The 69,530-nt window shown below is 53.9% G+C and overlaps 2 protein-coding genes and 1 long non-coding RNA gene across 6 annotated transcripts in view; 1 reads left to right on the top strand and 2 right to left on the bottom strand.

The window, feature by feature from the left end:
* MAP1LC3B (microtubule associated protein 1 light chain 3 beta) overlaps positions 1-1,122 on the bottom strand; it is a 13,528-nt gene extending 12,406 nt beyond the window's left edge. The window contains exon 1 of the mRNA XM_077133245.1: positions 886-1,122. Coding sequence (XP_076989360.1) covers positions 886-925 — 40 coding nt within the window. The 5' untranslated portion in view covers positions 926-1,122. The remainder of the gene's footprint in view (positions 1-885) is intronic.
* Positions 1,123-10,412: 9,290 nt separating this feature from the next.
* Positions 10,413-11,497, bottom strand: LOC143660408 (uncharacterized). Its single transcript, XR_013164020.1, has 2 exons — positions 10,726-11,497; positions 10,413-10,625 (listed from the first exon to the last, which is right to left on the bottom strand). It is a non-coding gene; the product is annotated as an uncharacterized LOC143660408 (long non-coding RNA).
* Positions 11,498-11,662: 165 nt separating this feature from the next.
* FBXO31 (F-box protein 31) lies at positions 11,663-67,994 on the top strand. 4 transcript variants are annotated; one of them, XM_077133242.1, is made up of 10 exons: positions 11,663-12,014; positions 32,169-32,240; positions 33,768-33,854; positions 44,215-44,291; positions 49,081-49,248; positions 49,711-49,785; positions 58,917-59,026; positions 59,867-60,020; positions 61,270-61,631; positions 64,205-67,994. In XM_077133242.1, exons 1-10 carry the CDS (start codon positions 11,663-11,665, stop codon positions 64,425-64,427), a joined length of 1,680 nt encoding a protein of 559 aa, XP_076989357.1. In that variant the 3' UTR covers positions 64,428-67,994. The 4 variants fall into 4 exon arrangements, with proteins under 4 accessions (XP_076989357.1, XP_076989354.1, XP_076989355.1 ...); XM_077133239.1 differs by lacking the exon at positions 33,768-33,854; XM_077133240.1 differs by lacking the exons at positions 11,663-12,014; positions 33,768-33,854 and having other exon boundaries at positions 32,223-32,240; positions 48,488-49,248.
* Positions 67,995-69,530: the final 1,536 nt, after the last annotated feature.

The raw sequence follows: 69,530 nt of genomic DNA, 5'->3' as shown, positions 1-69,530 counted from the left end.
CGAGAGGCTCCCTCGGGAGAGACAAACTCGGGAGGCGCTGGGCTTCCCCCGGGGCAACCCACCCGACTCGGAGCAGTTCGGGGGGCCTCGACGCGCTGCACGCACAAGCCCTGCCTGGGCACGTGGACTTCCAGGGCCCGGCCCGGGGGAGGCGCTCCAGCTCCTCTGACTCCCCCGGGGAGAGAAAATCCCGGCGGAGAGCACCCCGCACGCCCTCCCGCAAGCCCCTCCACCCCCAGCAGGCTCCCCGGAGCCCCCTTACCCCCCATAAGGCTCCCCGGAGCCCCCGCGCCCTCCCGAAGTTTCCCCTCGCCCCTTTGCCCCCCAGAAGGTTCCCCGGAGCCCCCTCGCCCCCCAGCAGGCTCCCCGGAGCCCCCTCGCCCCCCCAGCAGGCTCCCCGGAGCCCCCTCGCCCCCCAGAAGGTTCCCCGGAGCCCCCTTGCTCCCCATAAGGCTCCCCGCGGCTCCTTCGACCCCCCGCAGGCTCCCCGGAGCCCCCTCGCCCTCCCGAAGTTTCACCCTCGCCCCCTTGCCCCCCAGAAGGTTCCCCGGAGCCCCCTCGCCCCCCCAGCAGGCTCCCCGGAGCCCCCCCAGCAGGCTCCCCCGAGCCCCCGAGCCCCCCAGCAGGCTCCCCGGAGCCCCCTTGCTCCCCATAAGGCTCCCCGCGGCTCCTTCGACCCCCAGCAGGCTCCCCCTCGGTCCCTCGCCCCCCCAGCAGGCTCCCCGGAGCCAGAGAGCGCCCCTCTAGCCCCGTTCGGGTGCCGCCTCCCCTCCGGAGCGGCTGTCCTTCGGGCCGGGCCTCCCCAGCTGGGCCCGGCCGTCGGCGCCCGCGCCCCCCAGCCCGCAGCCACCTGCAGGCCTCCCTCGGGGCCGACCCGACACCCACCGAAAGTGCGGCGCTGCTTGAAGGTCTTCTCGGACGGCATGGCGGGGCTGAGCCGATGCGACGGCGACTCTGAGGGGCCCGGTTGCAGAGGCGGCGGCGACGGAGGTTCTGGCTTTGGCGACAGCCACTTCCCTTGTGTCTTCTCAGCCCCGCAGACGGGTCAGGTGACCAGCGTTGCGTCACAGAGAGGCGGGGCTAGCAGGCGGCCGGGACTGCCGCCATATCCGGCGTGGCGGAACCCGAGCGCCGGGCGCGTGCGCACGGAGGCAGCGTTGCGACTCGCGCATGCGCCCAAAGGCGCCCGAGGCGTTGGAGGGGGGCTGGGGAATGGGCGAGACCGGTGCTTGAGGCAACCGCGGCGGGCGGGGCGGAGCCGCGAGTGTCCCCGCCTCAGGGGTCCGGGCGGGGCCGGGCGAGGTCGGGCGCGGGTGTCGCCTCTCGTGGGGCCTGGCGGGGCCGAGCCGCGGGTGTCGCCCCTCGGGGGGCCTGACGGGGCCGGGCGGGGCCGGGCGCGGGTGTCCCCGCCTCAGGGGGCCGGGCGGGGCCGAGCCGCGGGTGTCGCCCCTCGGGGGGCCTGACGGGGCCGGGCGGGGCCGGGCGCGGGTGTCCCCGCCTCAGGGGGCCGGGCGGGGCCGAGCCGCGGGTGTCGCCCCCTCGGGGTCCAGGCGGGGCCGGGCGGGTGACCCCCTCGGGGGCCGGCCGTCGCTGCTGCCCCGCGTCCCAGCCCCGGGCTCCTCGGCGCTGCCCTGAGGCAGAGGCGCCTGGGCCCGCGGCGGGCGCGCGAGGGCTGGAAGCGGGCGGGTGTCCAGGCCCGCGGCCGGCGCCCCGGGTGAGTGCGTCCCTTGGGCGTCTGTCGGGACTGCTGGACGGTGCCCGGCGGCTTTGTCCTCCCCGAGGCCTGTCCTGGGGCCGAGCGGCCCGCGGGGCGCCCGGTCTGCGGTCCCCAGGTCGCCGGCGGCCAAGCGAGCGGGAAGGGCCGGCGTGGCGGCCAGAACCCGAAGGCCTTGCCGGGCTCACTTCGGAGAACCCTCGTGCGTCTCGGATGGAGCCGTGGGTGGGGCTCGTGAGCCTGGGACCCGCGGGTGTGCGGCGGCCCCGCGGTGGTGCTTCCGCAGTGGGGTCCCGTTTTACTAAGAAGCCGCGCACTCCGCGGAGCCTAGTAGAGTCTTCCCGCTCCACGGGAGACGAGGTCGTTCTCCAGCCTCCCACTATTGCAAGAGCCGGCCGGCCCTGCGCGCCCAGCCCGGCCGGGCCCGGCCCAGTCCCAGCCCAGCCCGGCCCAGCTCGGCCCCGCCCAGTCCAGCCGCAGCCCGGCCCAGTCCCAGCCCAGCCTGGCCCAGCCCGGCCCCAGCCCGGCCCAGCCCCAGCCCGGCCCTGCGCGCCCAGCCCAGCCCCAGCCCGGCGCGCCCAGCCCAGCCCAGCCCCAGCCCGGCGCGCCCAGCCCAGCCCGGCCCTGCGAAGACGGAGGGAGGAGACCGGGAGTGCCCGGGCCGCCGCCAGACGCAGAACCATCGGTTCTGAGGTTGACAGCGAGAGACCGCGGAGGGCCGGGCGTGGCCTTCTTTTCTGGGTTTTTATACGAAGGATCAACTGATAAGTGCTTTCATGGCCTAACTGCTACTTCGTAAGCAATGGACTTGACTGTTCCACATGCAAGAAGAGGGGAGAGATCCGTGTCGGGAGCTTGGAGGCGGGGAAGGGAAGGAGAGGGGCCTCTTCCCGCGCCCTCGGGCAGCCACGGCTTCGCCAAGCCCCGGGACCCCGGCGCGGCTCTGGGCACCGCGGGGTTTAACAGCACCTGGTCCCTCGGGTCCACACTTATGGGTCTGACTTCTGACACACCTGGTCCCTCGGGTCCACACTCATGGGCCTGACTTCTGACACACCTGGTCCCTCGGGTCCACACTCATGGGCCTGACTTCTGACTCCACCTGGTCCGTCGGGTCCACACTCATGGGCCTGACTTCTGACACACCTGGTCCCTCGGGTCCACACTCATGGGCCTGACTTCTGACACACCTGGTCCCTCGGGTCCACACTCATGGGCCTGACTTCTGACACACCTGGTCCCTCGGGTCCACACTCATGGGCCTGACTTCTGACACACCTGGTCCCTCGGGTCCACACTCATGGGCCTGACTTCTGACACACCTGGTCCCTCGGGTCCACACTCATGGGCCTGACTTCTGACTCCACCTGGTCCGTCGGGTCCACACTCATGGGCCTGACTTCTGACACACCTGGTCCCTCGGGTCCACACTCATGGGCCTGACTTCTGACACACCTGGTCCCTCGGGTCCACACTCATGGGCCTGACTTCTGACACACCTGGTCCCTCGGGTCCACACTCATGGGCCTGACTTCTGACACACCTGGTCCCTCGGGTCCACACTCATGAGCCTGACTTCTGACACACCTGGTCCTTCGGGTCCACACTCATGAGCCTGACTTCTGACACACCTGGTTCCTCGGGTCCACACTCATGGGTCTGACTTCTGACACACCTGGTCCCTCGGGTCCACACTCATGGGTCTGACTTCTGACTCCACCTGGTCCCTCGGGTCCACACTCATGGGTCTGACTTCTGACTCCACCTGGTTCCTCGGGTCCACACTCATGGGCCTGACTTCTGACACACCTGGTCCCTCGGGTCCACACTCATGGGTCTGACTTCTGACTCCACCTGGTCCCTCGGGTCCACACTCATGGGTCTGACTTCTGACTCCACCTGGTCCCTCGGGTCCACACTCATGGGCCTGACTTCTGACACACCTGGTCCCTCGGGTCCACACTCATGGGTCTGACTTCTGACACACCTGGTCCCTCGGGTCCACACTCGTGGGTCTGACTTCTGACACACCTGGTCCCTCGGGTCCACACTCGTGGGCCTGACTTCTGACACACCTGGTCCGTCGGGTCCACACTCATGGGCCTGACTTCTGACACACCTGGTCCCTCGGGTCCACACTCATGGGTCTGACTTCTGACTCCACCTGGTCCCTCGGGTCCACACTCATGGGTCTGACTTCTGACTCCACCTGGTTCCTCGGGTCCACACTCATGGGCCTGACTTCTGACACACCTGGTCCCTCGGGTCCACACTCATGGGCCTGACTTCTGACTCCACCTGGTCCCTCGGGTCCACACTCATGGGCCTGACTTCTGACACACCTGGTCCCTCGGGTCCACACTCATGGGTCTGACTTCTGACACACCTGGTCCCTCGGGTCCACACTCGTGGGCCTGACTTCTGACACACCTGGTCCCTCGGGTCCACACTCATGGGCCTGACCTCTGACTCCACCTGGTCCGTCGGGTCCACACTCCCCGTGGGCCTGACTTCTGACACACCTGGTCCGTCGGGTCCACACTCATGGGCCTGACTTCTGACACACCTGGTCCCTCGGGTCCACACTCATGGGTCTGACTTCTGACTCCACCTGGTCCCTCGGGTCCACACTCGTGGGCCTGACTTCTGACACACCTGGTCCCTCAGGTCCACACTCATGGGCCTGACTTCTGACACACCTGGTCCCTCGGGTCCACACTCATGGGCCTGACCTCTGACTCCACCTGGTCCGTCGGGTCCACACTCCCCGTGGGCCTGACTTCTGACACACCTGGTCCTTTGGGTCCACACTCGCGGGTCTGACTTCTGACACACCTGGGTCTAAAACCACACACAGTGCACGTTTCGGGAAATCCTCCACAGCAGTGGAGGTGTGAGGACGGCTGACGAAGCATCATCCTCCTGTAATAACACCTTCATGTGAATTATAAATGATACATGAGTTGCTCTATACTTGAAAAGTAATTATGAACTAAGCTACTCCATGTAACACTTGAAAGCAGAGGGGTGCTTGGGGACATGAGAATTTCAGGTGCCTCCAGATGCAACAATACTCAGAGTGGTGGATTATTATCACTCATCAATTATTTTAACCTAGTTAATATAAGAATAGTATAATTTAAAAAAATGAATATGAATCGCTATTACCGTTTCCTAGAATAATCTATTCTAAAGATAAAGCAGAACGGCAGGGAATGCGTCTTTCATTTAAATTTATCCTGTGCTTTCTCTGGGAATCTCCAGGTGCTTCTAAATTATCAGATAATTATTCATTCTTGAAAGGTTACTAGGGGTCAAACAGTATCAGTCTCAGGTAAGTCCACACTCCTCCTCTCCTCATAACCGGAAAAGGGCCAGAACTGCGGGGGGTAATGTAACCACCAGAGATGCAGCGTGGGGTGCCCGGGAAGGGGCGTGGCCTGTGCAGAAGGCGCTGTGGGGAGGCGCGCCTGCCCGCGGCCCGCTTCTCTGCCACACTCAGCATGGCGGGCGAGCCACGCAAGGAGCGGCGTCAGCCCTTGCGGCTCGATTGGCCTGCCCCACCTTCCCGCTTTCTGATTGGAAGAGGCTGGCCACGCCCTTTGTGGTCTGGACTGCTATTGGTCGGCGGTCCCATCAGGCCTGCTGTCGTCTTGCTCTTTGGAACAAGTAAACAAACAGGTATTGCTCAAGAGGAACGTCCCGAAGCAATTCCCTGAAAGGATTCGGTCGGGAGGATTTTGAAGTTGACACTCGATACACGGCAGTCTTAGGGCTTTACCGGGTTCCCAGAAGTTTTGGTAGTGTCCCAGAGAATGCTTTGTCCTCTGGCTTGCGAAGCTCTGCTTCTGGGGTGCAACTTGGTGAAATCAGCAAACCAGTACATTCAGGAACATGGCAAATCATTCATGTCATCTAAACAGTTTCTTCACTGAGCATTTAGTAACTGGCAGACCTGACCGAGGCTTCACAGCTTTTTGTTGGCTTGTTTGTTTAATTCTAAACAAAACCTGAAGGTTTTGTTGACAGCTTTCGGCCATTTGTGGGACTGGAAGAAGTGTAACTGAGGCTCTTCCATGGCCCTCTTCTTTCAAACCGTGAGCATCTTGTTTAGCCTCTCAACATGTTGCCTTCTTTCCATTTGGTGCCGTTTCCAGGTTATTTCACATCTGACTCTGAAAACAAGCACAGGTAAACTTAACATGTTTTCTTTCTTCTCCTTCTTCACCGTGTTTAGCTTTTATTTATTTTTCAGAGCAATTGTAGGTTTACAGAAAAATCATGCAGAAAGTACAGGGTTCTCATATACCACCTATATTAGTTTGTGAAATGCTGCTGAAATGCAGTATGCCAGAAATGGAATGGTTTTAAAAAGGTAATTTATTATTTTACAAGTCCTTATTCCTGGTTCCATTGCTTCCAGTGCAGATGCCAGTGGTTTCCTCTCTAAGCGTCTGTGGGCCTTCACTTAGCTCCTCTGGGACACAACACTGGGTTCTGGCTTGCTTAGTATCTCATGGGAAGTCACATGGGGACATCTGCTGGGCTCTGTACCACCATGCATCCCTGTCTAGGCATCTGCTCCCGGTCCAAGCATCTCCAAATGTTTGCATCACTGTCAGCTCTGAAGCTTTTTCCAAAATGGTTCCCTCTTAAAGGACTCCAGTAAGTGACCCATTTTGAATGGTGGAGACACATCTCCATGGAAACGACTTAATACAAAAGATCCCACCCAACAATATTGAATCAGGATTCAAGAACATGACTTTTCTGGGGTACACAACAGTTTCAAACCAGCACACAGGCTCCCACAGTTTCCCTCATCATTTGGCGTTAATTTGGTACATTTATTTCAACTGACGAATCAAGATTATTATAATTATATTATTAACTAAGGTCCGTAGTTTATAACAGAGTTCACTCTTTTTTTATATAACCAGTTAATATGATTTTCTTAAGTCCAGGAAATGCTACATTCAGGCTTTTGAGGCAACTAATTGAAAAATGAACTTGAGGCCAACCTGCTCTGTATTCTCCCTTTTTCTTTAAATGTTATCAGTTCTCACTAACAAAGATTTCTTTATTGTAAAGCCTCATCATAGCATTAAATATTAAATTATCTCTTCTACCTAGTTTTTCCTCATTTTGGAATGAATGCACCCCCCCTCCTTTATTTTTTGTGTAAAGGAAACAGTTCTGTACAAGGGACTTCTGTGTTTCAGGGACATATAAACTTCTCAGGGTTCATTATGTAACAGTTCTCTGCTAAGTTAAAAAAAAAAAAAGTTATTTCCTTCAATCCTGCCCTTTCCACTGACATGGATTGCCCAAGACCTCACAGCCATTCTTTCCATTCTGATGACTGGCATTAATTCAATCCTACCGCATCTTCTGGTGGGTTATTGTAAGAGCCTTCTGTTACAACAGCAATGTCTTTTTTTTTTTTCCTTCTAATCCAGTATTTTTCAACCTCAGCTATTCACTTACTCTGTCACCATCAGCTCAGTATTTGCTTTCAAACTCATTTTTTACTTAAATGACTTAAAAATAGCTGCATCATAAGCAGTGATAGCCATGCAATCATAAATGCAATGGGCTAGTTACATTTCTCTTACGTATATATTAAATTCCAAACTCTACGATGAGATGTGTTTTCCTACCACATAAAATCATCTTCATTGTACTGACTTGCTTACCATTCCGGACAGTGAAACCTGAGACGGTGTCCTAAAGCACACTTTTGGGCTGCATCATTCCTAAATCCAGAAAATGTCAGCGGGTGTTCTTGGCCCAGATTCACGAGTCTCGAATCTGGTGTTCCCGGACATCTGGACCCTGGCCCCAGCCTATATTTAAACTTCTCCTCTGACCACTCCACGACCAAACCCTCCCCCCTCTCCTCTCTGGTTTGCTGAGTCCCTGATCTTAGAGCAAATCCTGCTCCTCCGTCCTCCCCCTTCCTGCAAACTCTCCTCCCTGCAGCTGATTACTTCTCTTCCTAGAACATTTGTCCCCCAGGTCTCCTGCAGGGCTAACCCCAACCCATCCTTTACTTTGTCAGTGTCACTTCTTCAAAGAAACTTTCTCTTACTACACAAACTGATCTATTATAAAATCTTGTGACAGCCTTTACTTACTGTTATACCACTTACACAATTTATAATTATGTATTTATCCGTGTGGCCTTATTAGTTTCTGGGGGCTGCCATAAAAAGTAACCACGAAATGGGGTCACTTAAAACAATAGAAAATAACGTCCCACAGTCCTGGAGGCCAGAGGTCTGCAATCGAGGCATCTGCGGCACCCCTCTTCCTTCGAAGGCTCCAGGGACAGTCCATCCTGGCCGCTTCCAGTTTCTGGGGCCCCAGGTGTTCCTTGGCTTGTGGAAGCATCCCTCTAGTCTCTGCCTCTGTCTTCCCATGGCCTTCTTCTTTGTGTGTCCATGTGTCCTCTTGTCTTCTCGTGAGGACACCTGCTATTGGATTTAGCCCCCTCCCCGCCCAGGATGAGTTCATCTCGAAGCCTTCACTGATGACATCTGCAGAGAGTCTGTTTCCAAAAAAGTCCACATTCTGAGGTCCTGGTGGACATAAATTTGGGCGGGGGGGGGCACTTTTAAACCCTCAACAGTGGTTATTTGTTTAATAGCAGTGTCTGTTACATAGCAGGCATCTAATGGAGATTTATTGTTGTTATTACTAGTATTGTGTCATCCCCAGTACACAGCACTGGGACTTGGCAGGAAATAGTTAATAATCATGGCACGATTGAGTGCCACCCATGAGCATGTATCCAGGGCATGTGTCTGGTATATACGTGTGCTGACTGGATTTGTATCATCTTATCGGATGTCCCCACTGCCACTTGGGGTGGACATTAAGTTTTGCTATCAATAAGGAAACCACTGCTTGCCATTGGCATGTTGCCACAGGCCATTAATGTCAGATCTGCTCCCCTGGGTGTCCCCCCCCCACCCCAGGTCTCTGAAGCCAGTTCTCACTGCTGGCTCACAGTGATCTCGGTTCCGCAGGCACCTCCCACGTGCTGCCCGTGGGGCAGGCAATGCTGCTGTTTATGTTTTCATGTGTATGTCTTTCTGCCCTTTTCCTTTAAAAAATGGTTAAAATGGGGGAATTTTACAGTATATACATATGTTATTACAATAAAAATTTTAAAAAGGTATACCTGAAACAATTATTTATTACTAATTGCATAAATACTATATAAATACTACTGTTAAAATACTTGAATAATACAGATAAAACTATGTTTGATTAGTTTTACTCACTACCCAATCACCTCACACTGCCAGAGAAAATCAGTCATTGATTTATGTTTTCTTGCTAATGTTCATGTATAATTATCTGCAGAAATACATATATTTTGAACTTTTGCATGTGTATCTTTTTAACTCTATAGCTGCATATCCAAGTTATAAACACAGAGTTGTTTAACCATTCTTCTGAAGTTGGGAATTTAACCAAATTATTTTGTATATTTAATAACTCTAAGTGCCTCACGAGGAACATTGTGTTTTGTTCGTCTTTTAAAGCCTAGTTTCCACTATAGCTTTGATGCAAAGTTGGAGGTAGATAAAACTGAAAATGTCCCAGTGGCAAGGATGCTACTTTAGACTCTATGGCTTCATGCAGAACATAGCATATACTCCAGTCAAGTATTCTGCTGTAAATACTTGTTAAATTAGTGGGTGCACTTCTGCTTGCTTAGATATGTTCCAGCTTGAATAGCTATGGCTGATCACCCATCAGTCTTCCCTAAATCTGTTTTGCTTGTGCCCCTCACTTTTCACCTTTAGCCAGTTTGCTTGTTTGTTTTTTCATTCGACAGTTAACCATGCATTGATTGCATGATGTATGTCAGCACATCCTGTGATGGCAGTCCATCTAGTGAGGCTTGCACGGACTGAAACAAGTGTTTATCATAAAGCGATATGACCGTGCTGCAACCCAGGGAATGTCCTCCACCGGGGGAAAGCATTGGGGAACTTCCTAGAGGGCTCACTGGGGAAAAGCGGAGGCTGTTAGCGTGTGGTGGCACAGGCTGGGTCTCTCCAGACTGAGCAAAGCCACAGAGCCATGAGAGGGCCAGGGACTTTGGGCAAGGCTGAGGCGTGGGGTGGTCCAGTTTGGGGGTGTGCATCGGGGCTGGACAAGCGGCCTCGCTGGAAAGCTGGAGCAGGCTATGGCCCAGCAAAGAGTCTGGGGGTGGGGGGGCAAGCCATTCTTTTAAACAGGGCAGTAACATGATGAGTTTGGGTTTTGTTTATCATCATTATTGAAAATGGGAGAGCTCTGGCGACAGTGTAGAGTCCCGACGCAGAGAGCTTTTCAGCCGTGTGCAGCTGAGCTGATGGAGCTCTGAACGGAGGCATCTGCTCTCGTCACCAGAAGATTTGATCGCCGTTTACTGAGTCTGTGGGTGGGATGGACAGCCCCCTCTTCTACTTTAGAGCTGCTTAAGTGTGGTGCATGTGGAGCTTTGGCCCAGGGAGCTGACCGGTTCTATGTATTCTTCTGTCTCAGTAGCCAGAGCTGCCAGGGCACCAGAACAGCCCGGGTCCCTCCTTAAGTTTCCATCCCACCCCATGGGTGGGGCCGATTCCTGCCATCCTGGCCTCACCCTGGCCAGCCTCTAATTCTGTATTTTTGATGAAAAAGTCCACACACAGAGCATGCATTTTAAGGGTATACCATTACTCTTTTAAATTTTATTAACTTTGCAAACTTGGCACTATAATCCCATAGGACAAAAAAGTCAGAAGGACATGGAGCGAGAACTCTGCAGGCCACGCAGCTCTCCTCTCGGTAGTTTCCTGTGTAAGCTTCCAGAGGCGTCCTGCACGGAGACCAGCAAATATGCTTTCACTTCGGAATGAGGTGAAGGAATAAACTAAAGAGGATTAAAAAGAGGGTTTAATAGAAAAGATATACTTAAGACAAATGTAAGGATACTAAAAAAAAAAGAGCTCAAATAAAAACAATCGCTCTACCTCTCTTTACAAAAATAGGGAAGAGAGATGCAATCTGTGCTGCTTAAGATGAAGCCACGGTCCAGCTGCGCCTTTCGGAGGGCGCCGGCTTCGGAGTCCGGGAAGCGGGCCATGCAGGGAGGGCGGCGCGCGACCGCGATCGGTGCCCCCCACGCGCGACCGTGACAGTGTCCTCCACGCGCGACCACCCCCACGCACGGGCCGGAAGCCGGCGTGATTGCCCTTTCATTGTGGCCTGCGTGGAAATGATTGAAGGTCAGTTTTCAGCTAGAACAAAGGCCACGGTTTCTGATCCGGGCCCTGCGGTGTGGAACACGGCGTGCGCTCTCCCCGGGAGGTTCCGACCTGCTGCGACCCGCGCGCGCTTTACACGGGAAAGGAGACCGCGTGCTGCGGCCCGACCACGGCCGACGGGTCCTCCGCGGGCCGGGGCCCCTCGTTGGCGCAGTCGGCAGCGCGTCAGTCCCTTCATCTGAAGGTCGTGAGTTCGACCCCGACACGGGGCACCGCGGGCCTCGGCCTTTTCCTTCTCTCCAATACAGCGGCGCGATGAAAGGCGCGCAGCTGAGGTCAGAGGAACGCTGCGGCCCCGCGGCCGCCCTCTCGTCTCGTAAGGGCGCGCTTCTTTTCCTCACTCGTGGGACAGCCGGGTCAGAGACGCCCGAGGACTAGCTCGGAGGCGTGGGAAGCCGATAGCGCGGCCCCGCGGGCCACGGCGGGAGGGCGGGTCTCCAGCCGGGTCCCCCCAGGGGGCGGGGCCACAGTGGGAAGGGGTGGAGACACGGGCGGGGTTTCCGGGGCGGGGCGGGCCCTCCGAGACCTCGTCCTGGTAGGCGGGGCGGGTCTGCAGCCGGGGCCCTCCCGGGGGCGGGGGCGGGGCCGGCGCGGGGCCCGCGGCGCGTGCGCAGAGGCGGCGTGGGCCGTCACTCGGGCCGGCATGGCGGTGTGCGCTCGGCTGTGCGGCGTGGGCCCGTCACGGGGATGCCGGCGCCGCCAGCAGCGCCGAGGCCCGGCCGAGGCGGCGGCGGCAGACAGCGAGCCGGACACCGACCCCGAGGAGGAGCGCATCGAGGCGGGCGCGGCGGCGCTGGCGGGTGCGGGGGTGGGCCCGGGGGTGGGCCCGGGCTCGCCGCCCCCGCGCTGCTCGCTGCTGGAGCTGCCGCCCGAGCTGCTGGTGGAGATCTTCGCCTCGCTGCCCGGCACCGACCTGCCCAGCCTGGCCCAGGTCTGCACCAAGTTCCGGCGCATCCTCCACACCGACACCATCTGGAGGCGGCGCTGCCGCGAGGGTGAGCGCTGCGGGGGCCGGGAGCAGGTCCGGGGGCGCGTGGGGCGCGTGGGGGTGCAGGGAGGGGGAGGCCCGGGGGCTCGGGCCCGGGCAGGGGTCGTGTGGGGCGTGGACGGAAGTGACCTCCGGGGCTCGGGCCCGGGCTGGCCGTCAGCGAGTTGGGGTTGGCGGCTCCCTGTGAATGGGGGTCCCTGGAGGGGGAATATAATGGGGGAATAAGGTGGCGTCTGTGGGCTCCTCCTCGGCCCCGACCCCGGGAAGGGGAGCTGAGCCCCGAAGACAGAGGTGCCGGGGGCGCGTGGGGCGCGTGGGGGTGCAGGGAGGGGGAGGCCCGGGGGCTCGGGCCCGGGCAGGGGTCGTGTGGGGCGTGGACGGAAGTGACCTCCGGGGCTCGGGCCCGGGCTGGCCGTCAGCGAGTTGGGGTTGGCGGCTCCCTGTGAATGGGGGTCCCTGGAGGGGGAATATAATGGGGGAATAAGGTGGCGTCTGTGGGCTCCTCCTCGGCCCCGACCCCGGGAAGGGGAGCTGAGCCCCGAAGACAGAGGTGGGGGCGAGTCTGAATGAAGTCAGGGAGCAGAGGGAGCGCCAGGGTGCGGTGGGGGTGCCCCGGGGGGGGGGCGGGGAGCCGTAGAGAGCGTGAGCAGAGCCGAGCTGGAAGAGGGGTGTGACCCCGCCGTGAGGACGGGCGGTTTATTGTGACACTAGTGGAGGTGGTGAGCACCCTTGTACCAAACCACGGGAAGAAGGGTTACTTCCTCTGGAGTTCAAGGCTCTCCTGTTGAAGTGGGGCAGCTCTCTGATGTTGAATCTGCTATTTTGGCAAAAGAAAAAAAAAAGGTTGAAAAAGTCCGAATAATGCACAGCAGCAAAAGGAAGACAGGAATACCCACTAGATCCCTGCAGTCAAAGATAAACCACTCTTACAGTCCTTTCCCTGTGCAAAGTGGAGACAGGTATACATTTTTACCCAAATATACACACTATATTTTCTTTGAGACAGCTTGGAATAAAGAAGCTTTTTAGTATTCCCTGCACCCATGAACCTCACCTCGGTCCCTTACTGATAGACTTTTGGGTTTTCAATTTCTCCTTCCCACAGACAGCGCTGTGAAGGATGTGTCTGAATTTTCCGGTGTTCTCCCAGACTGGGAGGGGTTTCTTCCTCCGTCAGCAAGCCTGTTTTGGTTGAATTTGGGTTGTGAGTTTTATGAGATTTACATGGGTCTTTTAGAACTTCTGAGATTATCTTCTACGGCCAACTTCCCAAAGTGGGACTGTGGAGTGACAGGGAGCAGACGCAGATGGCATCTCGTCTGACTGTTGGACTTCTCTGGAAGGCCTCTTTCTCCGCGTCCTCCCCAGCGGTGGGGTTGGTGGGTGGTCTTGTCTCCGTGTGCGGTTCGGGGTGAAGGCCGGGATCTGTAGTTGCCCACCTGGGCTCTGCTTCTGTGCTGTGACCCCTGGCGGGGCTGCTTCACCTTCCTGTGCCTTGGGGTTCCCATGCGGTGGGGAGGTCGCTGTGGGGCGGAACCAGGCAGGAGATCCTCACTCCACATGGTAGCTGCTGTGTTTTGATGCTTCTTGGCCATTTTTTAATTTCACCTTTTTGAATTGTCTATTCATGTTTCTTTCTCTTTTTCTTTTGGGGTGTCTGTCTTTGTCTTTTGAATTCTGTTGCAGATTAGAAGGTTAAAATCAAGGCACAGAATTCTGTTTCCTCTTTCTCTGTGAACCCCACCTTTCATTTGCTTTGTTTTGCCTTTTTTGTGCAGCTGTAAGACCCAGACTTGTCACCAATATTCCAGACCTGCTTGGTGATCTCTGGGGGGTGTCTTTGGGGAACTGTGAGGTGTGTGACCCAACTCTGAGAACAGAGGGGAACAGAGATTTTTTTGTACAATGAGAAAACTCAAAGGTGTGCCACAGAGTATATGTAACCAGAATTATGGCTCAGGGTGTATTCTTAGGGTTACTAATGGAAATCTAAAAAGTGCTGACCAGGGTGCAGTAGGAAGTTCGAGGACATACGCAGGCGAATTCTACAGCCCTTCCTGGCTTCCCGGACACGGTGACATGAGATGAAAGACCCTCACCCCTCTAGGGGGCCGGATGACTCAGGGGAAGTTTTATCTGGAGAAATTTAGAAAATGCAAACCAGGAAGGCCATAGCACACATATTCCCAGCCACCCCCTGTAATTTTTATCCCATCTGCTTTTGACCCTCCGCTCACCCGGGGCTCGCGTGCCCCCTGATCACCCCCCACCCAGGCACATCTACTTCAGGGTTCGCAGTGCATCTTCCCGGCCCTGAGACAGACTTGTTTCGGCAGAAATCCCCATATGGGATCCATCCCCATGTGGGAAATGGCTTGGTGGTGTTTAATTTGCAGAATGGCTCATGCCGCATGTCCCGTCTGTGTCTGTTTTATGGTCTTTAGTCACTTTGTGTTTTTAAGCTGTCCAAGCCAGTACATTTCAGCCAGGTTCGTAATTTGAACAGGCCATGCTCTAGGCCTCTGCTTCATTTTTTTCCTTTTTCGTTTTAAGTATTGTCACACTGACATTTCCCTTGGACATGCATGTGTTTGAAGATCTTTGTAAGAAACACATTTAGGGGTGGTGTTCCTGGGTCATGGGGAGTCGGATTTGCAGTTTTACTGGCACTGTCCAGTGACCCCCAGCATGTGTCTACCAATTTACACACCTGTCACTAGGCAACAAATAGGGCGAGCTGCGAAAGGTGAACTAAAACAGCCCATGAGCATCATCATAAAGTGTCTGCATAGTGGTTGGGTGCTTTGTAACACCCTGGTTGCTCCATGCTCCCTTCAGTTCTCTCAAGTTCTTTGTGAGCCATCTTTAAAAATTTGTGCCATTTGGTTTGAAAAGCAGCATCTCATTTTAATTTGCGTTTGCCTGATGACTAGTGAGGGTGCACTGTCTAAGAATATATTTGCTGACTATTTGGATTTCTCCTATTTGTTTATCCTTAATCGTTGCCTATATTGTTATTTTTTCTTACCAAGTTTTGGGCTTTATTTATGTAATCTGGATAGATTTCTGCTTAACAAGTTGCAAAGCATTTTCTCGTAATCTGTGGTTATTTGCTTTCTAACCTCATTTATGATGATGTTTGCCTTCCACAATTTATTCAGTTAGGAATTTTTAACTGGGTGGGTAAGAACTCAGTTGTCCTCCCGAGGTTATGAAGATGCTCACCAGGTAGACTTCAGAGCTTTCAGTGTCGGCAGCTTTGATTTCCAGTTACTCTAGTTGCAAACTAGACAGTCGGCCCTTAGATGTGGCACTTCCAGAGTCTCCGCAGTCAGCCTGGTTGCACTCGGTATTGTGTGTATGTGCAGTCGTGTGGGAGACTGATCTGATTTTTATTTCTCTGAGCCCCGAAGTTCATCTGTGCTGAACGAGGCGCTTGGTTAGGTGGATGCTGATACGGCCAAGGTGTAAGTGGGCCCTACCTCTGCCACACCAGCAGTCAGGTCAGCTGGTAAGAAAGCCCGGTGTGCGTCCCGCCGGTGGAGGCCCTGCGAGCGGGGGCCCTCCCTGCCCTGGGGACGGCTGGAGTGGCCCTCAAGTCCAGGTGCTGGCCAAGGCCCAGCGGGGAGGGGCTGCCTTGGGGCTTGGTGGGCTGGTGACTGACAGCAGGTGTGAAGGCTGACTCCCCAGGGATTGGACATGTTTGCGTTCTGCTTTTCAATAACCAGATTTCCTGGAACAGAAAACAAGCCACAGAAATGGGTATGGGAAAGAGGGTGAGAGGATCTGTGTTTCACTGCTTTAAAGACGTTTGACCGGGATTAACCTTCCCGATGTGGTACAAGGCGTGCATGTGTATGGAGATCTTTCTAGAACGGTTGAATGATTTGGGGGAGAGTACATTCATTACTTAAAACGAAGTGGTTTATTTAATACTTGGTGAGAAGATCAAAATTTCCAGAGTCCTGTATGCAATAAATTGATGATTTCTAAAGGACTTACCCTTCCTAGCCAGCGGCGTGTTGGAATGACTCAGGCTAAAATTGGTGTGGGCCGTCGGGGTCTGCTGGCTTAGATACTCTCTAGTGGCATTTCTCTGGGCAGGTGAAAGGATGACTGCTGGGAAGCTGCATGTGTGCTCCTGGTTTCAGGGCAAGCATATACAGACAGGTACTCTTTACCCCTCCCCAGCATTGACCCTCCTGCCGACAGGACAGCTGGGGACAAAGGACTGATGTGTCACTGCCTTGGCAGGAGGCCTCTGGCAGGGCTGCAGACAGTCTCGAGAGAAGAAGCCAGCTCTGGGCAGGACTGGACTTTTCTTGGGCACTACATCACCATTTAGTTGACAGTTTTGCAACGCTAGCCAGTTTTATCTCTGTTCATGTTTGGAATACTTCGTGAAGTCTACCTAAGGCTCATGAGTTTTGGACATTCAGAGCATAGTTCTAGATCGAATTTTTCAAGTAATAATAAAAGTCAAATAAAAAAACCCCATAGGAAGTGTTCGTGCATAATCCCCCTCCCCACTGAACGCCAGCTGCTGAGACTTAGGGATTTTGTATAATTCACCTCGGTGTCTTTCAGTGTTAAATTTGAATTTCTAATGTATCACTTGCCCATTTCTTCCTTTGAGGTAAATGTTTTAATGACCCATGGAATAAGATTTGTGAAGTATTTTGATCAGATATAAGTGTAAAGTGGGTTTAAAGTCCACTCTATTATAAATAGAAATATCCTTTTTCCATAATGTCTGACCTTTATTTATGACAGAAACAGGATATTACAGACCAGTATTTTGTTTTCTTTTTGCACCAAGAAAATACTGTATCTTCTCTTTGATGTGCGGAGCTGAAGTAAGGAGAAGGGGCTTTTGTTAAATACGGTGAAAATCCGGGGAGGCCGTCTGGTGAAAAGAGGTGGAGTGGGCAAGTTGTCAGTTTGAAGATTGACTTCAGTTGTGGTTTGTGTTTCCTGGTTTTAGGTGGAGGGGTGGGCGGGATGGGTAGGCTGTCCAGGTGAGGGGAGCACAGTGGCCGAGCCCCGAGCCCCGAGGAGGGGGCTGCCCCCGCCCTGCGCAGGACAGTCGCTGAACGAAAGGGAAGCCATCCGGAGAGAGAGCAGCCGGAGCTGCACCTTGGGAAACGCGGAGGCCTGGCTGAGCAGAGAAAAAGGGGGAAGGAAGGCAGTGTCTCCTGGGGGCACTCGAAGGCCTTGTTTTTAACCTTAAAAAGGGAACTAGAATGTGCGCCTGGAGGGCGCTGGCCTCGCACCTCAGTCACAGTTAATTGGACACACGCTGGGGACTTGCCAAGACGTGCTTTGCCGTGGGGCCCGGAGCTGCCAGTTTTTCTGCCTCGCCGGGCCTGGGAAGCGACCATGGGAGGCCCCTGCGCGCCTGGCTTGTGGCTGGAAGGGCGGGCCATGGCGCCCGGGAACTTGGTGGAGGCAGGAGCCTCTCAGAAACGAGGCCTCGCTGCCCTCCGTCGCGGGAGGGGCGTGAGTACACACCCTGGGACAGGACGCCGTGTGGCCCACCCTGCCTGGCGCCTCCTGTGATGCCGCGTGGCACGAAGACCAGCTTTACCGCCTTGGCTCACAAGCAGCCGTGAACGGTTTTGCAGAACCATTCCCACCACTTGGGGAGGAGGCCGGCCTTTGCGGGGTGGTCTCTCCCTGGGCCAGGCGCCTGTGGTGGTCGTGATGAAACCCAGGTGTCCTCTGGCCAGGGGCCTCTGCGGGGATCAGCCCAGCCCTTCAGCTGGCTTAGCATCAGGAACTTCCCAGGTGTCTGGTGGTCGGCGGGGCCGTGCTCAGGTGTGGTGCTGACGGCCCTCCTTCCCTGAGGTGGGCTGGTGGGTGCATTTCCCGTCGGCTGCAGAATGGATCGAACAAGCCCAGTTTGCTGCATTTACAGCTATGGGCCGGTCCAGCAGGGGAGCTGGAAGGTGCTGGGGGGGGGGGGGGGTTGCTGTCAGCCCCTGTTGTCAGAGGGGCCGTGGCTGTGCCTGCAGGAAATGTCAGGAGATGCGGGTCAGTCTTCCTCTGGCCCCAGCCGGGCGGATGCTCCCCTACACAGCCCACCTGCCCCCCCACCGCGGCCCCCCACCCTCAACTCCTCTGTTGCCCTTGAAAATAAAGGCGTTTTAATCACACCTTCTTGAGGGCTATGTAAGTATCTACTAATTTAGTAAAAACAAAAATTCAGTCTTCTACATTTTCTACACCCCTTGATTTTATTTGAAACACTGTGAGCTGAAAGCTGGTGAGAAGGTCCCACAGCCTCTCCACAGTGGGCACACTGCCCATCCCCATGCCTCCCCCTGCTGACAGGTCTCCCCAGCCGCTGCCCCCAGGCACCCTTGCCTGCAGCCCTGCTGTGGTGGGCAGAGGCTCCTGGGTGGACCTCCGCCTGTGTCTGCCATGGGATCCCCGCAGGCCGCCCTGTCACGCTCACTGCTGGGCCTGCCCGCGCGGTGCACAGCCCTGCCGTTGCCGTTTTCCTACTTGAACTGGCCTGGAGTTGCATCTGTGCCACGTCCGGGACATGGGGGTGCTCCCTTGCACCCCCGCCTTGTGCACCCATGGACTTGCTTCAGAAAGGGTCTTAGTGGGTGCCTTTCAAATGAGAGAGTGGAGTAACATAATAGCTGTGGGCCCTAAGGCGGGGGCTCCCCACTGCCCTCTCTCAGGTGCCCTCACCGTGTATGCAGGGCTCATGTGTGGCTGGTCATGTGTGTCTCCCGTGGGCTCTCCTGGAGGGAGAGGAGGCAAGGAGAGGGCAGAAACCGTTCACAACCATTGCCTCCCAGGTGTTGTCTCGATTTCAAAGCTGGGCCTATTCAGAGATGCTGCACGAGGCAGGGATGCTTTTCTCATGGCAGTAGCCGGTCCTGAGCTCTGCTGGACGGGAAGGAAGCGCTGCGAGGTTGGCAGCTACCGACTGAGGTGAGATGAGAACTGCACCTTCAGGGAAGCGTGAGTCAGACCACACCTCTATGCTGTTCTTTCCCTTCTTGGCAAAACATGTTTCAAAGTCCTTTTGGGGAACTTTCTGGTTGTAATATTTGAAAAGACCATTTAATTCTATAAGTCTCCTCAAGTCCAGTGCATCTGGTTTTCTCCCTTTTCAACTTTTCTTTGGTTATTTCCATCTTTGGAGTAGACATTTTTTTTAAAAAAAGGATTACACAGGCCTCTTTTTGTAATAGATTAGCAAGGGAAATATTAAATTGCTCGCTTGCAACACTAAATCCATTATTTAATAAGCAGCTCTGGCCAGTCTGGATTGGTGTGTGGACTTTTAGTCATCTTGGGCGGGGTCAGGGCTGGAGGATGGAATTAACACTTGTCACTTTTTCCAGAGGAAGGGAACTTGGTTGCTGGCACATCCACTTGGCCTTCAAGGCTGTTTTAAGGCTGGTTTCCCTTGACTTAGGGGAAGGCTTCTAGAACAGTACGAGAATGTGGGTGGAATTTTTTAGCCCCTTTTAAAAACTATTTTTCCATCTTTCCAAACTATTGAGCATTTCTTGCAGGAACAGTTGGGTCAGAAAGGCGTGATTCTACTCCTGGGGGCTTATTGTGGCCTGTGGGGAATGTCAGGACGAGCCCGCTAAGGCTCGTGTGCTCCTCAGCACTGCATTACCATTTTGTTTTTCTCCTCTTAACGACAGATTTACTGCTGCTTTCTCTGGCTTTGCGTGTGCCTCTCCTAGTTCATATTAGCAATGCTGTACCAAGATGTGTGGTGACATGGAGCTCTGACAAGTGGACATCCAAGCTAAAAACCTTGGTGTCATTCTTTTTTTTAAAATAAAAAAATCATCAAGCAGTAATTGCTTGATGCAGTCTAAGCAATTAGGAAAAGGTAATTGTTTCTATCATGTTAATATATGCATTGGACTCACACATAAAAATCATAAATTAAGTCCCCAGCTTTGAATTTTCTGAGTCCAGAGAAACGAATTAAGGAATAGCGTAGATGCTTTGCGCGGGTGCTGTAATGGGGCGGCTGTGTCCAGCTATCAGCGCTGGGAATCAGAGCGTCTTGCCTGCAGCATGCGCAGATGCTATAAAAGTACGTACAGTCAAAGGAGAAGGGCCACTGCCGCATTCAGGCAGCTCTGTCAGCCAGGTAGCAAATGACTCGTCCTTGTCTCTTACTGCAGGCACTGATGGCATGCTCCTCGAGGGAGAAGGCCATCCTTTCAAAACCAAATAGAAAACAAACTTAAGCCTCCCTCTTGTTACGTGTAGTTTTGAAGTGCATCATCTGAACAAGAAAAGGACTCAAGGCCGAATGTGGTTATGGAGGTCCTCACAGAGGGGCACTTGACTGCCGCTGGCATCTGACAGAGCGGGTAGGAAAGGGTGACGTGGTCTAACTGGACGGATCCCTGCTTGGTGAGAGAGGGGTAGACCAGTTGCTCCAGTTCCTTAGGATGCCATGGGGGGGGTGTTGGCCCCCCACTCAGCTGGTCCTCGGGCACTCTAGATTGCAGCAGACCATGGCTCTGAGATTGGTGCTAACTCACCTTGCATGCAAGCATTTTATTCCTGCCCCAGCATCACGATCTGGAGTTCGGCAGATATCTTCAATTACTAGAGTTCCTCCTAAGTTCTTTTTTTTTTTTTTTTTTTTTCATTTTATTTTTTTAAATACCAAAAAACACCAAACACACGCAAACATTCCTATTTTGATCATTCCATTCTACATATATAATCAGTAATTCATAATATCATCACATAGTTGCATATTCATCATCATGAACATTTTTTGGAACATTTGCATGTATTCAGAAAAAGAAATAAAAAGACAACAGAAAAAAATTTATACATAACATACCCCTTACCCCTCCCTTTCATTGATCACTAGCATTTCAAACTAAATTTATTTTAACATTTTTCCCCCTGTTATTTATTTTTATTCCATATGTTCTACTCGTCTGTTGACAAGGTAGATAAAAGGAGCATCAGACACAAGGTTTTCACAATCACACAGTCACATTGTGAATGCTGTATCATTATACAGTCATCATCAGGAAACATGGCTACTGGAACACAGCTCTACATTTTCAGGCAGTTCCCTCCAGCCTCTCCATTACATCTTTTTTTTTTTTTCAAACTATCTACATGAGTTATATTAGGAAATGCTCTAGTCAAAATACAAATTTTGTAACAGATAAACATTTTTTGCTTTAGTCTCACACATAAGGTGACATTTTAAAGTATTAATTATCATCTATTTTCAGCACCCTGCAATAATGACATTCCTTTGCTCTTCCTCATGCAAAAACATTTTTAAAATTTGGACATTGTACATTTCACTATTATTATACACTCTAGGCATCCCTAGATTATACCATCTCGATCTTTACCATCTATCTTTCTTTCTGATTTCATTTATGTCCCCAGCCCTCCTCCTTCTATCATTCTCACATGCAGCTTCATTCAGTGTTTTAACATAATTACATTACAGTTAGGTATTATTGTGCTGTCCATTTCTGAGTTTTTATATTCAGTCCTGTTGCACAATCTTTATCCCTTCAGCTCCAATTACCCAATATCTCAGCCTATTTCTATCTCCTGATGGTCTCTGCTACCAAGGAAATATTCCAAGTTTATTCACTAATGTCAGTTCATATCAGTGAGACCATACAGTATTTGTCCTTTTGTTTCTGGCTAATCACACTCAGCATAATGTCCTTAAGGTCCATTCATGTTGTTCCATACTTCATAACTTTATTCTGTCTTACAGCTGCATAATATTCCATCTTATATAAATGTCACAGATTGTTTAGTCAACTGTTTGTTGATGGACATTTTGGCTGTTTCCATCACTTGACAATTGTTAATAATGCTGCTATAAACATTGGTGTGTAAATGTCCATTTGTGTCCTTGGCCTCGTGTTCTTTGGGTAGAGGCAGCATATAGATGGGTCCTGTTTTTTAATCCATTCTGCCAGACTATGTCTTTTGATTGGAGAGTTTAATCCATTAACATTCAGTGTTATTACTGCATGGGTAGTACTTTCTACTATTTTTCCTTCTGGATTTTATATGTCATATCTAATTTTCCTTCTTTTTACCTTTACCCATAGTCTTCCTTTCTACACTCTTCTCCACACCTCTCTCTTCTGTCTTCCTATCTAATTAGGTATTATAGACCCCAGCCAGATTTTCCCAGACCAAACTGGCCTCCTATTAGGAGGAAACAGTCATCTGCGTCGGTTTTCCCTGAGGGTGAGACCCAGCAGGTTGAAAGACTTTCCTGTGAAGTCTCTGGACTGTGTTTTTCTTATCCTGCCCTGTGTGTGGCGCTTGTCTGACTGCAGGTCCCACCAGCGTAAGATGATGCCGTACCTTTAACTTTGGCAGACTCTCCCTGCTGGGGCATGGTGGAGACAGAGGAGAGGTTGTAGGCTGGTTTTAATGGGTTCAAATTACCAAGCCCTGGGGTCTGAATTCCTTGATGGAGGGATTCCACCTGGGTGGGGCTTCACCCCTCCCCTGGGGAAGGCACAAGCTCCAGATAAGCCCCCCAAAGAGCTCACTTCTGCCTATGCCTGGGGCAGTTGCAGCCTGAAAAGTCCTGCTGCTGTATCTAGAGGCAGTTAAGCCTTTGTAGATACACAGCCACAAAAACCTCTGTTTCCTTCTTTTTTTTTTTCCACCATTTTCTGTCAGTCCTGCCCCCTTGGTGCCAGGGCAAAAATGAGCAACCTCCGCTTTGATCAGGTGCATCTAAGCTGGGGGCCTATTTTTAGTAGTCAGAATTTGTTAATTAGTTCCACAATTGCCCTTTGATTGTGCCCAGTCCCTGCTGCTGGTAAAGTCCTTTCCTTTCCCCTCTGGGAAGCGGCCTGTGGGGGAGGGGCGCTGGCCGCCACAGCTTTGGGAACTCACAGGTGGGGGTGGGGGGGCTCACAGCCGGTCTAGCTGGTCCAGACTGGGGTACGCTGTGTGTCTGGTCACTGACGTGGCCCCAGGAGCTGTTCTGTACTGTTTCTGGTTATTTAGTAGTTGTTCTGGAGGACGAACTAAAACGTACACGTTGTTAAGCCGCCATCTTGACCCGGAAGCCTCCTCCTAAGTTCTTAAAATGTGCATAGTCACAAACTATGGAGATGATCCCTGAAAGTACTTGTAAGTGTTTTTGTAGACTCAGAGACACTGAGCTGTATGTGCATAAGCTGTTATTTCCCTGAAACTTTGAGTACCTCTGTGACACCTGAGACTCAGAGCTGGAGTTTTATGGCTCTGAAAGTCAGCATTGCTGCATTCAGTAACAGTTAAAGTAACCCAAAAGAGATCAGCCTTCACTTAGAGATAAAAATGAAGCTGGTCTGGTTGGGGCTGAGGTAAATCAGACTATAGAGGAAAAGATATAGTGTATGTACTTAGGACGTCACCTGTTGTATGGGACCAAAGGCAGAGTGGTTTGTTGTGTCAGAAACACCGATCTAATCATCCTTCTGGGTAGCTTCTTTACACAACCCAAACTCCTGGAGTCCAGAATGGCTTTGTAACTCTGTAAAGCTAATGTAATACCAGGATATGTCCCAGACAATGGTGGGCTGATAAATTAGAAAGTATTGGTAGAGTCCCTTGAGGGATTAGAGAAAAAATATGGAAATTAAAAATTTTCCCATTTAAAAACCCTTGGTATTCTCTCAAACATTAGGGACTTACGAGAAAATAGGACAGGCCCTTCATTTTTATTTGCATGGGCAGGCATTGGGAATCAAACCTGGGTCTCCAGCATGGCAGACGAGAACTCTGCCACTGAGCTGCCGTGGCCCCCCCAAGGCCTTGATTTTGAGGCTTGCCCTTACTAACATATCCATAGTGGAGAAGTTAAGACTACGTATAATTATACTGAAGAGTTGTTTCCAGGAACCCTTTTGTTGCTCAGATGTGTCCTCTCTCTCTCTCTCTCTCTCTCTCTCTCTCTCTCTCAGCCCAATTCTGCAAGGAAAATCATTACCCTTTTCACGTGGAACACGATATTCAGGGGTGAAAGTCTCCCTGACAACAGGGGACATGACTCCCAGGGTTGAGCCTGGCCCTGGCTCCTAGGGATCGACAACGCCTTCTGGATTTAAAGGGGGAACAGAAATGTTACAAAATAAAATATCAGTGGCTGAGAGAGAGAGATTACATGGAGTAGAGAAGCTATTCTGGAGGCTACTCTTAGGCAGTCTTCAACTAGATATGACAGAATGCCATGGTTTGCCAGACACTAACATCATTTCCATTAACCCTAAAGTACACCCAGGGCTATAACTGAGACTCTGTAGACATTTCATGCGCTAAGTTTGCTTTCCTGAAACCCAGAGGGGCCAGCCTCTCCAAGAATATCAAGTAATTCCATCCCCCATCCTATATTGTTGACACCCCTTTTCAATATGAAAAAGTTAAAATGGGCATAGCCCAGAGACCCCTCTACATTGGGAGAAGGTTCAAAGGAGGAGGAGGAATTACAGCAGAGAAAATGGCATTTAAGAAGCAAGTGTGACTGCTGAATCACTAGAATGATATTTATTTTAGTTTCCGTTGTTTTAGAGCAGCTAGAAAGAAAAACCTGAAAATGTGGAATGGTAGCCTGTACCAAACTTTGAAATCTGGTCTGTAATTACTTGTTAAAATGTACTTTGAAAATTATTGATTTTTTTGTATGTATATTTCATGATAAAAAACATTTTTTTTTATTTTTATTTTTAATGTTTTATTTTTAAAAAAATTACAGGAAACACAAACATTCTTAATATGTGGTCATTCCATTCTACATATATAATCAGTAATTCACAGTATCATCACATAGTTGCATATTCATCATCATGATCATTTCTTAGAACATTTGCATTAATTCAGAAAAAGAAATAAAAAGACAACAGAAAAATAAAACGAAAACAGAAAAAAAAACTATGCACACCATACCCCTTTACTCCTCCCTTTTTAAAACAAAACAACACACAAAAGATGCGTAGTCCTCTGGGAAGGAGTCCCCATGCTTTCTGGCAGGAGAGTAGTACAGATGTTTCTGTCTGATAATTGGTGAGGTGTGGCTTGAGGGTGTAAGGACCTTCACCTTCCTGTCTGGTCATAGACAGTTCTTCACGTTTGCAGCGGGGGGATGTGCTGGGCATGCTCCATTTGCACCTGCAGACCCCTTCTGCACCCCCCCCGTGTGGGGCCAGGGTGAGAACCCTCGCCCACTAGATTCAGCCAGTGGAGACTGTGGCCAGACTTGGTGGGTGGCAGGGAAAGGCCATGGTCCTTATTTTCCTGGCACCGTGTCCCCTCCATGCTCCAGGTGGGCAGTGGCCATGTCCCTTTCCCCATGGCCACAGCTCATGTTGGGGAGCCTCCGCCATCGTCCAGCTCTCACAGCCTCTTGTCCCTTTGCCCTTCCCGCTGCTGGTAGCCATGGAAATGACTCTCTGCTGTTCTGGGAGCACAGGGCTTTGCTGCTCCTTGGTTGGCACCCCCTCATGGGGGCTGAGGACCATCGCCACCCTGGAGCAGGGTGGCTCGTGTGGGCTGGGCCGGGCACCTGCCTAGGGCCTGGCCTTCCGGCCTCCCTGCCCGCGGCCGCGTGCCCTCTCCCGCGCGCCTCCCCGCTGGGAACTCTCCTCCACGCCTCCCGGGCTCTGCGGGCTGAGATTTGCCAAAATCCCCTGCCTCCTCCAGCCACACTTTACAGAAATCACTTTGTGCCGATCAATTGGGAGAACAGATTGTTTCGTATCAGCATATCTGAAATAAAACTCTAATGGAGCGCAGAGGTCAGGGTGAAGAAGCTGCTGGGAGGGGCCGCTACTCAGCGCGTGGGATCGATGGCGGCGGGGCTGGCCCTGGGCAGGCCCTGGGCAGGGTGTCCTGATGCCACGCCGCCAGCCAGGCTGCCTCTCCCAGCTTCACTGCTCTGCCACAGGCTCTTTCCACTGCCCCTTTCTACTTATAAATATTTGCTGATGAATTTTCTTTTTTCTCCAATTAGAATTGTAGGATATTAGCGCTGGAAGCAGAGTTTAGATAATCTGATCCCTTCAGTTTATAAATGAACAATTTTATTGCTCCAGTTATTTGTCACACAAATTAAATATTTTATTATAAATTGTTTTTTTCTCTTTTTCTAATTCCTGGGTTGGTTTTGTTTAACCTCTCTGTGGACAGAGATCTCGTCGTTCTTTTATTTCCTTGTTCCATTTAACAGATTAACAGACATTTTCTTTAAGAACCTGTGAATTTATTTGTTCCTTTTGTCCCAGGAAGTCACTTTGCACAGCTTGAGAGCTCTCCTCAGCAAAAGCAAAAACAAAAACTGGCCAGAGAGCATGTCCTTCGCTCCCTTCGTTATGATACCAGCGCTGCCAGCTTCTCCCTCGGGGAGCTCCCGTGGTCCTTGGGCCACCTTGAGGTCACTGGCTGGCACCAGGCGTCCGTGAGGGCTGAGGGCCGAGGACAGGCCAGCACCGGGTTTTGTTATTGTTTGTTTGTTTTTTTGAAGTAAGCAGAAATCTCTTCAGAGATTATTGCAAACACAGATAAAGAATACTTTTAAAAAGTGTCCCAAATCAAACTGAAGGTACATCGTCAAAATAAAACACTGTGGCATTAAGAATTCTTTGAAGCTGTACTATTTTCACGTTACTTTGTTTTTAACCATTTGCATATAGGTTACTTTTTTTTTTCCCAAAGCACTCTTCAACATGCAGTAGTTATAGGACAGATCCCAGAGTCTGCCACGGGCTACCATCCTGCTGTTTCAGATTTTTTCTTCTAGCTCCTCCAGCAATCGTACTCATTTGTTAAATCCTATCTTCTCCTTTGATCCTTCTCCCAGTGTATAGGGAACTTTGGACAATGCCCATTCTGACTTTTTCATGTTGAGAAAGGGTGTTGATGGTGTAGGGGAGGGGGATGGAATTATTTGATGTGTTCTTGGAGAGGCTGGTCTCTCTGGGTTTCAGGATTTATCTGGCCCAGCAACCCTCAGGAAGTTATAAGTTCCAAGAAAGTAAACTTAGTGCATAGAACATTTTATAGTGTCTCAGTTAGACCCGAGGTGTTCCTAAGAGTTAACAGGAGTGATGTTGGTTAGGGTTTGACAAACCGTGGCAAATAGCACTGTCTAGCTGAAGCTTGCATAAGAGTAGCTTTCAGAGTAGCCTCCCGACTGTTTGAGCGCTCTCGGCCACTGATGCCTTATTTTGTTGCACTTTCTTCCCCTTGTTAGTCAGGAAGGTGTTGTTGATCCCATGGTGCCAGGGTCAGGCTCATCCCTGGGAATCATGCCCCACGTTGTCAGGGAGACCTTTACCCCAGAATGTCATGTCTCACATAGTGGGGAGGGTAATGATTTTCCTTGCAGAGTTGGGCTTAAAGAGAGAGGGGCCACATGTGAGCAACAAAAGAGGTTTCCTAAAAACAACTCTTAGGCCTCGTTATAGGTAGTTTTAACTTTTCCACTACAGAGATAAGTTTCATAAGGGCAAGCCTCAAAATCAAGGCTTGGCCTATTTTCTTGAGAGTCCCCAATGTTTGAGAGGGTATGTGGGGCTTCCTAGATGGAAAAGTTTAATTTCCATATTTTTTCTCCAGTTCCTCAAGAGACTCTTTCATTACTTTTTTTTTTTAATTTTTAAAATACCAAAAAAGACCAAACAAACGCAAACATTCTTAGCTTTTGATCATTCTGTTCTACATGTTATAATCAGTAATTCACAGTATCATCACATAGTTGCATATTCATCATGATCATTTCTCGAAACATTTGCATCTGTTCAGAAAAAGAAACAAAAAGAAAACAAGAAAATTCATATATACCATACCCCCCACCCCACCCCCCCACCGGTCACCAGCATCTCGATCTAAATTTATTTTAACATTTGTTCCCCCTATTATTCGTCTTTATTCCATACTTCCATTACTTTTTAAATTATCAGCCCACCATCGTCTGAGATGTGTGCTGGTATTACTTTAAGCTGTGTAGAATTACAAGACCTTGTTCCTATTCTGAATTCCGGGAGTTTGGGTTGTTTAAATGAACTACCTAACAGATTGGTGTGGATTATGTGTTACAGAAAACTGAGGTTCCAGACATAATAACCCTCTCTGCCTTTGGTTTCGCGCAGGATGTTCGAGTACACGCGCTATCCTCTTTTATCCTGTATTCTGATTTACCTAGTCTCAGCCAGATGGGGCTCGTTTTTATCTTGCTCGAAGCCTGACGTCTTTTTCGGCCGCCGTAACTGTTGTTGTGTATCTGTGCCAACCCTTGGGCCGCGGAACTTCACTTCTGAGTCTCAGGTGCCACAGAGCTACTCAGAGTCCCAGGGAAATACCAGCTGATAATGTAAGGCTCGGTCCGTGTCTCAGAGTTTAGAAAGACACACACCTTTTATAACAGCTTGCAGTCTAGGCTCCCATTTTCTCATAAGTATTTTCTGAAAGAGACCATAGCGTTATCTGCTCTTTTGTTTGTGGCTTATTTTGTACAACATTATGCCCAGAGTTTGTTTAGTTCATTGTGTGCCTCACACTGTCCTTCCTTTCTGTAGTCCCACCATATTCCGTTGTGCGTGTATATCATAATTTGCCATTCTGCTGCTCAGTCATTGTACCCTTTGGCTCCCTCCATCTATTGGGCACCATGGATAATGTCCGGCATAAACAAACCACGTCTTACAGTGCCCTCAGTTGACTGTACAGTCAGCAGCACTCTCAATTTCAGACAGTTTTCTTTGGTCTGTAGAAACAAAGAACTGATAGACATAGCCTCACCAAACATCAAATCAAAACTTCCCCTTATCTCTTGTCCCTCCTCCCTCCGTTATTTACCCTGGATATTGTTCTGGTGCTGCTGCCTTCCTGGTAACTGTTGGCCATGCTGTGCAATTTTGGTTCCTCCCAAACCTCTTTACTTTTGATTCTTTGTCCAATGTCAGACCTTTGAAATGGTTCATGGAGAACTTATTTACAATCGAGAATTTGATCAGTGGGATACATATTCACCTTCACTGTGGCAGTGTTACTTATAACCCCATGAGTAGTTACCATTGCTTCGCTCTGTTCCCTCGCTGTTAAGGCCAGCCTTGCTGTGTAACCGTCTTCCCTGCCCTGTCTCTAGCTTCTATGCACATAGGTTACATTTGAAGCATTTATTAAAGACATGAAATGATGTGGTATTTGTTAAAGTACAATCATAAAATTGAGAAACTTAAAGAAGATAAAGATCAAATCTGCATCATACATAGGGTGGGGCAGTCTCGTGCGTAATACAACACTAAACTTTCCCTGAAAAAGTTTGCTAGAAACAGTTCCCATGTTTATTGTTTAAACAACAAAACAGTCTTCTCTTCTAGAAAAGCCAAGGCATCATTTGATTAGTAAAGCCTATTCTTCCCCTCAATTTTACAGTTGTTTATCTTCATGTAGAAACTAAATTTATGAGATAAGAACAAATTTGGTTATGGTATAAAAATCTTAGGAACAACAAATGACAAATATTTGATTTTTAAAAGCGAAACTGTTTCTCTTCCTAAAATGTAAACATCCAGTAAATAGAACACACGTGGAATTCCAGGGATAGAAACACTGATAATTCACTTATGAAAAAGATGTATTTTGGTATATTTGGTGATAGACGTTTTAAGTATAAAGCACTTCACAAAAAAACCCAGGTCACTATAATTTAAAAGATCCACTCTTTCACCTAGTTTCCTTATTTGAGCAGAAGTGCATCAGTTTCTGTAGAATTTTGGCTACGGGACCAGGCCATAGGAAAGGTCTCAAATACCTAAAAGTTGTTTGGCTAGAGAAAAGTTGTCTTGAAGCGTGGAGACAGTCGTCATCCCTGTGTGCTGGAAGACCTTCCTCCGGGAACCTGTTCCCCACTGTCTTCAGAGTGGAGCACAGGCCCGGCTCCCGGAAGGGGTGCCCCCAGCCAGCACCCCACCCTGCAGACTGCCCCGCACAGTCCGCACACGGCCCCCAGCCGGGCTGCCACGCCGGCCCTTCTCCCCAGCTCTGGCCATCCTCACTCTTCTGTCACTGGCACAGGGTGGCACAGGGTGACGTCGGCCTTTTCTGCTGGGTTGCATTGCTTCCAGGCTCTCTGAGCTTCTGTCTCTTGGCTTCCCTGGGGCTTCTCTCTCGCCAGCACTGGCTTTACTCTGACAGTGGAGCATGTTAGCTGGCAGCCGCCTGGAGAGGCCCCTGGGCCGCTCAGTGCTGTCCCCGACTGCCACCTGGCCCTGAGTGAGTGACGTGGACGGTGTTGTCCCCTGCAGGCTGGAGGGCATGCACAGGCACGGGAAGGCCTTGGCGAGGTCCTCCTCTCTTGCTTACTCTCTACTCCTGTGTCTTACTTATCTGCTTTTTACTTTCCTCCAGCACCAGCTTGGTGCACATTAGTGATAAATGTTTTGATAAATAAGATTATTCCATTTTCAAATTCGTCCATATAAACTTGTGGTGCACAATTAAATTTTAAAGTATAACCTCATGTATGGTCAGTAGGCTTATCCTACAAAAAGTATTGTTCCTCCCTCCCCGTATTTAATAAAATCAAGATCTGAAAGCGTATTTTTATTTAAAGTTATGATCCTTCCATATTTAAAAATGTTCACATTTGAATCTCATTATTTTACTAATGGTTTGGCAACTGCATCCCTGAATAATTCTGGGCCAAGGTAATATGTTTGTGCCATAGCTGTGGGTCGGTGGAACAGTTATTTCTGTGAAGTGTGAGAGGAGGCAGGGGAGATGTCACAGAACCCCTTCCCCAGCTGCTGGCCCAGGGCGGCCTGACATGGAGGGGACAGCCAGTGTTCACCTGGCACACAGGGGTCAGCCGGTGTCCACCTGACGCAGCGGGGACAGCCGGTGTCCACCTGACGCAGAGGGGTCAGCCGGTGTCCACCTGACGCAGCGGGGTCAGCCGGTGTCCACCTGTTCTTCCCTGAGAGGCTGTCCCCTTTGTGTCAGGTGGACACTGGCTGTCCCCTCTGTGTCAGATGAGGAAAGGACTGAGCCTCTGCTTCAGTTTGCTAAAGCTGCTAGCATGCAATATATCAGAAATGGATTGGTTTTTATAAAAAGGATTCATTAACTTACAAATTTATAGTTCTAAGTAATGAATACATCCAAAATTAAGGCATCAATGAGTGTCCCTTCACTCTAGAATTACCTCTGAGCCTGGGAAGACACATGGCAGCATCTGCTGGCCCTTTGCTCCTGGGTTTCCTTGCTTTTCGCTCCTGGTTCCAGTGGCCTCCTCTCTGAGCTTCTGTGTGTCCTCACTTAACTTCTCCAGGGCAAACTCTGGATTTCATCTCTTAGCTTAGCTTTCTTGGGGCCAGAGATTTCTTCTCTCCTGGCTTCTGGGTTCAGACAGCTTCTCAGCTCTTGCATCTCCAGACGTCTGTTTGTGTGTTCACTCTCCAAGCATCTGAGCTCTCCACTCTCTGTGTTGGCTGTTTTAAGGACTCCAGTGAACTATTCAAGACCCACTTTGAAAGGCAGGGTCACATCCCCGTATAATCAAAAGGTCACAGCCACCACTGGGTGGATCACATCTCCACGGAAACAGTCAGAAGGTCCCACCCTGCGATCGGTTTGCCCTCCCAGGATTGGATTAGGATTAAGAGAGCGTGGCTTTTCTGGGGCACAGAATTTCAAGCCAGCACAGCCTCTAGTCCAGGACCTGGCCTTAGCCCAACAGCGCGGGCAGCCCCCTGAGCCGGGCTGGGGTTAGGTGGGCCTGCGTGGCTGCCCAGAGCCCTCCTAGCAGCTTTGATCTTATTTCCATGAGACGCAGGCTCATGCCCAGACAGCTGAATTTGTGCAGTGCTGTATTACAGACGGGTTGTTGGGTTGTGACGTGCGCAGTTAGGGTTTTAGAGCTTATTTGAAGAATCAGTGCAAAGCAGATCCATCTATTGAGACTGATGGAAACTGAGCCGTGGCTTCGCCAGTGAATATGGTGGGACTGAACGGGGAGAAATTCCATGAAGACTCCCCAGGGACACAGACTTGGAACTTTAGACAGGGCCGAGGCTTACGCGGTTCTTCTCCCTACTGGCTGGTTGTCCCCCTACCCCCGAGGTTCTGTGACTCCTCGATCTGACTCTAGCAAACCTTTTCTTTACAGAATACGGCGTCTGTGAGAACCTGCGGAAGCTGGAAATCGCGGGGCTGTCTTGCCGGGACGTCTATGCGAAGCGTGAGTTCGGGCTTGCTTCCATCCGTCGCCGAGTTTGTTGCAGAAGCGCTGCGTGGAGTGGGCGGTCACGAGGGGTGGCACAGATCATTTGGTCCACAGTTCCATTTCTAAGAGAGCATTTAAAGTCATAATTACTGTTAGTTAGATGGGCTTCTCTTCCCTTCAGGACGTCCCACCAGCATGAGTCTCTGTTAAAGCCGCACTGTTCCACTGTCCACCCATCTCAGTGAAGGACCCAGCAAAGCCCGGGGGTCGGGGGCAGACGGCTGGCTCCTGCACCTGCCCTTACCCACAGTGCCCCCGCGCTGCTCCAGGCTCTCGGGCCTCAGTCCCTCCATGGGGCAGTATCTGGTTGGCTCTTACCGGCAGCATCAGTGTCGGAGTCAGCACCTAGCCCTCCACGGGAGCTCTGTGTGTTCAGGTGAAAAGCTGTCCTGGCTGCTTTTGCATGGCTAGCTGGTGTCTGTGAGCCTGGGGTGCACATTCCTGTCTTGTGCCTTTCGAGTGTGCTCGGCCTTTGGATCCCTGTCGTCTCGAGGCACACCTAAGGCTGGTTTCTCCTGGAGAGTTGTAAACCCCTCACGGAGACAGGTGTGCCTGCGCGTCTGGAGCTCAGGGTGGCCTGTGGCACCCAGAGGCGGGATGTGGGGAAGGGCAGGCTCCCCAGGCAGCATCTCAGCTGGGGGCCGGGGCAGGTCCATGGGCCGGGGCCGTGCGTGTGCAGGCGGCAGTGTGGCCGCGGGTGAGTCTGAGGTCCAGGGGAGGGTGGGGTAAGGCGGGCAGTGGGCACATAACTGTGGAGAGGACGGAGCTCCAAGGCAGCCATGGTCTCTGACTGCTGGTTCTTGATCCCTTTAAGATGTTTGCAAATCCCAGAGAGTAAGTACCATCGTCTGTTATTTGTAACCTCAAATGTTTGCCCCACACCCTCCAAAGCGAGTGTCTGTTTCAAGGACCTCAGGTCTTGATAGGTTTTGTGACTTTGCTTTAAAGCCTTGTCCAGGAGAGAAATACTTAGTTCTTGGAGAAGCAGCTCCTGGAGTAGGGGCAGAATCAGCCAGCCTTGATTTGGGAGTCTGGAAAACACCGAAATAAACAAAATGAACACCTACAGACAGGGAGATGGCAGCTGCCCTGGGCTGCGTGAATGTCTCGGCTGGCACAGGGTCTGTTTGTGTCCCTGCTGTGGGGGACCCATGGGCCTCCCTGATCGTGGCCTGGGACGTGCCAGGCATGCGCTGGTGGAGGCGGGCACCGAGGTGGAGGCCCTCCTTAGCTGTCAGACAGCATGCCCTGTTTACCAGTTTTAGAGGAATCCAGCCATTGAAGGGTACATTTCCCGACATTTTCCTTCCAGAGGGTTTGTAGGCTTTGGCAGGCGCTGGCTCCCGAAGCGCCAGGATGCTGACAGGTGTGTGAAAGGCCCTGGGCTGTGGGAGAGGAGCAGGCGCTGAGTCATGTGCAGATGTGTATGTGGTCAGGGAAAGTGCAGCCTTCTAGCCCTTCCCCTGCTGTGTGTCTGTCTAGGTATAAACCCTCGCGTGAAGTCGGGCCGCTTCGTGAAAATCCTCCCCGACTACGAGCACCTGGAGTACCGTGATGTTTACACCTGCCAGTATGTACCTCCTGCCGGCTCCCGCTTTGCGCCTGCAGCATGGCCAGGGAGCTGCATGGAGCGCGAAGGAGAGGCCAGCCTGGGCGTGGCTCCGGCCCTGAGGGCAGGCTCACCTTTGCTGCGCTCTCACTTGCCTGGAGGGCTGCCCTGTGGCTCTGCGCCGTGGGCCCTGGCCAAGGGTTTGGCTTTTGGCTCTGGCGCTGGAGCCCATCGTTGGGCCCCTGTGCAGTTGCACCTCTGTGGTTTTCACGTGCTTAGAAGCCACTAGGTTCGGGAGGGGCAGAGAGGAGGCCGTTGGAGCCTTGAAACCTTTCCATGCTAAAATGAAATCTCATGGTTTACTTCTAAGCTTTATTACTCATTCACATTTCAATAGTGAATATGAAGTTTCCAGGAATTCCCTCCCTGTAGACCAGTGTAGCTCCTAATTCCCCTGTAGAATACCATTATTTGAGCCCTGGAGAATTCTCTGCCCCGTATTCTGTATGCAGTTCATGCTGTTTTTGCCTTTTGTTAGTGTGGAACTGTTGAACTGGGATGGAGGGAAGGAATTTTGATTATTAAGATAAATAGACATTAAAACTGCCCGCCTGCATTAAGGACCATGTTTCAGTTTCTGGAGGTGTACGTACACCCTCCTGCTCACTCCGCTGTGTCTGAATGTGCCACGGCTCAAGGCTAGCTGCCTCTTGGGTCTACAGATGCCTGATTTCCGACAAAACCTTCGTGGAGCAGAAGGAATAAGAATAGTTTGTGCACTTTCTCCTACTCCCCTGTCAGACTCTGGGTGCCACTGGGGTCTGTTAAATGGGTGTTGCGTGACCCGGATAACCTGGAGTTAGGGAAGGGGCTCGGGGATGCATGAGCATGGACACAGCCACTGACCGAGCGAGCCCCGCGCCCCTGTGACCAGGTCTGGGTGGGCGACAGGAGGGGCTGAGACCGGGAGGGCCTGGCCGGTTGGAGATGCAGACTTGGTAATGATATCCTTGTGAGAGCCTCCTGGGAGTAGCCTCTTGGGGACGGGTTCTGCCCACTCAGCCAGGCCTCAGGGCTCCTCCTCCAGCCCCGTGCAAGAGAACCATGGGCGGGAGCGGCCGAGCGCGCCGTGCTGGGGTAGCCTCATGAGCCCACTTTTGGGTAAAAGTGGCCACATACGGAGGCCTTGGCTACATCACACGGCCATCCCTCTGCGGTAGCAGCAGCCTCTGCAGCACACACTGGGGTGGAGGTCTGAGCAGCTGCAGCCATCCTGGTAGCAGGGACATAAGAAGGGCCCTGGGTTGCATTGGGTGGCTTCTCCTTGTCTCCACGGGTGGCGGAGATGCTTTTTGTGGCCTACTAGTCTCCACGCGATTCCAGGTTTCCCCAACTTCCAGAGCGCCTAGACCCGTGACCATAGTGTGGTGTTCCCCTCGATGAATTGGCTGCAGCTTTACACAGAGTAGATTAGTTTTCACTGGGGCATGATAGTGCCCTGTAGGGTTTTAGGGCAGTTATGAAATGCAATAGGCATTGGAGAAAACCAGGGAAATCCAGAAAATATAACACGAAGAACCAGTTGCTAACATTGGCTGCATTTCTCTGTGAATGTGTTTAAATGGCGGCTGACCTTTCCCTCCATACTCTCCTGGAACATCCAGGTGTACAAAAAGAGAAAACCAAGTCCAGCAGTGCCCGCCTGAGGCCCACTGATTCCGTGTGCTCTTAACACGCCCCTCAGCACGCGTTCTCTCCCCTTAGCACATCTTCCCGGAAAGGCCCGCTGTGCTGAGTGGTTTGGGAATAGTTTGGGAGTGCATCCTGCTTCCATTATCCGCTTAAGCTTCTGCTGGATCCATGTAAACCTCGGTGTTCCCAGACGGCCTCGTAGCCTCGTGTCCTGCAGGTCAGAGAAGATTGGAGCAGGAGATAGCGATCAGCAGCTGGTGGACTCTGGGTACTGTCCTGGATGCAGTCTGTGTGATCCGAGGCTGGAGACTCGTTCTGTGTGCCCTGTTTGGCCTCAGGCCAGCTGCTCTGTGGCATGTCTCCTGTCATCCAGCTTTGCTCCTGGCAGCGGCGTTGCCTGATGTTCTTAGTGATGAGGGTCTGAGGGGCATTGGGGCAGTGGGCGAGGTGAGTTTCCTTCTGAGGCCTTCCTCACGGTAACGAGTGCAGATGGATGAGGAATGTCAGGGACGCTAAAGTAAGCTGAAATGTAAAATTAAATAGAATAAATTCACTCTTGGTGTAATTGTAGAGTCCAAGGCCTGACGTCTGCAGCTGGCATTCTGGCATGCCCCAGGTGACTCTCATTTGCAGGGACCTTGGCTAAACGTCACCTCCCTGCGTGGCTAGCAGGTAGCCAGGCTGAGTTTCACCCTTGGCCCCTGGTGACCCTGGCTCAGATCCAGAGAGGGGGCTGCTGGGAAGGCTCTCCCCAGAGTTTTGGTCTGCCGAGTGGAGTTAGTAACTCACTGCAGGCAGTGGGAAGTAGGTAAGGGCAGAAGGCCCTGTGTCCGGAAGGGCAGCAGGCACAGCTGCAAAGATGGTTCCCAAATGAGGTCGTAGTCACGAGTTCCGGTTAGGACTTCCTTGTGTCTTTCTGGGAAACAGTTTCTCCCACAACAGTTGTAGTTATGATTTTTCCTTTGGTCAAAGGAACCTCAGCTCTGCAGAAACGGACTTTGTGGTTGTAACGCTGCTTGTTTCCTTGCCTGCGTGGAGGGCAGCCTGTCCTGTAGCTGCAGTAGGAAAAGGGGTGAGGCAGCCAGCTCACGGCTCACAGCCCACGCTGTGCCCAGGAGACGCAGAAGCTTTTTTTGGTCAGATGCGCTGGAGTTTTGCACTTGGATTTAACTGACAGTGATTAGAACAGACTGTTTTCCTGTTAGTGCTAGAGTTGCAGGGTCCGTTTGCAATGCCAGATTATCTTTCCCCATTTTTAGGGAAAATCCCTTAGTACAGGGGATGATTTTCTGGCTTTGTACTAGCAGCTTGGAGGTTGGCAGTGGGAGTGCTCCTGGAGGCTGCCTGGGTGTGCTGTCATGCCTCCCAGGTCATCCTCAGCTCACCTTAGCTGCAGTTCTCTGGTGTTGGGAGTGGCTCCTGTCCTAACGGTCAAATGCTCAGGGTTTAACACCTCCCTGCTCTCCAGCCCCAGCCCCAGCCCCATTGCTCCTACCTTGAGCTCATTGCACTCTCCTGCTGGCAACGGGGGTCGGGGCTTCTTTAGCTGGGGCCCTTTCTTTGGGTGGAATTTGGGGTGGGTACCTGGACCCGGAGGCCTGGATTCTGTCCTAGGCCAGCAGGAACCCTTGGGTCCCAACCTCCCAGCCCTCAGGGCCGTCCCCTGCTCCCGAGAGGGCAGATGAACGGTCAGCAGGGGTGTGGGTATGGAAATACTCCGAGAACTGGCCGGTGCACTGTACCTTTCCGTGAGTGATGTGAAGCCTGTCCACACGGGACCTGGGCTTGGGAAGGTGGTGAGCAGTGCCAGCTGGGGCTTCGTGCTTCTTGAGTGGAAGGAAGCTGTGAATCGGAGTGGCCTGGGCTACTCTCTGCTGCTGCCCTGGACATGGCCCTGGGAGGCCCCTGTAGGAGTTCTGCTCGGGATCATCCTTGGGATGCCCTGGCCCTGGGTTTCCTGCTCTAACCCCAGAGTCCTGGTGGGCTCCGGTTTTGCTCCAGGCCAGCCTTTCACATAAAGCAGAGGCAGGAGGTCGCCTTGCCTAGGCCGGCTACCAGACAAGCGCCCTGAAGCCAGCTGCTCCCCTGCGGCGGGCCCCGCATGCTGTGACTCTGCTGGATTTCTCCCGCTGGGAGCTGTGTCATGTGCTGAAGCTCTGTCTCCTGAAACAAAGCCCCCGTACGCTTCGGTCCCGCTTCTTGAGCTTGCCTTGCTGTTTGGACAGCACTTGCGAGCGGGCAGGTGTAGCGCAAGCGTGGACACCGCGCAGCCAGGAGCGAGGGGAGAAGGGGTTCAGGGGGTCCTGAACTGTGACCACGTTGTGCCTGGTATGTAACAGACCCCAGTCCCCAAAGGAAGCACTTTGTAGCCCCCTGATTTCACCCCTGAAATGAGAAAATGATGAAGAGAGGAGCCACCATACGGGCGGTGGAGGGTCCCACGCGCTCCTGCTCCATTCCGTAGACGACACCGGCGCCGGGGGGCAGGTGCAGACCCCATGTGGGCGGGGCGTGGTCTGAGCTGCTCCCTTGGGCATCCACTGAGGATGGGCACAGATGCCCCAATTCAAGGCTCCTGGGCTCTTGGGGAAGGGACAGCAGTGGCACCAGCGTCTTAGAAAAAGCCAGAACATGTTTCCTGTACTTCAAAAAAAAAAATACACAAAACAGTTCTTTTAGCCTTCATTCTCATACTAACATCTTAAATTGAAGTTATCTTTATCAGAGCTGTTGTAGGTTTATAGGACGATCGTGTAAAGGTGGCAGAGTTCATATGTCCTCCCCCCAGTTTTCCCTTATCCTCAGTTTGCTTAGGGTGTTGGCTTTGTTACAGGTGATGAAGCAGTATTATTGTAATTAAACAGTTATAGTCCATAGTTTACATTAGGGGTCACTTTTTGTGAGCAGCATCTTTTTAAAATATTGAATGTGTTTCTTACAGATAGAGTAGAATTCCTTTAGAGATTGCACAGTCCTCTGAAACTATGAACGGAGTGATGTGAAAATGAAGCAGAAATCCTGTTCTGTGCTGTGGCTGGCAGAGCGGTGCTCCCAGAGATGCCCCGTCCACCTCACGCCTCCGAAGGGATTTAGGATCCAAGCTGGGAGTGACCCTGGGATGTCCAGGGACCCCGTAGAGGAGGTGACAGACCGATAGGGAGACAGTTTAAGGCAATGAGACATCACTTCTGGACTGAAGGTGTGTGGCGGAGGTTGGGCCAGGGACACGGGCGGCTCCTGAAGGCCGGACAGGACCAGTAACCCACTCTCCCGGAGCCTCTGAAGCGCCAGCCCTGCCCTTCCTTGATTGTGGGGCTTCTGACCGTCAGACCTGTGTGGTGCTTGGGTGTGTGCCGCTTTAAGCCAGGGGACTGTGCCATCCGCAGCAGCAGCGGTGCAGTCCGGTTGCCTAGATGACAGCTGATAGTGGAGCGCTTGCTCTTGGAGCCACGAAGCCCAGCTGCCCAGCACACTTGCTTTACGTTGGTCCCTTCCCTCCATAGCTTAGTGCCAGGAGCACAGGGCCCCCATGCTGTGAGGCTGAGGGATGTGGACCCTTTTTCCTAATTTGGGGGACACTGAGGTTCCAGGAGCTGGACCAGAGCAGAGACTTGTACCCAGCATTCTGGCATCTTGTCAGTACCGCTGGGAGAAACTAAACTCGGCCCTGTCGTGGCCTGACCTCTGAGAGGCAGACAGAACTTTTCTTAATACCTGCAAACATAGGAGTGTGTTAGCCCCAAAGGATTATTCCAACATGTTCCAGGCTCTACTGTCAGGCCAGGTCAGTGGGTCTCAAAATGGGATCCTGGGACCAGCAACCTCAGCATCTTTTGGGGTGTTGGTACATGCAGGCCTCACCCCAGCCCCAGTGTGTCAGGGTGGGCCCGCAGTCCCTGTCCTGACACACTGTTGCGCGCCTTGAAGCTCGAGAGCCTCTGTCCTGACTTGTTTTCTTTTTAACAAGGGCTTAAAATGTCAGAGGTCCCCTCATCTGGTAATAAACCACCAGGTTTTAGAATAGCATTTAATAAAGGGGCGGCGCTTTTTCTGCCATTCGTGTTCTTGATTTTTTTATCATGCACGTAAGTCTTTCAGCAGCGTCCTGGCCTGGGGTATCTGACCCCAAGGACTGGGCAGTAGGACGGCAGCCGAGCAGGAGCTGGGCTAAGTGGAGAGAAGGGAGCCAGGAGGCAACAGCGCCTCCTTCTCAGGCTTAAAATGAGACTCAGTAAAGCGTCTGAAGCTGTTCACATGCCGCCAGAGCTCAGTGGTCAGTGAATGCAAGCTAAAGCCAAATAAAACCAAGATGAGGTGGTTTTCTTGTTCTACTGTTCTTTACATTCATAGATTGTCTGGGAAGCGTTTGAACAGCGCGTCCTCAGTCCTGGCTGCTGGTTAGAACCGCTAGAGAACTTTAAAAACGAAGCACAGCCTGGGCTGGCATGCCCGTGTCTGTTTAACTGCCCTGCGGGGGGCCCAGGGGTTGACATCTTTCCTCTTAGACCCTAAGGTGCACGCTCAGCCGTGAGGGTCTCTGGGTGGACAAAAGAGTGAACTCAGCTTTCTTCTTTTTTTTTTTTTATATGAATCTTATATTTTTATGACAGTTAGGTGGGTTTTGTGAAACAGGTGTAGCCTGGCTTCTGGAAAAATGCTCAGAGCTATAGAATTTATTTCTTACAAACTTGAGACATGCCTTCCTTTCCCAAGTCCAGGACCCCATTGCTTGCTATGCACGTTAAGGATTGTTGATAATTTAATCAACCACCAGTTGGGGTTAGGGCTCAGCATGGAGGTGTTTCCCGGGCATAGTCTGCAACTGTGTTGACTTGTAATATTTTTCTAAAATGCTGCTGAAATGCACTGTTTCTTTATTTTAACATATATTTCAACCATGAAAAATGAGAACATTCTTTTTATGCTGTTGACCAGTTTTTTTTACTCCCCATCCCACTGACACAGTATTGGATGGAAAAGGCGGGCACCTACTTGGTGGTGAATCCTGGAGTTAGTTGGGGAGGCGCACAGCGGCTGGAAGTCATCTTGCTGTACTTGCGCAGCAGCCGCTGTGAGCCATGGGTGCGTTGAGCTTAGAGATGTGGACAGGACAGCCAGAGTGTGCTTGTGCAAACGGCAGTCATCGGAACTGTAGAGCAAACTCATGCTCATACATCTCCTTTGAATGCATATATTTCCTTTTCGTGAGATCCTTTTTATTGACCCGGTTCTTTTAAAGTGTGTGTTATGAGACACGGGTTTGTCCACTTGCGTTAGGAAATTGTGTGGGTGGCCGTAACCCTTTTGCCCACATGACCCATGGCCTGCCTCTCCAGGGTCATTTTGGTGGTTGTCCCAGGCATATGGAGCCAATGGGAGCTGCCTTCCCAAAGGGCAACCAGGAGGGGTGAACGGATTCTTTTAGCAAACTTGGCAGAACTTAAAATTCCAGACAGACTGCAAAAAAGTAATCTTGGGAGGTTGTATTTTTATTTCAAAGAGAAGCTGATTTTGAGCAAAAAACCCGGCTTGAAATTGTGAAGCATCTGTGACATGTTCTTTTGAACAGTCTTTCTAGAGGCTTTAGAGATCAGATTTGGTGGGTTTTGAAAGAACCGAACATTGCCTGGCGCCAAGTTGAGAGGCTTTGTGGTGATGGGGGGGACCATGCTAGATAGTCCTTTCCTCCCCCAGTATTTATTATGAAAATTTTAAAAGCACAGAGAAAAGCTGAAGTAATCATGCAGTGAATGAATGCCCATTTGTCTATCACCGAGATTCTGCAGCACTTAGCTACACTTGCCTCGTCACCCTCTGTCCTTTGTTCCTCCACTCATCACTGTTCGTCTACTGTCCACCTCATCACCATCTCTCTGTCCACCCCATCACCGTCTGTTCATCTACCTCATCACCATCCGTTGGTCTGTCTACCATCACCATCTATCAGTCCATCCATCTCATCACCATTTGTCCCTCCGTCCACCTCATCATCATCTGTCCATCCATCTACCCCATCACCATCTGTCCATCCATCCACCTCATCACCATCTGTCCATCCATCTACCTCATCACCATCTGTTGGTCCATCTATCTGATCACCAACTGTCTGTCCATTCATCTTATCACCATCCATTCATCCACCTCATCACCATCCGTCCACCTCATTACCATCCATTCATCCATCTGTCCATCCCATCACCATTTGTCTGTCTGTCCACCTCATCACTATGTCAGTCCATCTGTCTTATCACCATCCATCTGTCCATCACCTTATCACTATCCATCTGTCCGTCAACCCCATCACCATTTGTTTGTCCACCTCATCACCATCTGAATGTCTGTCCACCTCATCGCTAGCCATCTGTGGTCCACCTCAACCATCCACCTCTCTAGATGCCTGGCAGAGGGTGGCCAACATGGCTTGCATCCTGTGCCCAAGGCCCAGGGCGTGTTTGTGGTTGTCTGTCCGCTACTTGTGTGTTTAGCAGCCAATCGAGGTGTGGTGCAGACTGGCTTCCCGTGTGTCCTATGTGGGTATTGGGAGCTCTGCAGAAGCTGCGTCCCTACCCAGGCCCTTGGAAACCTTCCCTGAGGGTTATTTTTCCTCAGACCCCTGGCCACTCTGAGATCTGGGGATGGTTCCAGCCTCAAGCTCCTGAGACCTTCACCTCCTGCCTTCCCGGCTCTGGGTCCCTGTGGACCTGTCTCAGCACATCCAGGCTCCCCACCCTAGCAGAGACCCCAAGTCCACCCTGCAGCCAGGGCCCTGTCTGAGCCGGTTCTACTCCTCGGGGAGTTCCTTACTTGCTCACTCATTCATTTATTCAGCACATATATATGTGCAAAGAAAGTGGACACGAGGACACTGGCTGGTGTCACCTGTGCCAAGTCATCTTCGCTTAGTGGGTTGCAGACGGGCTTGGAGTGTCCTTTTTCCCAGGTCATCTCTAGTGAAAATGCAGGCAGCACTTTTGACCTGAGGGGCAGGGTTGGTGCCGGGGAGGGTGGGTGGCCTTGAAAAAAAAGGTGAACCGGCTTGACTTTCATCCACTTCAGCCCTGCAGCTGCTGGCCCTGCCCGTGTGAGCTCCCGAAATACCCCACAGGGTCTGCAGTGGCGAGGTCGTCCTTTCAGTCCTTCCATCGACCTCCTGTTTCTTCTTGTGCAATGATTTTCTTTATAATCGTACATTTTAATAGGGCTTGTCTTTTTAGATTGTGTTATATGCTTGTCACCTGTTTATTCTTACATGTGAACTTCGGAACCATTTTGTCAACTTATTAAAAAAAACTTTGGGTTTTAGTTAGATTTACATTATAGTCATTTGGAAGTTGGGGAATTTATGTCAGCAATATCTTCTTCCCATGTAAGAATTGCCTCTCTTTTCTGTGTAGGTTTATTTAGTCCGTTTATTGCTGATGAGTGATAGGGAGTCAGCAGTGGAGGGGAGGGGTAGCGATGGCAGGGTGGGACCCCTGCATGCCTCCCCAGGGCCTGGAGGTGAGGGCATGCTTCCTGGCAGCTCTGGGTGGCACCTTTACCTTGCCTTCTTCCACTCCTTCACCCCCCCTCCCGGGACCACCCCCCACATTCACTGTGGATCCAGCCCACGGCTCACTCTGCTTTCACAGAGCCCACACCCAGGCCCGGGCGGCATGTCTGCAGCTCCTGTGTTTGGGCTCATCTGTTCTGTCAGGTGGAGGTGGAAGAATCGGGAATGCAGGGGGCAGAGCTGGGTGCCTGGGGCGCGGGGCCTATGGATGCAGTGGTGAGCAGGCGCTGGAGAGAGGCCAGACTGCAGAGGGGATCAGTGTGACCCGAGGGGGTGCTGAGGGCGGGTCCGGGCATGGGGAGGCCTGCCTGAAGAAGCCACTCAGGGATGAGCCTGTGTGGTCACGGCCATCTGGACAGTGAAGAATGGGGTTCTGCTGTTGCCAGCTCCTAGCCCGTTGTCCTGCCAAGCCCTTGCTCCCTGCAGGGTCTCAAGCGTGGCCCCTTCCCCGTCCCCTCTTTGCTTGAGCCGTGCCCTCTGCCTTCCCTCTTCCTTCCTGCGAGGAGCCGACCTTCTTTCCGCACCGAGAGCCCTTGTTGGGGCCACAGCCCTCCCTAGCTCCTGGAAGGGGTGTCACACCTCCACAGGTGCACTTTGCCCACTGTGCGCCCCCGTGGTCTCAGGTCCTGGGGTGGGCTGGGGGATGCTTGCACTCAGCAGCACCTTGTGCAGAGCCGTTCGCCAGGTGGTCAGCTGTGGTCATGACTTTAAAATGTCTGATTGCTTTGTAGCTTTATAAGCTCCCCTCCTGTAAGGGTGTGGCTCATTAGCATTAGAGTCTTGTCCAGCTCTTTGTGTTAACTCCTCCGTCTTATTCCCTAGAAAAGAGGCTTCCCAGGCTTGCCCGAATTCCCCCACTGACAGGAAACTTACTACTTCATGAGCAAATGCTCCACTGTCTTAGGAGGCAGTGAGCAGAGGCAGGGCTTTGGGAACAGCCCCTCGTGAGGTGGAGTAGTTGTTCAAAGACACTCATTCTTGGAATTCTTTTTCAGATCTTGGGTAAGGTTCGCAAATGCACCTGGGCTTCAGAGGGTCTTGATGAGTCATTTCCCCACAGTCATTTCCTGCTCCCTTCCCTGCCCTTGGTTGCTCCGGGTGTTGGGTGCTGGGTCTAATGGCTGCTTCTCCCACAGTGCTGCACCGCTACAGGCACATCCTGGGGCTGTGGCAGCCGGACATCGGGCCGTATGGAGGACTGCTGCACGTGGTGGTGAGTGCCCCCAGCCCCGGCCTGGCGCCGCATCGACTCGCTGGAAGTGCTTTTCCTCTGCTCTCTGTTGACGGCTCAGGCTTTGTTTTCCAAATGGGCAGCGGTCGGTCGTGGGAAGTGATGCTAGCTGTCAGCCCCTCCCCGTGTGTGGGCCTCTCGCCCACCGGCCCCCCCCCCGTCACTGCCACCTGCTCACGCCACAGCTGCTCACTCACACCATGGCTGCTCATGCCACAGCCGCTCACACTTTTTCCACTCACGCCATGGCCACTCATGCCACGGCCGCTTACACCATCCCCACTCACGCCATGGCCGCTCATGCCACGGCCGCTCACACCACACCTGCTCACGCCACGGCCACTCACACCACAGCCGCTCACACCACACCCGCTTATGTCACGGCCGCTCACACCACACCCGCTTATGTCACGGCCGCTCACACCACACCTACCTGCTTGTGCCACAGCCGCTAATGCCACGGCTGCTCATGCCACACCTGCTTATGCCACAGCCACTTAAGCCACACCTACTACTACACCATGGCCGCTCATGCCACGCCTGCTCACGCCATACTTGTTTACGCTACAGCCACTCGCACCATGCCCACTGACACCACACCAGGCCGCTGATGCCATAGCCGCTCTAACCAGCCCTGCTCACACCATGGCAGCTAACGCTGTGCCTGCTGACACCACACCAGCTCATACCACTGCTCCTCACACCACATCTGCTCATGCCATGACCACTCGCACCATGCCCACTGACACCATGCCCTCCCACACCAGCTCACACACGGCCACTCATGTCACACCACATCTGCTCATGCCATGGCCACTCGCACCGTGCCCACTGACACCATGCCCTCCCACACCAGCTCACACACGGCCACTCATATCACACCATAACTGCTCATGCCGCAATTACACCATGCCCACTCATGTGGCCCAGAAAGGATGAGGTCAGGGCTTCTGGCTGACACCCCTGAAGTGCTGGGGTCAGGAAAAGAGCCCAAGATGCAGCTGCACCTGCTCGGTCCCTGGGGGGGATGTGGGACCTTTGAGGGGTCAGCTCCCACGGCCACAGCAGCCCCTGACCCAAGATCACGCGCAACTGGACACACGTGCTCAGGCAGGGGCAGGCTAGGTGACCAGAAAAACGAGAACGCTAGGCCTTGGCTAGTGTATTCAAGGAACTAGATAGGAAGGAGCTGTCTTAATAAACTTAAAAGACTTCACCAGAAAATTGGAGTTAATTAAAAAACATAATACTAAACCCAGAATCACACTGCTGGCTACAACAGAGTAACAGGGACTGGACGTCTCTGTAAGTAACAAAGCATGGATCAAACAGCTGGCTCGAGAGCCTGGCCCACAGGTGGCCATTCCCGTTAGCTTGCCGAGCTCTGGTGGCAAGCGGCAGCTGTGGCCAGAACCTCACCCGGTGCCTTGGCCCTTGGCCCTGCGTCTGCTCGGATTCGTGGTGGCTCGCCTCTGCTGGGTCGGGGCAGAAGCTGTGAGGCTGCGTCTTTGGCTCCACTTTCCTTGGACGAAGGGCCCCGAAAGCCTGGGGCCGTGGTGGCTGTGCTGCCGAGAGCTCTGCCCCTGGTGCCCCGGGGAGGGCGGGGGTCCATCTGCTCCGCCTCTCAGGGTCTCGATGCCTCGGCTCCGATGTCTTCAGACAGCACTCAGGCTTCACTTTGCTCCAGTGTCTGGTTGGTCCCGGCAGGAAGGTCGGTTGGTGCACGCTCTTGGCCACAGCCAGGGGCGCTCCTGCTGCAGTGCTCCCTTTATATGTGTGGGCCTTGGCGTCTCACAGTGCGAGGTAGCTGCTCAGCTTTGCCCCCTCGCGGTGCCTGGGAGTTGTGTGTGTGAGTATGCGGGTCCCCTGCCCGCTGCTTCATTGTGCCAGTTCCTCCTGTGTGGGGCTTGCTTTTTCGCCCTGATGGTAGCACCTCTCACACAGCAGTCCCGGGGCCTGGGGTCATGGGCACTTGGACGCTGTGCTCTGGGCAGGCCTCCGGCCCGTCCTGGGGGCACCATAGCCGACGCTGCAGCGAGCCTGGAGAGGGCCCCTTCAGACAGCCCTGCTCCCGGCCTCCCACTGACCGTGCACCCTCGGGGACAGGCACCTGAGCCCAGGACCAGCTGCATCCAGCATGCTTGTTTTCTTTTAAAAATTGTAGTGTTGTAACACAGTCTATGTACCATAAAGGTTGCCATTTTGAGCACTCTTAAGAGAACATCCGGTGGCATGAATTACGTTTACCATGTTGTGTGCCCGACAGCGCAGCCCTCACCAGGACTTCTCACTGTCCTGGAGCTTTGCCCCTGTAGAGCCTGTCCCCCCGTGCCCACGCCCCCAGCCCCAGTGGCCTCCGATCTCTTTCTCTATGGATTTGCTTATTCTAGACATTTCATGTAAGTGGAATTGTGCGATATGTGACCTCGCTTGTCTGCCGCCTTCCGTGCAGCATTGCGTTTTTCAAGGTTCACCTCGCTGTAGTGTGTCTCAGAGCTTCATTCTTTTTTATGGCCCAATAGTATTCCGCTGTGTGGCTCGACCAGCACCTGTTTTGGATGCATGGGCTCTCTCTGCTTTCGGGCTTCACCGTGAGCTGCTGGGTGCCCCTCTCCTAGTGGCCGGGGCCCTTATCCTGGTGACTTCGGGCAGTGGGCCTCCTGGGTGACTGGGTATTTTGTTTGCCAGGGGGGTTTGAGCAGGATAAACTCTCCTCTTTGTCCTTTGCAGCCTGGTGGGGACAGCCGCTAGGATTCCCACTCCATGGCTACTCTGAGTGCCCCAGGGAAAAGCCTTGCTTTCAGCAGGTTTCTTCCCAGAGCAAGCCAGACAGCTCGCGGGGTGGGCAAGTGGCTTTCCTTTCTTTTAGGCCCTGTGTGTGTGTGTGTGTGTGTGTGTGTGAGAGAGAGAGAGAGAGAGAGAGAGAGAAAGACTCTTACTGGCAATGAGTAATAGACTTAAAAAAAATGCAGTCTTTGAAAGCAGGAGATGATTAGGAGAAAAAGGCACTGGTGGGAGAACAGTGCTGCATGCCCTTGCCTCGGGCTGGCTAGCCACAGGGGCATTTACATTCTCACCTCCTCTGCGGTGGAGCCGGAGACTGGGAGGCCTAGAGTGGGTGCCAGTCACCCCGGGCAGGGAGCTCCAGGGGTACCATGCTCCCCGCGCTTGGACCCCGCGGTGTCTTCGTTGCCGTCTGTCACTGAACATTTCCAGCATGGGCACAGCTGGAGCGGGCAGGGGATGAGTGCCCACAGGCCCAGCGTCAGCAGGGGTGCGCCTGCGCACCTCCGTGGCTCCTCCCTTTGGGCTTCGGTTTAAAGCACTGAATGCAAATCCCAGCCCCCGTCACGCCCTCCGCGTGCTCCCTAAGCAGCGCCGGCGCTTCCTGTGGAGCCACGTGCCATGGCGGCGCCCCTCCACATCGGCGTCTCCCCAGCCACCTCCGCGTGTGCTGGTCACGGGTGGTTTGTTCAGCCCAGCATCTGAACAAGGCCCTCGCTTGGCATCGGTGTCACCTCCGAGTCTCTTTTCTCATGAGAGCAGCGCCTTCTCCCCACACCTTGTTTTTCCCATCACGTCTTGTCCTCGGGGTGTCTCACATCTGGAATATTCTTTTGCTTCCTCGCAGTGTCATTTAGCTTGTTCCATGCCCCTCGTCCCCCTCCCCCATTTTAGAGCTGCAAGTAGCACCAAAAGGTTTGCTCACATTCAAGGCTTTACTTATATACATATATTATATATATGTAAAATACAGTTTTATATACATATATTTATTTTTAATTAAAAACACTTGGCATGAAGAGATATTTCTCCAGAGCAGATATGCAAGTGGCCAGTGAGCACGTGAAGAGATGCTCAGCATCATTAGCCTTCAGGGAAATGCACATCAAAACCCCGAGATCCTGCTTCATGAAACCCAGTAGGTTGGCTGTTATTAAAACAAACAAACAAACAGTGAGTAACAAATGTTGGTGAGAATGTGTAGAAATAGGGACCCTTGTGTGTTGTTGGTGGGAATGTAAAATGGAGCAGCTGCTGAGGAAGACAGTTTGGTGGTTCCTCAAAAGGTTAAGTATGGAATTACTTTACTACCCAGCAGCTTCTCCTGTAAGTATAAACCCCAAAAGAGCTGAAAGCAAGGACTTGAACAGATGCCTGTGTGCTGGTATTCATAGCAGCACTGTTCACGGGAGCCAGGAGATGGGAGCCACCACGTGTCCGCCACGTGTCCACCAGCAGACCGGCAGATACGGTGTGACAGACGTGCAGTGGAATCTCACTCAGCTGTGGAAAGCAGTGAAGTCCTGGTTGTCACAGCGTGGGTGAGCCTTGAAAACATCACGTTGATTGAAGGAAGTCACACGCAAAATGATCTTGCTGATTCAAAGTGATTAGAATGTTAGAGAGACAGAAAGTAAATTGCCCGTTACCAGGGATGATGGGGAGGGGCCATTGCCTACTGGGTGCAGAGTCTCTGGGGGGTGAGAAAGTTTTGCTGAGAAGCAGTGGTGATGGTGGTACAACACCGGGAAGGTAGTTGTACCACTACATTGTGGACTGGAAATTTTGTGTTTTATGTATGTTACCAGAAAATACAAAAAAAAGCCTGAGGCTCCGCAGGTGGCAGCCCCGTCCTACCACAGCCCAGGTGGGGTTCTCAGCAAGTGTGGTGGACGGCACCGCAGATGTCTGCGGAGAGGTACGGTGGGCCAGGGGGCGTGACTTGGCTCGTCTCGGCGCCCTCGGACTTCCCGTCTCCCCCGGGCAGGTGGATGGCTTGTTCATTATTGGCTGGATGTACCTGCCCCCCCACGACCCCCACGTGGGCAACCCCATGAGATTCAAGCCTCTGTTCAGGATCCACCTGATGGAGAGGAACGCAGCCACGGTCGAGTGCATGTATGGCCACAGGGGGCCGCACCACGGCCACGTCCAGGTGAGTGAGGGCCGGCTCCCCGAGGGCAGGGAGGGCACATGCCTGTGATGCCAGCGCCTGGGTTGGGGGCCTGCCCGCCCCACTGGGCCCTCCATGTGCTAGCTCGGTGTGCTGCGCCCCTGGAAGAATCACTCGCTGGAACCTGTAGGTTTTATGGAGCCGCTGGCCTGTCACATCTCTGCTCCTCACTGCTGCCTTTTTCTCTGTTTGCAAGAATGTCAGCGGTGAGGGAGATGTTCCTCCCTGACCTGGGCCTGGCCCACGGCCTTCCCCAGGGAACACAGTGCACAGCTGATGAAGTCAGGCAACGCCTTCCTGCCGCCCTGCAGAGTCCCGTGGGGTGGCTGCGTCGCGCCATCTGCGGGTGGGCTGGCGGGTCGGTGCGGGGTGGGCTGCGTGCCGTGCTCGTGGCCAAGGTGACCGACTTGGTGTCCTTGTCCACCCTCTCTGTGGCTCCTGAAGATCGTGAAGAAAGACGAGTTTTCCACCAAGTGCAACCAGACGGACCACCACAGGATGTCTGGCGGGAGGCAGGAGGTGAGCCGGGGCCCCGGGCAGGGCTCCCTGAGAGGCCCGTGCCAGCGCTGGCTGTGTGAGGGGGCCAGCCTCGCCTCCCCTGGCGCGGCTGCAAAGAGCAGACATGTTAGCGCGGACGTGCAGGGCCACCCATGGGGGCCGATGGCGGTAGCTACCACGTCCTCTGAGTTTCCGGGCAGAGGATGCATCCAGTGCCTTTCCTTGGACACCCCCCACCCTCGTGGGTATGGGTGCAGGAGTTTGGGGTCCTGCTTTTGCTCCCCTCTGCCTCTCAGGAAGCAGGAACCAGTAGAAAGCACTCCTTTACTTGCCCTCCTGTGCTCCTCGGCAGCAGCACCCCTGGACTTCAGGGCTGCTGGGCGCTGTCCTGGGTGTGCCAGGTAGGAGGTCAGTGCCCCCACCCCTACCCCAGGCAGGACCTGTGGCTGAGAGCCCCAGACTGCGGTTGCACTTAGCACCACCGAGATGTCTTCCGGTTTCCTTTTGTTTACACGAGTAGCAACATACCAAAGAGCCCTGTTGACTCTGTTTTTATTAGTCAAGTTGTAGGTTTACAGAAAAAGCTTGCAGGAAATACGTAGTTCCCATTACTACCCTTTTATCACCTTGCGTTGGTGGGGTACGTTGCTGCAGGGGGTGAAAGAGCACACATGAGTAATCTTACATTCCCTGGAGTTTGTTGCTCTGTGATTCCAAGTCACAATGGCATTTCAAAATATTTTTAAGAAATCAGACATTTAAACAGTACAGGATTCTCGTGGCTCATAATTATTTGTGGGGTACGTTTCTTGGATAATTTCTAGGTTTCTAACAGCCAGAGAACTGCAGGTGCAGGGAAGGTGAATGGAAGGCACATCATTTTAGAGTGTTTTGAAGAGAAGTGACTCTCCTGTTTCCCTGAATATGAAGGTGATAGATAATGGAAATGCTTTTTAAAAAATTTACAATGCTCCATTTTTTCCATTTTATCAACTGTCATGTATGGAACAGAGATGCAAATGCTGATGCTGTAGTTAACTTTTAAATGAAAAATATCAGCATGTTTTCCAAGAATAGAACTGTTAGCTTTGAGAACTTAAAAAGTATGTAATATATTTATATTTCTGATAATGGATACTCTGGGATCAGGAAAAGTTCCTGTAAGCCAAGGTCTCTGTGGGGACTCACAGGTTTTAAAATAGAATAGAATATGATTTTCACTGATGATAAAAGTAGTAAAAAAATGTCTGGTAGAAACTAGAAAAACATCTGAAAGTACAGGTGATTCTTTTGGATTTCTTCTGGTGCAAAACAGGAGGTTTAGCCCCAAGTTTTGTCCTGATGCTAAACTCAGCTACCTCAACACCATCTTTTGTGAATAGTTCGTATTTTCTCTATTGGCTCCAAGTGCTGCCTTTGTCTGAGATCGCCATATGTATTTGGTGAGGTTTTGGACTTTGTCTTCTGGCCCGTGCTACCTTCTGCTATTTGCAGATGCCACATTGTTTCAGTTACTGTAGCTGGAGGACATTTTCTAGGCAGAACTGGGCTGCCTGCGTGATTCTTCTGGTTCAGAATTTTCCTGGCTGTCCTTGATTTTTCCACATGACCTCTAAACATGGTATTTGTGTTTTCCTGTCATTGGAATCACGTTATCGCCCTGCGATCCTCTCCAGAGCACTGTGCCTGGATTGGGGACTGTAGAAACATCTGCAAGGCCAATGCAGGTGGCACGTAGAGGACCCTGTGCAGAGAAGAAGCTTCTGGACTCACAATAGACTTTCTGTGCGAGAGAAAGAAACCTTTTTGTTTTAAGCCACTGAGTTTGGGGTTTGGTCTGTGCGCCACAAGCTAGCCTGTGCTGGCTGTCACCCCCTCCTGGGTCTCTGTTTCTTCTGTCATACTGAAGGCTGATATTTTCTGTCTTGCCGGACCAGCCTGCCAACGCTTGGGGGTTCCACTTACCCCCTCCCTGCCACCATGCCCCTCTGGTCTGTGGAGGCTTTGCCACGCTGGCCCTACCTGGAGTCTCTGACTTCTTCCTTGTCTTTTGGCTCCTGTCCAGTAGACTTGGCACAGGTGTGTCCTCTGCTCCTCTCTGTCTGGCACAGACACCATTCTTAGCTACGGCAGCCTCCAGGCCGGCAGGGCACCTTGCACCGATGTGCAGAGCCACGCAGGTGCTTTCCCCCAGGAGGCTGGGCGCTGAGGCTGCCGGGTAGTGCTGAGGGGTTGCAGAATCTAGACCATTGTTTCCGTGCTATCAGCTGCCACTTTGGCTTCTCCCTCCAGTGGAACTCATCACCTGGACCCACAGTCACTTCACTCACCTGAAGCTACCTGCGGGCTCTTTGCTGCTTTTCTAAGAGAAGGTGTTGGGGATGGGAGGCCAGGCTTTGCCTGTGGATGAGATAATATATAAAAGCTTTTATTTTTGTTTAAATTGTAAAGGCAGTAGATTTTCAAGGTGGAAAATAAAAGCAGAAAATGGACAAGACAAGCCCTACCACAATAGGTAAACACTGTAACACCCTGTTTGTCTTTCAAGTCTTTTTTCTGTGCATACTTTAAAGAACATTTTATTTTCAAATGCTTTCAAACTTACAAGACAGAAAAATAATGCAAAGCCATAGAGCACTCCAACACAGCCCTACCCTTACCCAAATCCACCAGTTTTAACATTTTGCTACCTTTGCTCACCCTTCCTTCCTTCCTTCCTCCCTCCCTCCCTCCCTCCCTCCCTCCCTCCCTCCCTCCCATTTACTGAACACTTGAGAGTAGGTTGCATACATCATGCTTCTTGAACACTTAACACTGCCATGTGCATTTCCTAAGAAAAGGACATTCACTTATGTAACCACCTGAAGTGCAGTTATCAAGTTCAAGAAATTTAACATTGAATATAAAGCTCACAGTCTATATTCCAGTTTTTTCATGTGTCCCAATAATGTCCCTTTGAGCCTTTTTTCCTCCCCTGCTAGTTCCCCTCTAGACTCTAATATATTGTACTTGTACACAGTAAGCTCCTCATTTCCCCGCCCCTTTCCACGGCAGCTTGCGCTCTGCTCTCTGTCTCTGTGAGTCTACCTAGTCTCTGATACTTTCTTTGTAGTTACCATGGGGCTCAGATTTAACATCCTAAATCTGTAACAATCTCTCATGTGTTACAAATTCTACTTCAGTAGTATAAGCAAACACCCCTCCGTCCCTCATCTCTATGTGGTTCTTGCCATAAATTATGAGTCCAGAACCACTGATTTATCATTACATTTTATGCGTTTGCTTTTTAGATCCTGTAGGGAGTGAAAAGTGGAGTTACAGACCTAAAGTACAGGAGTATGGCACGTCTGTGTACCCCAGCGCGGCTCTCACTGGAGGCTGTGCTCTGTCCTGAATTTGCTCTCCTGCCCGCTTCTCTGCACCTGCAGATGCTCCTGTAGTGCCAGTGGACTGGGGGCGACAACCCCCCCCCCCCGGCTCTCATGTATCTGGAAACGTCTTAATCTCTCACTTTTGAAAGCCAGCTTTGCTGATTACAGAGCTCTTAGGTGGCAGTGTTTGCTTTTAGCACTTTATATTTGTCATCCAACTGCCCTCCTGCCCTCATGGTTTGTATAGAGAAATTGACAATCTTATCTAGATGTTCTTCTAGCAGTTTTCAGAATTCTCTCTTTACCTTTGGCATTTTAACATTTTGATTATGATATGCCACAGCATGGGTCTGTTTGGGTTTATCCTGTTTGCAGGTTGGCTGTCTTGGATGTATATATTCATGTCTTTTGTTGAATTTGGGAAGTATCAGCCACTATTTCCTTGACTATTCTCCCTGCCCCTTTCTCTCTGGCTTCCCCTCTGGGACCCCTGCAGCATGTTTACTGCTGCGCTCGATGGAGCCCCACAAGTTCTCAGGCTCTACTCTCATGTCTTCATTCTTCCTTCCTTCCTTCCTTCCTTAGACTAGTTTCCTCGTCTGCAAATTTTCTGATTATTTTCTTCTGCCAGCACCTATCTACTATTGAACCCCTCTAAGGAATTTTCAGTTTGTTACTGTGGCTTTCAGCTCTGTTTGGTTCTTTTTTCACAGTATCCATCTCGCTGTTGCTATTCTCTGTGTTCATCTGTCATTTCCCCAGTTTCCTTTAGTTCTTTGTCCATGTTCTCCTTTAGCTGTCTCAGCATATTTAGGACCACTTTTTAATATCTTTGCTTGGCATGGTCCAGATCTGGTCCTCCTCACCGATGGTTTCTTATGCTTTTATCTTCTCCATTGCCTCAGTCCTGTCTTTCTCTGTTTCTTTATATGTTATCTAATGTTTTGTTGAAACCTGGACATTTTGATATTTATATTATCACTGGAATTTAAACCCTGAGGTTTCTGTTCCTTAAGTTTGTGTCCAGCTAGTGTCATGACAGAGCTTTCCTTGAATGCCAGAAGTTCATAAATTAAAAGGGAAAAAAACTAAACTGTTTTCCCAGTCTTTTCAGATTGACCTGCACATGTGCTGTCTTTTAGGGCTTATCCATACCAAGAGTTTAGAGAATCGTTCCAGGGCAAAGCACAGGGGCCCCCTGATGCTTTCTGAGCGCGCTCTGCTCACTCCTCCCTAGGAATTCCTCTGTTTACAAGGTTCTCAGTGTCCCCTTCTTCTCTAGGGAACAGTTTCCTCCTGGTCCTGGGCACTGCTCTGCGTGTCCTCCAGGCGGCGATCCCCTTCCCCGGGCAGCGTGAATTGACTGCTCTCCCCAGCATTCTGTAGGAGCTGCCTTGTACATGCCGGGCAGATTCTGGGATGGTGAGTCCCCCAGTTACCCCCAGACACGCTGAGTCAGACCAAGGTGCCCCTAGCATATACCCAAGGGTGGTTCTGCTTCCTCCAGAACCAGGGCCAGGGGTCCGCCCTGGGGGCACAGACCAGCTCTGTGCCAAGCTGGGGGTCCGGTGGGGGGTGGGTGGGCAGCCAGGGTGCCATGAGATCCAGCGCTTTTACGTGGCCTTTATCTTGATGTGGCACTCTCCCTGGTGCTGAGGTCCTTTAACTGTTTTCTGGATTTTTGAGGAAGATGTTTCTGCCAGTGCTCGCTAGTTGTTCAAAGGTTCTAATGATCTGTGAGACTCAGCTAGAAGTGTCTTCAAGTGTGTCACTTTGCCATTTTGCTCTGGGCGTGCCTGGATTCATTTCTAAGCCAGAAACCCCTGGGTGTCCTTTTTCTAGCTGAGTCTTCCAGGTCATTAGGCCACCAGGACGGTGTTTTACTGGAAAGAGAGGAAAAATCATGAAATCTGGACTTTGTGGTATATCTGGATAACTTTAGAAATAGAGGTAAAAGCTTGAAACAGGAATTCTAGCTGTTTTGTACTTTGGCTGGTCATTTTAAATTCCAGACTGGAACGGTGGCTCCCGAGGGCAGGGAGAACCGTGGCTGCTGTGGAAGGTGGGAAGGGCGGCAGGTGAGCACTGGCACTCTTGCTCCCGGGGGCGGGTGGAAGGCAGCCCTCCCTGTGCAGGCACGCCAGGCTCCTGGGCCCCCCAGGGGCTTCCTTCAGCTCCACTGCGGCTCCTGTGAATCTGCCCCCACCAGCCTCCTGGAGGGTGTCCTGGAGAGGCCAGGGCTGTCAGTCATTTGGGGTCCTGCTCGTACACGGTGAACAAGGGTCACCTCCCGGGCCCCCTTGCTTGGCCTTCACCCTTCATAAACAGTGGGGTTTCCCTCCGCAGCCAGCTCTGCCGGGCCGTTCGCTAATAAAACTGTGTGGGCAAGGCTTGCCAGCCCTCGCCATTTCTTGCCCTCAATTTCCAGTTTTGGGGAATTTGCCTGATGAGGCAGGGGCATGCTGTGATTGCCGGCGCTGCCCTCAGCACGTGGCCCAGCTCGCCTCTGGCCACCCCAGAGCCCCTGGGGACGCTGTTGCGTTTTCTTCATAGCTGGTGGGGTGCGGGTGAGTCCCCAGTCCTGCCTGGCTACGTTCCCCCTGTCCCAGCCCCCCGCCCCTGGCCTGAGATTTCTGGAAACCTGGGGGCTGCAGGTGGGAGCAGAGGTGGGGAAGAGGGAGCGGGGTGGGGTGTGTGAGGTGAGGTCGCTGTTGGGCTGTGGAGTGTGGGGGTGGGGGGCTCCTCCCTGCCAGGTAGGGAAAGGCCCGGGGGCCGTGCTGGCTGTCATGGGGAGGCGGGGTTTGCTTTCCACCCCCCTCCGTGGTCTGATGTGCTCACCTACCCAAGGCTCCTTAGCCTTGTGAGTGTCTGATGCGTTCAGACCTGCGGAGTAAGTAGGGAGAGGAGACTCACATGACGCTGCCCCAGGGGCCATTCCCAGCTCCTGCGGGGCGCCACTCCTTCATTGTTTCCTTAATGTAGCTCCATTTAAACTGCCTATAACTATTTCATGCCTCTTAGCTTAACTGGTATTTGTAAGTATTTTCCAGTGTTTCAGTGTTTGCTGTAGCCCTTACTGTTAGATGCAGCTAGCTGTCCATCGCCTCTTTGTGGCGTGTTTTCCTTTAGCAGTGCCCCGGGGCCCATGCTGCTTGCGCTCGGATTTTCACTGTTATGGTCCCGACAGAGAGCTCGAGTGCCTCTGAGCGACGCCTTCCCTCAGGAGGCCGGTCCTGTCCATGAGGCGGGTGCCTGCGTGTTCCCTGCCTGTGGCACGGGAGAGCCCCTGGGCGCCGTGTGCAGTGACTCCGGCCTGGCCCAGCACCAGCGAACCTCTCGGCGCGTGGCCCTCCCTGGGTTTGGGCCGTCCTAGAACCGCGCTGCCCGGGGCAGGCCTTGAAGGCTTTCGGGGGCCCTTCTGACTGGCCGGGTGCGGGGCCTGCTCGCAGCGCCCATAGGCGGCCCCCCGCCCCCACCCGCACCCATCCACCGCTGGAGGGAAGAGCCAGAGCAGAGACGGGGCCTCGCGGTCCGGGCCGGCCCTGCTGCCTGGGCGGCTCTGGGTCGGTTTCTTCACTTGACCGAGCCTGGAGTCACCTGCTAGGGAGGGACGGGCTGGGCCCGGCTCCCGGGGCTGCTGCCACCGCTGGGGGGACCCAGCCTGCTGCCCGCTCCCTGCCCCACGCCTCTGCCTGTGCCCTGGCCCCGCCTCGAGCTCACCGGTTGGTGTCAGGGGATCCTGGGGTACGCACGCTTCGGGGGTCTTTGTCAGTCATCAGGTCTGGCAGGGACTCCTCGTTCTTTGGCCTTTTCTCTCAGAGCGAGAAGGATTGTGGTCCATGTGCACCGGTGTGGTTCACCCACCTCTGCTCACCCCGGGGCGTGGGGCCTGTCCCCATCGCCTTCTTGTCTCATTTCTCTCTTGGATTTGCGTGTGCGCTGCTTTTCCTCCATTTTAGCAGAAGGTTTTAATTTTGCCAAAAGCTAGCTTGTCATATATTTTTCTTTTTGGTTACTGTTTTCTGTGTCCTGAAAGCCTTTGCCTACCCCCAGGTTGCAGAGAGAGATGCCTAGGTATTTTTAGAGGTTTGATAGTTTTACGTTGCATTTAGGTTTTACATTTAGGTGTGTGACACATCTTGAATATTTTGCGTGCAAAGTACAAGATAGGACCTGTGGGTTGTTGCTCTCTGCACAGATACCCAGTTGTCTCAGCACCCCTGGGTGAAGAGACTCCTGTAACCCAGCAGTTCTCAGTCGTCACCGACTGGATAGAAGTGGGTCTGTGTCTGGCATCTTGTCTGTCCCTTTCCGTCTGTCTGTGCTTGCACCAGCTCCCCTGTCTCCATAGAGCAAGCTTCGGTGGGGCTCCGTGAGCCTGACTGAGTGCCTCCTTTTCCAGATCGCTTTGGCTGCTGTCAGGGTGTTAGTGTTTTTCAGGGAGACAGCCAACAGGAGCTGTCCACTCATGAGGTTCTGTGAATGCCCCACGCTGCTGTGGGAACGCCCGAGTCCACGTTCGGGGGAGGCTGGCTGAAGGAGAGACTGGTGAAGCCGTCACCTCGCCCTTAACAGCCTCCACCTGATCTGGTTAGATGTCTCCCCTGCATGCAGAATGTGTCCCTTTAGTTGAGTGCGTCTTTCAGCAGCCACAGATGTGGTCAGCCAGTGCTGATCTGAGGCCATGAAATGTCCTCACAGTCACGGTGAGGCCAGTACTTGTCTGATGAGGGTGCTGGGACCCTCACCTGGCCAGCTGAACCCCGCTCCAGCCATCACCAGGTACTCTGCATTGAGGCACGAGTGTTAGAGTCAGCTGGTGAGTCCCTCAGGAAGCCGGATGAGCCGTCTCGGGAAGGCAGACTTGTCGTCTTCACAGCAGCAGACCCAGAGCACAGAGCAGGTGATGATGCCAGTCGTCTCTGATTTATTTCAGCAGGGTTTTCTGGTTTTCAGAGTAGAGATCTTCCAAATATTTTATTGCGCTTATTCCTAAGTCCTCACGATTTTTTATGAATTTTTTTAATTGGAAAAGTTGTAGATTTACAAAAAAAAATTATGCAGAAAATCCAGAGTTCCCATGGATCCCCCTTCACACATGCAGGTTTCCCTCTTATTAGCATTTTGCATTAGTGAAGTACCTTTATTGCAGTTGATGACAGGATATTATTATAATTGTACTATTAGCTGTAGGCTGTGATTTTCATTAGGGTTCTCTGATTTGTACAGTCTTATGGTTTTTAAAAATTCTATTCTAGTAACAAGTCAAAACAATTGACAGATTGTAGCTTTTTAAGATCCCTTTAGCTTCTGCTCACAGAACTAATTCTGGGTAATCATGAGAAAGACTCCATTGAGTTAGGCCCTCGGGGTTTTGGATAAGTTATGTGAAGTGTGTAGAATCAGGCTGTTGAGCACTGACTATCCTTAGTATTGCCGGGTTGCAGAGTGCATGAGGAGCGGTCGGGCTGTGGGGAGTGGAGTTCCTGGGCATTCCCATTTCACATGCGTGGTCCTGGACAAAGCCTCTTGGTGCCGCTCTGCCCCCAGCCTGCTCCAGCCATGCCCCAGTGGGCGCCATGGACAGTGGCCACGGCAGTCCGCACAGCCCCGCGTTGTCGTGGAGAGACGCGCTGGCCGCTGCCTGCGTGGAGGGGGCGTGGGGCCGGGCTCAGGGCCTGTGCGGGCGGACTTGCTGCCGCCCAGGTGCCCCCCGCTGCCTCCCCGTGCCCTGGCGAGGGACTGGGGCCCTTGGACCATCACAGGCTGTTCTTCTGGAAGGAGTTCCGGACCTGGCTGCGGGAGGAGTGGGGCCGCACGCTGGAGGACATCTTCCACGAGCACATGCAGGAGCTCATCCTCATGAAATTCATCTACACCAGCCAGTACGAGTGAGTTGGTGGGCGGGGGAGGGGCAGGGCGGTGCGGGGGGGCACTGTGGGAGGGGGGTGGTCCTGGACGGTGCAGAGGGGGGGCACTGTAGGAAGGGGGGTGGTCCCCGACGGTGCAGGAGAGGGCAGGGCACTGTGTGTGTGGGGGGGTCCTGGACGGTATGTGGGGGGGCACTGTATGTGTGGGGGTCCCGGACGGTGCAGGAGAGGGCAGGACCGTCCTGGACGAGGGGAGGGCAGGAGCAGGACTGTGGCCTGCGTTGGGGTGCTGGTGAGGAGGGCGGCCCTGGAAGGGGATGGCAGGGACATGAGTGTGACCTGGGGGGGGCAGCGGCCCCCTCCCCGGACCTTGGTATTTGTCTCTGATCTGTAGTCACCATATCCCCCAACCTGTAGTGTCCCAGCCTGACAGTTTGTCCTGCCTCCCATCCATTCTGGGATCTCTGACGTTCTGACTGCCCCCACACTGCCCCCTCCCATGTCTGGCAGCTGCTGGGCTCCTTCTGCCCCTTGCAGCATCCCCTCAGCCCCCCCCTCAGCCCCTCCCCCAGCCTCTCCCCCAGTATGAGGGGAGCAAGCCACAGGACCTTCCTCTTGCACCCCAGGAAGGCCTGGTGAGATGAGGGCTAGCGCTTCAGCTCTTCTGCTTGGCAGGGGCCCTGGGGCGGGTGGGGGCGGTTGGGTGTGTGCCTGTGGGGGCTGGGGTGTGGGGGAGGGAGTGCACCTCTGCTGCCCACAGCCTTTGGCACACGTGCTGCCTCAAGCCCCCCACGTCCTGCCCGGCGATGCCCCTGCCCTGTGCCCTCTGCCCTGCCCTGAAACGTCCCTTTTCCCTCACAGCAACTGCCTGACCTACCGCCGCATCTACCTGCCCCCCAGCCACCCTGATGACCTCATCCCACCTGGCCTCTTCAAAGGGACCTACGGCAGCCACGGCCTGGAGATCGTCATGCTCAGCTTCCACGGGTCGCAGGCCCGGGGCACAAAGGTCACGGTGAGCGTGCACGGGGCAGCACCCCGCCTGCCGCCTGCTCCTCCACATCCCCACGCCTGGGAGCGCCTTAGAGGCACAGGCCCCAGCCCACCCACCCGCAGGACTGGGGCCCTGGGACCACCCACCTGCAGAACTGGGGCCCTAGGACTACCCACCCGCAGAACTAGAACCACTCACCCCAGAACCAGGACCACCCACCCGCAGAACTGGGGCCCTAGGACTACCTACCCGCAGAACTGGGGCCCTGGGACCACCCACCCGCAGAACTAGAACCACTCACCCCAGAACCGGGACCACCCACCCGCAGAACTGGGGCCCTAGGACTACCTACCCGCAGAACTGGGGCCCTGGGACCACCTACCCGCAGAACCGGGGCCCTGGGACCACCCACCTGCAGAACCGGGACCACCCACCCATAGAACCAGAACCACTCACCCCAGAACCGGGGCCCTGGGACCACCCACCTGCAGAACCGGGACCACCCACCCATAGAACCAGAACCACCCACCCACAGAACCGGAGCCCTGGGACCACCCACAGAACCGGAGCCCTGGGACCACCCACCTGCAGAACCAGGACCACTCACCTGCAGAGCTGGCGCCTTGGGACCACCCACTCACAGAACCATGCCCCCCCACCCCCGGCTTTCATCACCCATCCCGAGCACCTCACCCCTCCCAGGCTCGGCTCTGGGCTCGTTTCTGGCAGATGGCAGTGGAGTGCCCTGAGAGCCGGGTGTCCATCCAGTCTGTGCCCAGCGCTGCTCCTGAGCCTCCTGCCCTGGGTCCGCATGGCCTCTGCCTGGGGAGACTTGCTGTAGAAGGCACCACAGCCAGGGCATGTCTGCCCAGGGGCGCTCCCCTGCTGTCCTTGAGAGGGCTCCTTCCCCCCACTACAGCGATTTTGGTGTGCACCTTGGGGTCTGTGGGACTTGCTGGCGCACTGCTGGGGCTGGAGGACCTTACTGGGGTTTGCTTCCTAGGGTCAACTTCTTCTTTCAGGCAGGCAGGTCTGCGCGACTCTGCAGGCCTGTCCCTGGCAGCGTGCCTGGAGCCCAGGGGCTTGGCTTGGCCTCAGCCTCTGCACCTGTCCCTGGGAACAGACAGCCACGTGGGCTGTCTCCCTGGGCCCTGCAGGGCAGGCCTTGCCCAGGCCCTGTCATTTCCCTGGGTCCTGGGGGCCTGCGCTGGAACCCACGAGAGTGTGGCTGTGCGGGTCTCGGGTCTTCTGACGGCTTCTTGCTCCCCAGGGTGACCCCAACATCCCGGCCGGGCAGCAGACGGTGGAGGTGGACCTGCGGCGCCGCATCCGGCTGCCCGAGGCTGAGGGCCTGCGTGACTTTAATGAGCTGTCCCGCATCGTCCTGGAGGTGCGCGAGCAGCTGCGCCAGGAGCAGCAGCCACAGGAGGGTGGGGGCCGCGGCCCAGAGCCCCCACCCAGCCCAGCGCAGCCCCAGCTGGAGCCGCCCACCAAGGGGGCAGGAGGGGAGCCAAAGGGCGGAGGCGGGGCGCTGGCTGCCACGCAGCAGCCCCCTGAGGCAGGGCAGCCCTTTATGCTGCCCATGGGCGTGAGCTCGCGGAACGAGGACTACCCCCGCACCTGCCGGATGTGGTAAGGACAGGGTGTGGGGCTGGGGGGTCAGGGGGCTTCCAGAGGAGTCCCCGATTCCAAACGCAGCCTGGAAGCTGGTCCCATGGAGACCAAATGATGTCACCCCATGGCAGATGCGGGAGCCCATTGGGCCCAGGGTGTCTGCACCCTCAGCGCCTCTGCTTAGGCGCGGCCAGCCGCGTCTGGGCCTTCCTCCATCTGGGGCCTTCTCCCAGACCCCTTCAGCCCCGGGGACGGGGCTCCACCAGGGTGCATTAATCACGCCTCAGCGCTTGGTGGAAATGCCAGCCTGTCTTGAAACGCAGTGCGCGAAGAGCAGAAGCCCCTCATGCTGCACCCCAGCCCCACGCCCACCTGCAAGGGGCTTCCCTTGCCACAGTGTGCCCAGCCCGGAAGGGCTCAGCTCTTCCGGTGGCCTGTGCCCGTTCCTGCTGAGGGGGCCCTGCACGGGCAGTGGTGGGCAGGGAGGGCTGGTGCCGCTGCCTCCTTCCCCGTGGGCCCCCAGTCTCCCTCCAGCCCACGCTGGCTCTGTTCTCGGGCCACTGCCTTCCTCTCCCCGCGGCCCGCGACCGGGGTCCCCTTACCATCCCGCCCACTCCTCGGCAGGGAAATGGCAAGACCCTCCCCTGGCCCCCACACTCCAGGCTATTGGCTATTTAAATTTCAGTGACCAAAAACCTAATAAAATCAGAATTTCAGGCCCTAGGGTTCACCGGGCACGTTTCCAGCGCGTGGTCACCACGTGCGGTAGTGGGTTCTGTATTGAGCAGTGTGGTCTAGAACCTCTTCCTGGGGCAGCGGCCTGCCCGCCCCTGGGCACCATGGAGGCCCTGTCCTCGCCCTCAGAGGCTGCTGCCCCCCGCCTGCCCCGGCCCAGCCTGCATGGAGTGAGTCACGTGCAGCTTAGCGCGCTCTCCAGAGGGGGCGGTCCTGGGGGGCATGGGGTAAGACCCATGATGTCTTCTTTGTGGTCTACAATTATGATAAAAGCAACTGACAGTTTGACAGAGCGAGGCAGACATTGTCCAACAATTTAACTGCTGTGAGTATTTTGGTGGTCACAAAGGAAACTATAGAAAATTTCCCAGCTCCCAGCATTCCCCAACACTGCAGCCAGTAGCCTGGCCCCAGCCGCCTGGCTGAGCTGCAAGACAGGCCCCCACCCTCTGCAGGTACCAGGGGCTTCCCCAGCCCAGGAGGGCACAGCCAGTCCCCTGTCCAGCTCTTTGTCTGTAGTGGCTGGCCATGGCACCTATGCTGCATGGCCGAACCCTTGCCTCCCTGTGCTCGGTGGCACTTCCTCCCCCACTTGGAAACTCTCTGGGCCTCAGACCCCACCCACAGGGGCCCCCACCCTGTGCCCATCCAAGGGGAGTCTCGGGCTGCAGGTGGCACTGGGGAATTTGGGAATAGACCCTAGCTTGTCCTCTTTGAAGGTACTGAGGTTTTTGCAGGAAAAACATGGTGTATTTCAGTTTAATATCAGTTTTGAAACTTAGTCGTTAAATGGGTATTTGAGGGATCTGCCGTTGGAGTTAATGTCATTTGCCTGCTGGTCTTTCTCAGGCAGACGTGAGTTCCCAGGAGTCCAGCTCTCAGCTGCCTTGATCCTGCTCTGTGCACGGACGCTCTAGGCGGAGCTGGCAGGCGGCCCTGTCTGGCAACCCTTCTCATTCACTTTGGGGAGTGGAAGCGTCAGGGGTCGGTGGGGTGGGCTGACCGCCTAAGCTGACCCCCACACTGACCATGCTCACCCTACAGGCAGGCGCTTGGCCACCCTGGGTCCAGAGGGCCTGTCAGTAGCAGGTGAAGTGCAGAGGCCTCTGAGTGCACCCTGGGGCACGGCTCTTGGCACAATGGGCTGCTGGGCCTCAGCTTCCTGCTGGATGTGGTCGAGGGGCTGCACGAAGGAGGGGTGTTCTAGAACACCACCGTGTGATGCGTGCTGGAGCCTCCTGGGCCCACACCCCTCCCTTCTCTCTCCCTCCTCCCCTGCCCTCACTGCCTCCTCTCCCCTTCGCTTCTCCACCCCTTCCCTCCCCCTTTCGCTCAACCTGCCACCTGCCCTCACCCACCCTCCTCTCCCCCTTGCCTGCTCTTCTTCCCCCTTGCCCATACTCCTCTCCCTCACTCACCCTTTCCTCCTTGTATCCTCTCCCATCATCATTCACCTTCCCCTCTCCTTTCCTCCCCCTTTGCTCAGCCTCTCCCATTCCCCTCCCCTTCCCTGCCATTGCTCTCCTTCCCCTTCCCTCTCCCTTTTGCTCACCCCTTCCCCCTCCCCTGCCCTTGTCTCCTTTCTCCTCTCTCCCCTACCCTTGTTCTCACTTCCCCCCACCCCTGCCTTCACTCACCCTTCTGTCCCCTCCCCTCCCCTCCCCTCATTCCCCCTTCCTTCCCCCTCCACTCCCCACCCCTCCCCTCATCTTCCGTGCCCTCACTTTCCCTCCTCTCCCCTGCCCTGCCCTCTCTCCCCCTGCCCTCCCCTGCCCTGCCCTGCCCTGCCCTCTCCCCCTGTCCCCCCCTCCCCTGCACTGCCCTCGCTGACCCTTTCCCTTCTTCTCTCTGCCCAGTTTCTATGGCACGGGTCTCATAGCCGGCCACGGCTTCACCAGCCCCGAGCGCACCCCTGGCATCTTCATCCTGTTTGACGAGGACCGCTTCGGGTTCATCTGGCTGGAGCTCAAATCCTTCAGCCTGTACAGCCGGGTCCAGGCCACCTTCCAGAATGCCGACGCCCCCTCCCCAGAGGCCTTTGACGAGATGCTCAAGAACATCCAGTCCCTCACGTCCTGACGCGCCCTCAGCAGCAGCAGCATGCACTTGGGCCCGAGGTCCGCCCGCAGGGCTGCCCTGCTGGAGGGCCCTGAGCCAGCCGCCTCCCGGAGCGCTCCCCCTCGTCCGTCACATGCACCTGTCTACCCGTCAGCAGCCGCGGTGGGAAGGCTGAGCGTGGCTCACACACACGGGGACGGAAGGAAGAGCCAGAAGGAAACCAGCCCAGTGCATGGAAGTAACTGGGCTGGGAAAGGGGTTGCTGCCCTCTGCCGTGGGCCCCCTTCTAGGGAAAGCCGTGCCTCCCTCGGGGGTTGTAAAGTGAGAGAATCTCAGGTGAGCAGGGCAGAGCAGATAACACGTGACACAGAGGTCTTGACCCAGTGCCCTCCTGCTGCTGGTACCCAGTGGACGAAGCAGGCTGGAAGTGGGGCTGGGCTGCGGGCGTAGGGCTGTGGGCACAGGGCTACGGCACCGGTGGGTTGACAGGATTCCGGGATTCCAGGACTGATCCAGCCACAAGGAAACCCCTACAGGGAGCCTGGAGGGTCCTGTCCCTGCGCTGAGCCGGCTGTCCACCTTGCCCCATGCTCGGTTTTACTCCTACCCCCCATGCATGTCCGACGTCCCCAGCCACATGCTGCTGGCTGATGGTCCCAGAGCCCAGGCCCACAAGGGGCAGCCTCCGGAATGCATTGTTTTAGTTTTACTGGCTTGGACAGGTGCTGTGCTCTGAACTTTTAAAGCATTAGAAATGATACACAAGATGATTTTGAAGCCCCTTTGCAGGCGAGAGGACAATGTTCTAGAAGAATCACACCCCACATTGGGAGATGCACTTTGGCAGTTAATGGTGGAGGAACCCTGCCGGGACTCTCCCTCTTGGAGACCCCGCCACCACCCCTGCCCACCATGCCCCACGTTGCGTGGAACGCCTGCCATTGGGGTCCCCCCCTGGGGTCTTAACTGGTGGTGGTGTCTCCTTAAGAACAGGCTCGCTGTACATGGGGCTTCCCTCAGCAGGTACCCCAGCCCCTCCCAGGAAGGTGCTTCGTGTGCCTTCGTATGGAGACCGGTCTGAAGGTGTTTTCCTCCTCAGGTGGTCCCGGACTCACCTTTTGACAACGGTTCCCGTTGCCCTGGCGTCACTGCCTTGGGCAGCTTTTAGTTTCCTTTGCTTCCCAGAATCGTGCACTCGACCTGATGCAGCGTGGCCCCTACACAGCAGCGTGGCCGTCCCGGCGGTTCTGCTGGGAGTCAGGGAGGAGGCTGGTCAGGCATGCAGTCCCCCTCTGCCCAGCGCTGTCACCAGCCCATCTTGTCTGAGTGGCCCAAGGCTTATCTGATCCAGATTCTTCTAGAGAAACCCACAGTGGAGTTGAGGGCTTGGAATTTCCTGATTTCTAGCATCTTCTGCAAGATGGAGTCTAAAACTGGGTCACCCCTTCCCTTTTTAGCAGCTGTGACTTTTCTCTGGTACCAACTGTGACAGTCCTCAAACAACGACTGTGCTCATGCATCCTGGAGAGAAATGGAAACTCAGGGCAGCTGGTGCATTGCCACCACTTTCTGCTTTGCCCCCATTTAAATAAAATCAAACCCGGGCCTGGTGCTCAGCCCAGCGGGCTCTGGTCCCATCGGCTGGGCCCCCTGAGCATGTAAGGAGTGCATTGGTGAGGATGAGAGCTTCTGACAAAAAAGCCTCAGATCTAAGTCGTGGTGTCTCCTGGCATCCGGGACGCAAGCAATTGCCCTGAGCTCAGGCCTTGTTGGCTCCTGCCTGTGGCGTCTGCACAGCCAGTGCCAGGGTGCTGTGGGGTAGACCTGCGGCTGATGGCAGAGCCCCAGGAAGGCCTGGGCTTTGTGTCTCTGGGCCAGGGCTCCCCAGCCACCAGGACGCATGGCCATTTGTGGTCTCGCTCAGGTCTGCCTGCATGTGTCCTGGCCAGTTGTTGGTCTCAGGTCAGCAGACCTGCAAGCACACTGGGCGCTACTCCCTGTGCTGAAGCCACACGCTGGTGGGGGGTGTCCCTCTGGGGGGGGAGCTCCAGCAGAGTGGGGTCTTCTGACCTGCCCCTCCACTACAAGGCAGGTTTCGAGAGGACAAGTCTGAAGTGCAGGCCTAGAGCAGCCAGGGTGTGAAAAAAGGTTCCAGAGAGGACTCTGAATGGTCCCCTTTAGGCAACGGGGCTCCCTAGATGCTCAGTTTGGGGAAGGGACAGGCAGACCTAGGAGGGTCTGTGGCTTTTATCCCATCTCTTGTACTGCTGCCTGCCTGCTTTTGCTGCTTTGAGGTCGGACAGGAATGCTGTATAGTTTGAGGTGGAATGGGCCTAAGCTGCGTCTATATGTGAACATGGCCTGTGTAAGTCCTCACTGGGAAATGATGTTGAAGATTTCAGACATTGGAGGTTGCTCTGAGTGTATTTTGTGTGGTGGATGTCACGGTCTTGTAGGCCTTGTAGCAGGGTCTGCGGGGACTCAGAGCTCTGGTCTCCCCTCTACTGATGAGTGTGGGGAGGTCGGGGCCGTCTGGTGGGAGAGGTTCGCACCCCTTTCTTCCTTGATGTCTCTGGATGGCCACCCCCCACCCGGGCTGCTGGAGTGCTGGCTGCAGGTCCCAGGTGCTCAGGCCTCCCTCCCACTCCCCTCCCTGTCCCCACACCAGGCAAGGACCCCTGGCTGCAGGGTGCTGCCAGACTCCCACACTTCACCTCGTGCTAATCCCAGAGGAAATTGGGAAAGCAAATGCAGAGGCAGAGTTTGCACATGAGATTTTCTCTTTCCTGGAACTTGAGTTGTCTGGGGCCACAGCCTGAGTGCGCCCTGTCCTGGAACCCACTGCCTCCCTCTCCCCCTGATTTTCTTGTTTCCAGCATGTGGGTCACTCGGGCTACCCACCACCCTCCAGCCACTGCTGCACTCACGAGCCACGGGGGCGGAACACAACTCAGATCCACCCCTCCTGCGACTTCCTGGCCTCTGCCACGTAGGACCGTCTCCTTGTGGCCATGGCGCCTATGTGACAGGGCTGTCATTGGGCCATGGCGGTGTGAGGCGAAGCTGTGGGAATGGCAGCCGTGCCCTCCAGAGCCTTTTCTGTCCCTCTGCCCTTTGGCTTTGAGGAATCTCTCAGATCCCCTGCACAGGCTCGAGGACACCCCCAGCAGCACAGTGCCTCTGTGCACGTAGCAGCCTCTCAGTCTTCATTTTATTGGTGAGATCGGAAATGAAATTTACACGGTCTCCCAATTTGTAGTGTGGAAGAAAGCGGCAGATGATGTCGATTTGAATGGTCCTGTGAATGGAAATGAGATTGTGCCAAATACCTGACTGACCCTTGCAGTGACGACCTGGCGCCCGCATGGCCAGCCTTCAGGATGTGGGGGCAGGCGGGGGCCGGAGTGGCCCACCTGACTGCCCGTTGTCACTCCTGCAGTTCGGTCTTGAAATGTCTCGAGCCTGTGACTCGGGCAGACCCTTGGGATGGGGCGAGTGGGGACTGGTGGCTATGAGGGTCCCCTGTGCCTCCCTGGGATGCCGTGGGGAGCTTCCTCCGGTTTTCAATAAATACGGTTTTGGACCCTGTTGTGCTTGGTTGCTTGTTTCTTCGGGCCGCGATTCAGATGGAAGCAGAGCTCGGGGCAGCGTGGGCTGCGATTACGGGGTGGTGGGACCCTGGGAGCCAGGTGGGCAGGGGCCAGGGGCCAGGCGCTGTGCTGCTCACGCACGATTTGACAGTCTAGTGTTCCTGCACTCAGGGAGTGGGGCAAGTCCTGAGGGCCAGCGGCTGGCCTGGGCCCGTCCCCCGCTTGGCGTCCCCGTGCTCTGCTGGCCGCCGGCTTCTCCTTGGCTAAGGCCGAGGGATCGTGCGTTCTGAGAACAGGGTCAGTGCCAGGGTCGCCACGGCAGGGACTCCGTGGCTGGGGCCGTTCATCTTCATTTCTCTGCCGCAGAAGCTGGAACACGTCGTTTATAGAAAATTGTTAGAGGAAATGAAACCTCTCTTGTTCAGGGCCCAGCTTCCCTGGGACCAGCTCCTGTCAGTTACCACCTTAAGCCTGGATTTTAAAAAAAAGGACCACGTTAGCCATGGAAATCCAGTCAAGCTGTGTCCCCACCTGGTGGAAACTGGAAAGTGTGACGTTGATATCTCCAACGCTGGCGCCCTGGGGTACCCGGGAAGGCGGGACGTGGGGTGCGTGCTGGCCCAGCCGCATAGGGCGTTGCTGTCCCCTGCGGGGCCCCCCTACAGACAGGCGGCCCAGGACCCCGCGGGGCGAGGTCTGATGGGGAGTGGGGAGGTGCGGCATGACGCGCACACAGAACGAGTCCCCAGGCAGCGCGCTGGAGTCCTGGCCAGGTGTGACACAAAGCATGCAGGTGTGCCAAGTGAAGCCACCTCTGGGGGGCGGTGCCCTCCCTGGGGAAGGAGCCGCGGTGGAGGGCAGGGCTTCAATACACCCGGCATGCTGTCTTCCAAAATAGGCAAAGCTCACGTGGCCAAGCGCGTGTACAAGGCGCAGCGCGGGGAAACGCCGTCGCCCGTGTCTCCATGTTCCTGGGCTCCGGCTCAGCCCTCCGCGTCATCGAGAGGGACACAAACTCCAGGTCCTGATGCCATGTGGGGCGTCCCGGGGCGCGTGCGCCTGCCCCCTCACTTTTGTGGATGCTCCGCGTCTCCGTTTCTCTGCCTGGAGAGGCACAGGAAATTCTGAGCCTTGGCTGCATGGCCGAGCCCCACCACGGACACAGGGCGCCCAGCTCCACCCACGCACGCTTCAGGTGGCTTTCCGGGAAAGCACGCGCCCCTCCAGCCGGGCACACTTGTCTCTGCAGCCAGGCTCACGCCGCGCTGCTGTTCCGGGCCCTGCCGTGCTCGGTTCCTGGCCGGGCCACGGGCTCGTCTTTTCTCAGGTCTGCACGCGTGGGGTCCACCCACCACGCCAAGTCGCAGCGAGCCCGGCCGGGGCATCTGAGCAAGCCAAGGGCTGCCTCCTGGCTGAGGGGGGTGGCGCCCTGGCAGCCAGAGCACACCCCGATTTCCCAGGAGTCAGCAAGGGGAACTGCGCATCTTACATTGGATTAAATGCAACCTTTTCTGTGTCTTCTGTGTTTGAAATA

Source organism: Tamandua tetradactyla, chromosome 16 (assembly GCF_023851605.1).
Source record: "Tamandua tetradactyla isolate mTamTet1 chromosome 16, mTamTet1.pri, whole genome shotgun sequence".
NCBI lineage: Eukaryota > Metazoa > Chordata > Mammalia > Pilosa > Myrmecophagidae > Tamandua > Tamandua tetradactyla.
The sequence above is the reverse complement of the archived record's forward strand: the minus strand, read 5'-3'. Positions and strand labels throughout refer to the sequence as shown.

Excerpts from the sequence above, each read along its gene's own strand:
- FBXO31 (XM_077133242.1), top strand. The coding sequence starts at position 11,663 with ATGGCGGTGTGCGCTCGGCTGTGCGGCGTGGGCCCGTCACGGGGATGC. Across the intron at positions 49,249-49,710 it reads CGCACCACGGCCACGTCCAG|ATCGTGAAGAAAGACGAGTT; the intron begins GTGAGTGAGGGC and ends TGGCTCCTGAAG. Across the intron at positions 59,027-59,866 it reads ATCTACACCAGCCAGTACGA|CAACTGCCTGACCTACCGCC; the intron begins GTGAGTTGGTGG and ends TTTCCCTCACAG.